The sequence below is a fragment of the Temnothorax nylanderi genome, unplaced genomic scaffold, assembly GCF_030848795.1.
Source record: "Temnothorax nylanderi isolate EJ_2023f unplaced genomic scaffold, tnyl_v1.0 TNYL_tig0852_pilon, whole genome shotgun sequence".
Lineage (NCBI taxonomy): Eukaryota > Metazoa > Arthropoda > Insecta > Hymenoptera > Formicidae > Temnothorax > Temnothorax nylanderi.
In genome coordinates this window covers 1-60,495 of record NW_027249914.1, presented here as the reverse complement: position 1 = coordinate 60,495, position 60,495 = coordinate 1, and the positions used below count along the sequence as shown (strand labels likewise).

The window sequence follows — 60,495 nt, the reverse complement described above, 5'->3', positions numbered from 1 at the left end:
ATATCTCTCTATTATTTTTCGGATTAAAATTTGGTCTGGAAATGTGTCGTTTTTCCTTTCTTGTCCGATAGAGAAGTCGACTCTGGGCACGAAGGTATGAGAATTGAAAGTGCCCTGGAATATCTCAGGTTTTCTGGGAGCTCCGATACTCGCCGCCAATGGTCGAGCCTTTTTCCAGAGTTCCGATAGGAGTGAGAACCTGTACATCGATTGTCGAAAACGAGTGTAGCTCTCACCATCAAACAATCGCCGCAACTTGTCACATAGTCCATTCTGGTTGTGTGCTATAGCTTTGTGGATGAAAGGGTACCCCACGTTAAGATAGGCAAAATGCCACTGTCAATGAAACGGAAAAATGACTTTGGATTTGCATAAGTACACTAAAAAAAGAATTTTCTACGATTTTTCCGACCATCCATTCCCCCTCTTTTTCCTAGTGGCACCAAAAAACCGCTTTTTCGAAAATTATTTTTTTTCTCCGGTTTCTTCATGTTAAAAATTTTGAAAAAATTTGAGAATATGGCTTATAATAAGTACTTAGCACACAATTTTTTTTAGCTTTAGGCGCGTTGAATACCTAACCTAAAAAAATAAAATAAATATTTGAATCAATTTTTTTCTAATTTCTTTGATAGTTGCAGGTCTAATTACTCTAGAAAATTGTATATTTTAGTGTTCTACATGTATTAGAATTTTTTCAGATTTTTCGGAATAGGTGGGCCGTACTCAAAAATGCGAAAAACCCTATTTTTAGCCATTTTTGGGCCTTTTATGGTCCTCAAATGATTGATAGTGCCTTAACTGACTCTAAAATAAACATAATATATTATTTTTGGATATATGTTGTCAATATTTGATACATTCCGATACGTCTCATATGTTTTTGAGCATGAAATCAGTCATAACTCAACGAGAAAACCCTACTTTTTGTATAAAAGTGCCTATTTTTCGTCGATTTCTGGATTTTTGGTTATTTTATCTAAGTTTTTTTGCATATGATTGGTAATTGTAAATATAAATATAATAAAAAATTGTACCTCTTATACATATATTTCAAAGAAATCGTTCATTTATTCAAACATATACATTTTCATAAAATAAAATTAATTTTTATAATTCCATGATCGTCTCTTTAATCCTCCTCGTCACTATCTTCCTCAATTACTGGTGTTACTTCTTCGAAGTCAAACAATGTTGTAAGTATCTCAGCTGGTCGAATAATCCTTGACAAGTATCTTGCATGAGACAGGTAAAAAACTATGGCGGCTATATGCGAGCAACACCCTATAGTTCTGTTACCATTAGCGCAGTTACAGCAATAACGTCTGACACCGTTGAGTCCCACACTATCAGGTTGATATTGTAAATAAGATTTGTAAACTTTGCTGTTGATATGCCGTGAACGGACCTCGAACCTGATTATATCATGTTGTTCTTTTGCGTAACTCAAACGAAGAGTATTATCCTCTTCTAGCATTTCCGATAGATACGAAACTGCTTGTGATAACTGATACGATCCAGTAAAAAATATTTTCAAATCTTCTATAGTCATCTCAGGAAAATCCAATATCTCTGTAGATGATAGACTCTGAAAGGGTACAGTTTTCCTATTCCAGTTGTTATCTTCAACCTCCTGAGCTAACGTATTTTCCAAATCCTTAGAAGCGTTGATTCTGTCGATGATTTGATCGAGTCTGCCAGAATCTGAATTAAGTCTTTTACCAAAAAGATTGTGCAAAAGACATGCAATTTTGCAGTACAATCCTGCATTTTTCAAAATACTGTTATGCAACTGATGATGGAGTAGCTTGAATTTCTGTCCGATGATACCGTGGACGGCTTCAACGACCCAACGAATTTTTGTGACCAAACGTGATTGATTAGATTCTGCCGTCGTCAATTGATTACGCTTACCTAAAAATAATTCGTTTTTAAGTTTTTATCTGAAAAATTAAAACTTATTCATGTGTAATATATATACCTTTCAGAACTGGCATTAAAACTTTGTAGCCTTTTTCTTCTAAGAGACTTGTTACGTCTCGAAACCCCCTGTCTAGTATGAAAGTATCTCCTTCTCGCAGAATCTTAACAAGTCCATTAGGATCAGACATCAAATGCTCTAAAATCTGAGCATCGTTTTTGTTAGCAGTGAATGGCCCAGCCACATCGACCACATAACCATCAGTCGTGCAAATCGTGAACGGTTTGCACAAGTGTGTCTTCTTCTGGCCTGAATATGACTTACGCTGGTAAGCGTTATTATTACTTTTCTGGTGGCGGACATAAGATGCATCGCAAACCAAACCTAAGTGATTCTCTAAATCATGCAACCTGCTGGCAACAGTAGCAGTTCGACTCATAAAAAAATCTCGAGAGTATGCATCGATTCCAAAGTATTTAGGCAACACATCAACTTCAAAACATTTTAAGACAGATTCAATAGATCTAGCAACTTGCTCATCTTCGAGATCTAAGATTGCAGCGATACAATGATTTGAATTGCCAGTTCTTAGTTTAAATAAAAACGTTATTAATGCTTGCGTGATGTTGCGATTTTCGGAGTTTCGCATGGTCGTCATCTTATTTTGAAGGGAAAAAATGTTTTCCCACGAGAGCCCTGTGAGAGCTTTCACACGCTCCTCTGAAATGCGGCCGATTTGGCCATGGAGACTAGCAGTAGATTGATCTGATAACTGATCCAGAAACTTTGATAATTCCGTTACTTCTATTGAAGATTCATTTGCGCACGGAATTATGTTCTGTACTTCAGCGTTATAGAATCGCTTTTTGATTAAATGTTTACGACAACACCTATTTCTTCTAGGAATAAAAATTCTTCTAGCAACAAAAACTTGTATTCTTGCTTCAAATGGAACATCCTGAATATCAGTTTGTGATTTGCACAGGAAACAATACGTACGACTGATGACTACCCTTTGAAAAGACAAATCGACCATTTCAACTTCAATTTTGGTAGGTTCGACGTAACCTTCACTAGAAGATTGTGTCGGTACATCAGGATTAGTCACCTGGCTATCTGTCAGCTCCGAACTATCATTATGTTGCACTAACGGAGGAATAATGACTGGTTCATTTACAACAATTTCTTCAGATTCCATCTCTTGCTCTGGGATACTATTTAATTCAGCATTAGATGACGTAGAGGGTTCACTACCTTGAGTTTTTTGTGATTTATTGAGGAGAGACTTCTGACATCTCAGTTGAGAACGGCATTTAGCGCAAATGATATCACTAACTTGTACATGAAATTGAAAATCTTCATACATTTTTATGGCATCGTCGCGTGTACCAATAGATTTTGGAACACCAGTTGTTTTACGTATGAATGTATTACATCGAACACATTTCAATTCATCTCTTCGCTTGTTTTGCTGGAGGTTCATCATTCGTTTCGGACATCTTGTTTACCTGTTTGAAAATGATTGAATTATTCAATTTATCTATCAATCAGCACATTAAATTCAACATTAACCTTTAGACGACGGGCATTTCGGGTTTGTGATCCCTCTAAGAACATGCATAAAAAAGGTATCTTATATCACAGATTGATCATGGGTAAAGTATCGATCTTGGGTCGATCCAGTATACTGGATTTCCCGTCCGGATTCAATCGAAGCAAACACTCGAGACTATGCTCGAGACTATTTAAAATAGAGAAAACAATACTTACTTTGCACTGGTCTTTCAGGTGATTTATTTTTTTAACGTATATATTAGTATATATAGTTCTAGCCTATGTCCCCAGATCAAAAGATTTATTTATATATTGTAAATGAATTACACTTTAAAAATCAGCAGAATGAAAACAGAATTCTAGGTTATAATTCTCTCTTGACCATAGGTCCGAACACTTGAGACCAAAAAGTATCGCTCATGGGAAGCCACAAAATTCAACATGGCGGCGAATGAAGGGAATGCAAGCATGTTTGCGTTTTTGTGCATACATGCTAGCGCGCACGTGTGCTTATTGGCGCATGCGCAGAATATTTTTGTTTCTAGCACCATATTGAATTTTTAACCTCCAAATACGACTCAGAGTGGATTTTGGGGCTCAATAGAATGTATTTTGGAGTTGCAAATCGTTCGTGGTGCTATAATGAAAATATATTTACCGATCATATGCAAAAAAACTTAGATAAAATAACCAAAAATCCAGAAATCGACAAAAAATAGGCACTTTTATACAAAAAGTAGGGTTTTCTCGTTGAGTTATGACTGATTTCATGCTCAAAAACATATGAGACATATCGGAATGTATCAAATATTGACAACATATATCCAAAAGTAATATATTATGTTTATTTTAGAGTCAGTTAAGGCACTATCAATCATTTGAGGAACATAAAAGGCCCAAAAATGGCTAAAAATAGGGTTTTTCGCATTTTTGAGTACGGCCCACCATTCCGAAAAATCTGAAAAAATTCTAATACATGTAGAACACTAAAATATACAATTTTCTAGAGTAATTAGACCTGCAACTATCAAAGAAATTAGAAAAAAATTGATTCAAATATTTATTTTATTTTTTTAGGTTAGGTATTCAACGCGCCTAAAGCTAAAAAAAATTGTGTGCTAAGTACTTATTATAAGCCATATTCTCAAATTTTTTCAAAATTTTTAACATAAAGGAACCGGAGAAAAAAAATAATTTTCGAAAAAGCGGTTTTTTGGTGCCACTAGGAAAAAGAGGGGGGATGGATGGTCGGAAAAATCGTAGAAAATTCTTTTTTTAGTGTACTTATGCAAATCCAAAGTCATTTTTCCGTTTCATTGACAGTGGCATTTTGCCTATCTTAACGTGGGGTACCCTTTCTACCAAGCATGGTCGCCCGGTCTTTGAGTAGCCTCACTTTCGCCTCGGCAATAATAACGTTGTTCGGAGTGCTGTTTCTGTATCCCAGAGCAGTGCGGATGCCCAGATATTGGGCCCTTTCCAGTTTCAATTGTAAAGTAGAATCTCTAGGAAAATATATGAAGTTACCGTAGTCGGTGATTGATCTGACCAGACTTTTATACAGCATAAGCGCTGTGTTGACCTCCATACCCCTGGATACTCTGCAAAGATATCTCATGATAGAATTGGCTCGATTTACTTTTCCTCTTACCTCCTGTACCTGACGGTCAAATTTTAGACGGTTGTCTAGCCAGATACCAAGGAACTTGGCCCCATTCCTGTTAGGCACATCGCAGTCGCCCACGCGGATACCCATCTCCCCATCCACATAGCCACTCCTGGAGAACTCAACAACCACCGTTTTACTCGGCTCGAGGTCGAGACCAATCTTGCGCAGGCGATCCGCAACTATATTTACTGCTTGTTGTAGTAGTAGCTTGTTTCGGCGACGGTTCGGGCCGCAGGCATACAGGCCTATGTCATCTGCAAATTCGACAGCTTCCACTCCCTCCGGTAGGTCGGCACAAATACCTCGAGTGTATAGAGAGTACAGGATCGGACTGAGAACCGCGCCTTGCGGGAGTCCCTTAAAGACACATCTAGTCAGGAATTCATGAGAATTGATGATAAATCGTACCTTTCTCCGGTATAGCCAGCGAGCAACGAATCTAGCAATACCGACGGGACAGTCTTGCGCAATTAGCTCATCCATCAGAATGCGGTAGTCGACGCAGTCGTAAGCAGCTGAAACGTCGAGAAAGGCCGCAAGTGTGTACTCTCCAGAGCACAAAGATGTCCTAATGTCTGCCACAATCCTGGTAAGGTTGTCTGCACAGGATTTTCCCCTCCGGAATCCGTTTTGAGATAAGCTGAAGTTTTCTTCCTTTTCGGCCCACCACATAAGTCTCTCGTTGATCATTCTCTCCATGAGTTTGCCGACGCACGACGACAACGATATGGGGCGTACTTTCTCTCGGCCCGGCTTGTCGATGAAGATGACCTGATAGCTGAGCCACTCCTCCGGTATCGAGCCAGACGACCACACCACGTTGTAAAGCTCCAAGAGGCACCTCTTCGCTGAATCAGGGAGAAGCCTGAGCATTTTATATTTCACGCCGTCAAGGCCGGGGGACGAGTCCCTCCTAATCATTCTAAGGGCCCTGTCCAACTCCGCACGCACAAATGGAGCGTCCAATTCCCCATCTGAGCTCCCAAGGTCCCCGTCCTCCACTGGTGCAGTTCCCACAAATGGGGGAGCCAGGTTATCTATGGAAGTCTTGATTACCTTCTCTCTGTTTTTGGTTGGCCAAGGGTGCCACTCCAGGTTCTTCCTGGCGTTTTTCATGATGCGCATGGTATTCCACACGTATCCCAGGCTTGTGAATCGGTTTATATCGGCGCAAAACTTGTCAAAGCTTGTTCTCTTTTTTTATTTGAGTGTGCGCTTAACGATAGCCGCGGATCTTTTATACTCGTTCCAATCGTGACTGCTTTTTGTTCTTTTGTATGCGGTAAATGCAGCTTTTCTTCTCCGAATAACCTCCTCGCACTCGACGTCCCACCACTTGTGTGAAATCTTGCGTCTATTGGGTTCGTCCACGGGAAAGGAGTCGTCCCTCGGTTTACCTCTTCCTGTCGCAACGGCCATGGCCCTCCTCAAAACATCCACGAAACGTCCATAATATCCCTCAAGGTCGTCATTGAAAAACTCAGTCCGGTGGAGCAGGGAGGCCTCAATCTCCCCCCCCCCCCCCCACCAGCGAGCAATATCGGGCCCAATCCGTCCTCTTAGTGGACAGTCTGTTTGTTATCTTCCTGTAAATCTGTGGATAGACATCAAAGGTGAACGATATTGGGACATGGTCGCTGTCCCAGGCCTCCTCAAGCTGCCTATAGGACACTCTGTCAATTATACCCGCGGTGCCAAACATAAGATCTATGTTTGTGTCTCGTTGATCCCGAGAGCCCGTCCTCGACAGGGTGTCGACGTTGACACAGATAAACTCCTCATCATTCATCATCTCGTGTAATAGTTTTCCTTGTTTGCTCGTGTACGGGCAGTTCCATAGAGTGTTGTGAGCATTCATATCTCCCAGGATGATGGTGTCATTTTGGCTTCCATTTATGGCTCGGAAAACCGGGTGGAGATCCCGTCTTGATACAGCCTCTCTGGGGTGGCCTGTAAATGGCCACAATATTTATATTTTTATCAAGGTTTTTTGTTTTTGCACAGACGACATCGTAACCCACTGGCATAGCTCCAAGGATGGAGAGGATTTCGAAATCTATATGGTTGCGAAAAGACACCGAGACGCCCCCGCTGCCCAGGCGGTTAGAGCTGTTGATGGCCCTACGGCCAGGGAAGAAAACCTGGTGCGGGCCAGTGCACCTGGTCTCGGTCAAGACGACGACGTCATAGTCCATAACGTTCTTAGTAAGCTCGTCCCTGCTAGTCCCGTACCCCCGACAGTTCCACATTAGTAGGTTGAATTATACTGTTGAGGAAGGAGGGAGCCTCCCCCTTCCACTCGGAGGGTATCCTGATTCCTTTCGTCTAGACGATTCTCTGTTTTCGATAATATATTCTTCATTGTTGTAGTATAACGGGGATGGGGCCAAACTCTCCCGTCCACCCCGTTCCGATTGTAGTAGAGCTTCCACCAAAATTTCTTTCGCCGCTGGGTATCTTTGGAGCAGCTGTAATACGCTGCTTATAATAGTATCGAGTGGAGGGTCGGATCCTTCATTGTCGTTCGTCGAATCTCCCCGGACAACCCGGGCCCACGATGATCCATTCCGCATATGGGGGAGGGCGATGTCCCTCTTTTCCCTTGTAATCTCGCCATCGCGAGAGTCAAATTGGGCGTAGTATTCATTGTTGTTGCTGTGCAGCGGTATAGGTGCACTTCTCAGCTTCGAAGACGCTCGGCTACTGGATCCCCCAGCTCTATCATGCCGTCGATTTGCTCCTTCACCCTTTCCATTCCTCTCGCGATGCCCCGGAAAGTCAATTCTCCGCGGGAGCTCCGGCCATGTCGTCGGTTCCCTGAATTTGCCCAATGGTCTCTGGGGAGTGTCTCCCCCCTCCACAATCCGTCTAGCTCTGTGAAATGAGACTCTTTTATATGCCATGACAATATTTATATTTTTATTCTTTTCATGCATAGGACAGCCTCTAAAAGTGGACTTGTGCTGTCCGTCGCAGTTACAACATCGGACCGGCTTATCACATTGTCCATGGGACTTGTCTCCGCATATTATACAGCGCGTCTCTGACTTGCATGCAATCTTAGTATGACCATATTTAAAACAATTATAGCATTGTCGGGTCTGAGGAACATACGGTCTAACTCTTAGCGATACTCCGTTTCTAAAAATTGATAGATCACAGATCTTGTCAGACTTAAAAGTGATAATTATATTGTCCGTAGCAATAAGCGTCGATTTTTGAGTGTCTGAATTCCAGCTACGTCTATACATCCTATCTAATTTAATTATCTTAGACTTATTTTGGGTTACCAACCATAGTTCTGGGATTGTCGAGGGCCAGTCAGCGATAACGCCTTTACAAATAATGGAGCGTTGATCTATTTGAGCTTTTAATTTCGGTTCTTTAATCGATTCCAAGGCGTCGAGTGCCCGATTAGCGTCTGTAATTTCTCAAACTCCACTTCGGCAGAAAAATGATTGATCATTTCTAACGTATTAGGAAAAATTTGTAATTCAGATAAGATCATCCAAATTTTTATTCGATTCTTACCTTTAGTCGTGGTAGTTTGATTAGGTGGAAGACGCAAAGTAATTTTGGTAATACCCTTATGGTCATCACTAAATCTAGCATATCGTTGCACGTCATCGTTGTCACCGGGTATATATTTTCTTAATGTATAATCTCTAATGATATACGATTCTTTGTCCTGAGTCAGAGAATCGTCGTCCGTTGTGTTGGCACGTGAAGCGTGCGCCAGATTCACGTGATCAGCAGGTGCTGTGTGGATGTTCTCCGTGTTCGTGTCGGTATTCGTGGGCGCTTTGTTTAGTAAAAGTTCGCGGCCATCGTTCTCCAAACCGTCTGTGGTGATACTGTCCACATCCATCGTGTTCTCCGGCAGCAGTATTTCCGTGTCGTATCCTATATTACGTCGCTTGCATATCGCCTCGTCCCTCCGCTGTTTTGTAGCGAGCTCTCTTCGGTTCTTGACCGTTGTCCAGTCCGCACCAGAAGTCCCCGTCGTTCTCAATTCCTGAGAAAATCTTTCGAAATCCTTCTCTGTAGCACTCGTACGCAGTCTTTTCGCGTTATTATTCACATCTTCGTTCGTATCGCAAAGGCTATCACGTGCACGTCGCGTGTCAATAGGATCCGACGATCCCATTCTCTATTTCCTGGTTAATTAGTAGCTCTCCCCCTCCGAGGGGGGGAGCAGTAATAATTGCTATTAGGGAACCCTCCCGAACAAGCCCACTCCCAGCGGCATCCTCCAATAACTTTTCCCTGTAGACCTCGTCAGCAATACTATCACTCGAACGGATAACCGAATTAAGCTCGCGAGCACAGAGCACACACGTCCGTCTCTCGTGGCTGCGCAAGGCGAACTCTGGAGGGAGAAGAGAAGAAATGTAGGTTATGTGAAAGTAAGGCGGAAACGTGGGAGCATGTGTGGGAGGAATGTAGAAGGTGGAAAGCAGGAGGAAGTTGGCAGGAAGCGGTGGTATGGGTATTGGGAGAAGAGGGGGAGGGTGAGGGTTGGATGATGAAAATAGAGGGGAAAAGGATGGAAGGAAAAGGGGAGGCGATGGAGTAAAGAAAAGGGGTAAGAGAAAGAGGTGGGGAAGAAAAGGGAGAGAGGAGGCAAGAGGGAGGGAGAATGAGTGAGTGAGAGAGAGAGAGAGAGAGAGAGGGAGGGAGAGTGAGAGCTAGGACTGTGAGAAAGTTGTGTCGGTTAGAAGAAAACAGATGTGTACAGAACGCAAGAGGAAACGGAAGTCCCATAGAGAGGCGGTGTGTGTGTGTGTACATTAGGAAGAAGGGAGGAGGAAGCATAGCTATGCAGAATCTTCTCTTCATAAGTTAGATTTAAGGTCTTAGATAAGTCTAGGTTAAAGATTTAGGTTAAGATTTTGTTGCTTTAGTGCGTGCGTTACTTTAGGCTTGTCATCATCACTGTTCTACAGATTTTTGTTGCGTTATACCGTATCGATGGCTTAGTGTATGATGTTAATTCTACTGATGGTTCTACTAATTTTGTGCTGTGTAGCACTGTATTGCGACTGCTGTGTTTGCTGGTGATTGTTGACTGCAAGGCTTCCTGAGGTAGCCACTTGATTGAGAGTATCGTATTTCATCCTGTAACTACTAGATTGTTGACCGCTGTAACACTGCAATTATGTATATGCTTTATTACAATTGCCCTTTAGCCTTTGCTTGGGCATAATAAATCATCTATCTATCATCTATCATCTCTTCCTCTCTCTCTCCCTCTCTCTTTCCCCTTCTCTCAGACACTCTCTCTCCTTTTCCCCTCCACCTCCCTCTCGCCCTCTCCCTCTCTCTCTCTCCCTCTCTCTTTCCCCTTCTCTCAGACTCTCTCTCTCCTTTTCCCCCTCCACCTCACTCTCGCCCTCTCTCCCTCTCTCCCTCTCTCCCTCTCTCCCTCTCACCCTCTCTCCCTCTCTCCCTCTCTCCCTCTCTCCCTCTCTCCCTCTCTCCCTCTCTCCCTCTCTCCCTCTCTCCCTCTCTCCCTCTCTCCCTCTCTCCCTCTCTCCCTCTCTCCCTCTCTCCCTCTCCCTCTCTCCCTCTCTCCTCTCTCCTCTCTCCCTCTCTCCCTCTCTCCCTCTCTCCCTCTCTCCCTCTCTCCCTCTCTCCCTCTCTCCCTCTCTCCCTCTCTCCCTCTCTCCCTCTCTCCCTCTCTCCCTCTCTCCCTCTCTCCCTCTCTCCCTCTCTCCTCTCTCCCTCTCTCCCTCTCTCCCTCTCTCCCTCTCTCCCTCTCCTCTCTCTCTCTCCCTCTCTCTTTCCCCTTCTCTCTTTCTCTCCCCCTTTCCCTCTCTCTCCCTCTCTCTCCCCTTCCCCCCTCTCTCTCTCTAAAATGCTATAAATTGAAAAATATTACTTTTTTATCGACTGAAATGCAATTCCGTCGTATACAATACTTTGAGATTCACTCAATTATTTCCTAAAAAATTGGAAAAATTTCGTAACCGATTTCCAAAAAGATACCGGTTCCTAAAAAGATCGGTAACGAAAAACTATACAGTTTATAGCACTCCCCGGGAAATTCTACCCCTATTTTATATACAATTCTTTAAAATTCGGTCAATTATTTCTCAAAAATTTAGAAAAATTAAAAAAACCGGTTTCCAAAAAATTGGTAACAAAAAACTATACACTCTATAACACTCCCCGGGAAATTCTACCCCTATTTCATATACTTTTAGTAAAAATTCGGTCCATTGGTTTCCGAGATCATAGCGAACAAAAAAAAAGGCTAATTCGAAAAACTTCTGATACCGGTTTCCAAAAAGATCGGTAACAAAAAATTATACACTTTATGGCACTCCCCGGAAAATTCTACCCCTGTTTTATGTACAATTCTTTAAAATTCGGTCAATTATTTCTCGAAAAATTAGAAAAATTAAAAAAACCGGTTTCCAGAAAATTGGTAACAAAAAACTATATACTCCATAACACTCCCCGGGAAAGTCTACCCCTATTTCATATAATTTTAGTAAAAATTCGGTCCATTAATTTCCGAGATCATAGCAAACAAAAAAAAAGGCTACAAACTCTGTTGCTTTATAATAATAGTATAGATTACTACTACTACTATTAGACAAATAAAAGTGTTTCAGACAAAAGTTGTTCAAATTAATTAGTAGAAAAAGATTGTACAATAAAAAATAAAGGTTTTCATGTCTAATATAGAAAGTGTTTGAAACTCACTAGCTACTCACGCGACATTCGCAGTCCATTTTCTCGAAAACTATCATAGTTATGAAAAAATTGAATATACTTTTTTGTAGACAATTTAATAAGTTTTTATTTTAATAATAACTATTTTTTTCAATAAAGTCAATATTTTACGAGATATATGCAAAAAAACCGAAAAAATGTATCTATTTTTCAAGATGGCAGCGAACGCTCACCTTCAATTCATCAAGACTTTTCAGACATTCATTAGTAAGCCTAAACAAACATCTCTACCAAGTTTCAAAACTTTTAGAATTATTTCTGTGAAATGCTTAAATTGAACCTATTTTGACTATGGTATATGTCGTATATGATGTTAAAAGTAACATGTATAATGCATATGTTAAAAACATACTAAGCAATTATGATAATCATCTTTCATCATTTTTTGTGCCCTAACAGCGAGATTTGCTTCATTCTAAATGTGTCACTATTTCAGGCACATTATCTAGCTGTTTCTTCAGAACGCAGTGTTGCAGGAAATATTTTGTCCAAGTTGATTTTAAATGAATAATATAATATAATTAGACTCGTGAAAATGTCAGAGATTTAAAACAACTGACTTCGATACGCGGATCTAGCTCGCGGCGTGGCTGGGTTCGAAGGAGGCGCGGAGGAACAGAAGCGAGGCGTGGGCTGGCAGAATGAAGCGTATCGTTTTCGATAACAAAATAATAAAAAGTTTATTCTACAGTAACAAATGCTCGCGATGTGCAGATTCGCGATGCACACGTATTTACAAGCAAGGAATTTCATATGCGCAGAGTACAGTGTCGTGATGCACGCGTATGTGCGCGAGGCGAACCGGCGCGGTACAATGAAAGGCGCGCGTGAATATGATTCTCGCGGGATGGCACTAGCGGCCGGGCACACGCGTTGTGCGATCGGGACGGATGATCGGTTCGTCGCGGGCGGCGCGAGGTAAATATTCCGCCTGGCTTGTTAGCGCGGTACGTACGGGGCGGAGCCGGTGCTTTCGGAAGTTTGTGTGCCGAATCGCGTTACAAAGTTTATCGATACGGGCGGAGCCGGTTTTCCCGGCGTCGCGGAGCGGGGCGCGTGGAAATGGCGCAAAGCGCGGACGCGGCGATGAGATCGCGGGGATTCCGCTCGGATGGCGGAAGGATCGGTCTAGCCGCTAGCGCGAGTCCGACCACCGAGAAGCGCTCGGTGGAAGCAGAGTACGGAGGCTCTACCCCCGGCGGAAAGCTGCGAGCGGCTAGATCGAGGAAATGGAGCGAGTCCGACCACCGAGAAGCGCTCGGTGGAGGCAGAGTGCGGAGGCTCTACCCCCGGTGGAAGGCTACAAACGTCTGGAGACGAGGCGGTATCCGTCGAGGCACACTCGGTGGAGGCAGAGAAGCGCTCTACCCCCGGTCGGATAGCCCTGTGGATGAGGAAGCTGGTCGTTTACCGAGACTCACTCGGCGAAGACAGAGTATACGATAGCTCTCTACCCTCGGTTGGCTAGCTTCGGATAAGCGGATGCGAGAGCTTAGGATCGGTGCGGTCGGTGAACAGGTCGGTCGCGGAATCGCTTTTGCGTTAATAAACGCCCGTTTATATATACGCCGCGGCGGCGTTTCGGAGTGGCGAGGGTAGCGACGGCAATCGCGAGCGCCGGGATAGAGCGGCGCGGGCGGAGCGGTCGGTAATTACGGCGTCCCGACGCTGCGATTGCGTTCGGCGGCGCTCGGTGCGTCGGCGGCCGCAGACTTCCTAACTTGGAATGTATTAAAAATAAAGTAAGCACACCGTGCCCGTTCCTCGCCCGGCGGATGGTCGGCCGTGCGGTCTCGGCTTGATGTTTGGCCGGAACGATGCATATTACGGGGCGCATCGTTACAGATTTAACGGCGAATGCGAGTCGGGCGCGGAACGTGGTGCGCAAATAAAACTAAAACGTCATTTAAATATGACGAACGTTTCGGCTCTTCTTTCGAGCCATCTTCAGCATTTATTAAGAAAAGAAGATTTATTCTATTCCTGCAGAGCTCGAGGTAGGAAGCCCCTTTCTTGAGATGTCGTGACAAGCGAGCTGGTACGCACGGTTATAGTGGACATTTCCACTGTGAAAAAGAAAAATATATTTAGTCAATCGTTAAAAGAAATAGAAAGAGAAAGGAGAGAGCTTACCTCAAGGTCTGCAGCAGTCAAAGAAGTACAAAAATTGAAAAGTCGCAGTAGTCAAAGGATGAATTCGAAGAGTCGGACATTTCGGAAATTAGAGGCAAGTACAAAATAAAGTCTCACGCATGTCGGTTGGAAACAAAGTGAGACGGCGGGTCAAAGATTCGTAGGTCAGAACAAGGATTGATAGTTATAAACAAAATACACGGCCGGGAAAAGGCGAAAACAAAGTTATAAATTATTTATGACGGACAAGTATGCATGGTGTAAACAGTCGGTGTCTGATTGTAAGTTTAAACTATGACGCTGTTGTCTTATGTATAAAACTTCGGAAATATATCGCTTTATGATATCTTTCATGATCCAAAATTTTAACGTTATCCTAATCGAAATCGTGGTCATTCTGGGTTTTGTGATCGGTAATCACGGAGTGGGCAGAACTGTTTCTGTGGATATGACTGCGATGTTCGAATATTCTAGTTTTTAATTGTCTGCCAGTCTGCCCCACGTATGATGCGTCACAATCTCGGCAAAAGATCTTGTAGACAACATGGGACTTATCGACCGAGCTTCTTTACTTTCTCATCCGAAATTCCACGAAAAAAATCTGGATCTGGAATTTATTCATTAACTAAATTTATTCGTTAACTAAGTTGATTTACGTTTAATGTTGATTTACTGCTATATAATTTTAAGTTACCTGTCATATAAATTTAAGAACAAAGCTTAAATCTGATTAACCTTTAGACCGCCGGCATTTGATGAGCTTTAATCCTCTTAGAAAGTCCTCAAATTGTTGTGCTTATATCTTATATATAACATATACAAAGTTCCGATCACACGTAGAGTCTATATTTAGGTTTTCCGGCGGTCTAAAGGTTAAAGAACCTTATACAATATATTTCTGTCTTTATTTTGTCTCTTTTTCAATGTAATTTAGTTTTAGTTTTATTTTAATTTTGCATTTATATATTACTGTAGAGGGAATTATTTACTTTGACATCAAACAGACATCAAAATAACAGTCATAATCACCATCAAGGTATGGGACGTTTTGCAGTCATGATGCCATCATTTTGCCATCATTTTGATCACTCCTTTTGACATCATACCCCTCGTCAATTTGATGGCAATTTGACATCATTTTGACTAGGTTGTTTTCGCTGGGTAACTCAACCTAAGTGATATGTATAAATCCAAAAATTTAACCTAAATGATAGTAGCTTTAATTTCCCCTTAACAGAATTATTATATCACAAAATTGCGTTATTTAACTCAACGCAGGTGATATGTATTTCAAAAAATATATGAAATCTTTAAAATGCGCCAATTACAAAGAGAATATATTATTGCTTTGAAAAATAATTGTTGTGCAACTACTTTTAAAAAATAAAACCCAAGTGGTACATATCTTTGTGTTCCCATTCAAGCCTCTTCCTATTCCAACCCAAGTGGTAGTAGCTTATTTAAGGCTCCTGGTCCCTGAGCCGAGAACTCCGCGTTGACGGTGGCGACGTACCGTCGCGGTAGAAATAAGAACTCTCTCCAATGGAGACTTCTGTCCTCTGTGACATGTTGACAACCTATTTTGTCGTGCGTGGAATTTCCTTATTATTCGCTCTGTACTTGTGCTATAACGTTTAACGTATTCGTGAAACTCGTAAAATTGACCGAGGAGTAAAGGCCAGTCTACAATGAGTCTTAATCGTTAATCAGATGTCGGAAGAGTTAGAAGAAATAGTCATAAGCGTATCGTAAGGCAATCGGAAGTCTGTAATCGGTGATCGTAATGGCCAGTCTACAATGTCATTAGTCGTTAGTCAGATGTCGGAAGAAATAGTCATAAGCGTAATCGCTTACGATCGCCGATTACAGACTTCCGATCGCCTTACGATACGTTTAGGCCCGGTCTACAATGGGTGTCGTAACTGTCGTAAGTCGTTAGTCGTAAGAAATTGACCAATCACAATCGAATTTGAAGAGAATAATCAACTAATGATTGGTCAATTTCTTATGACTCACGACTTACGACAGTTACGACATCCATTGTAAACCGGGCCTTATGACTTTTTCCGACTCTCTTCCGACATCTGACTAACGACTAACGACTCATTGTAGACTGGCCTTAAGCGATTGGCCAAATGCCATCTCTTACGATCACCGATTACAAACTTCCGATTGCCTTACGATACGCTTATGACTTTTTCTTCTGACTCTCTTCCGACATCTGACTAACGACTAACGACTCATTGTAGACTGGCCATTAGGGCCGGTCTACAATCAGTCGTATGTCAGAGTCGGATGTCGGAACGTAGCCGATGGTCCAATGAGGAAAATTTATTTTTGAAAAAGAAATTCTCTCATTGGACCATCAGCTACGTTCCGACATCCGACTCCGACATACGACTGATTGTAGACGGCCCTTTAGAGATGGCATTTGGCCAATCGCTTACGATCGCCGATTACAGATTTCTGATCGCCTTACGATACGCTTATTAATTTTTCCGATTCTCTTCCGACATCTGACTAACGACTAATGACTCATTGTAGACTGGCCATAAGATTTGCAAGAAATACATATGCGAAGGAACATTTTCAACTTCTTTCGATAATCGTCAAACGGCTTGTTTTCCCGTATGTTTAGGCTTCGTTTTATGGTTGTTTGTTTATTGTTGAGGGAAAAGAATAGTCCTCGGTCAATTTTTAGAAGTGTTTTAAAACGATCTATAGTGATTTTTTACTGAAATGTCTTTTTATTTGAGAATGCCACGCACGACAAAATAGAGTCATTTCTCGCCTCGATAGCAAGAAATTCAATATGGCCGCGGTGACTACTCAGAAGCCTTAATAGAGAGACTATTGCAAAAATAGATCAAAATCGGAGGGGGGTCGTATACGGAAGTTTTACCGTGGTACGCTTATTACCTAATACTCTATATATGCTCGGTCACGGTTCTCTTTATATATAAGACTCTAGGTAGAAGACATCCCTCGAAGGAAAACATACGAGCGAGCGTACATACACAGACCTTACAGCGCTCGCCGAACGCCTATCTCCTTAAAACGCTATAATTTTTTTCGAATTTCGACTTGCAACTCTAGAAAAATATTTTTAAGATATACTGTAAAAAAATGCAAAAATTAAAAAATTGATTTTTTTACCTGTTAGGTGTATGTCCCCTCTTAAAATAATAAAATTACTATACATTGCCTAAACATTTTTCGATTTATTGTAATATTAATGTTGCATTTACATATTCAATTTTTATTAGCTTACTTTACTTTTCTATATAATTTTTATAATAACATTAATTTATTCTTGTTTTTCTAAATATAAATTGTCTGCATAATAAATGAATATTTATCATAATATGTATCTCTTATAGCTTATATCTCTTATAATATTAATATAATGTATTATAGTTTATGCTGTAGATGATACAGCTAGTTTCTTCAAATGTTCCATAAATACTTGTAAACTGACATCATCCGTCAGAACAGGGGCACCACTCTCCTAAATAAGACAAACCAAATGACATAATTATTCATTACTAAATTATAAAAACACAATATTTAGTTTAAAATTTTTTTGCTTTTGACTGACATTAAAAAATAACTGCTAAACATACTTAATTCAATTTTTCAATTATATTAAATTACTACAAATATTTTAATTTCTATTTACTCAAGTGTTTGTTAGAGAAAAGACAGAAAAAGAAAAACAAAAGTAGAGATAAAGAAAAAAAGTATAAAACAAAGAGAAACAGAAAGAGCAGAGAAGAGATTTTTATTAAGTAAATATTCAGAAATATTTTCTTATTTAACATATAGAGGTTGCAACTAAAACAGTTTTAATCAGATCCGGCTCAAAGTAGGTGATTTTGGTCCTCTATGTGTATCATAATTCCCTTAAATTTCGTCATAGAGCCATTTGATTCGTTATAATGGCAGTCTGAATTTTCTCGACTTGTATAGGATTTCATACTCTTACTTCAATCACATGTGTTTTCAAGTAGTTAATATTAATGTCGCACCATCATACTTTCTCAAAAACTTGATGTGCATGATGTGCAAAATATGTTAGAACCGTTCTTTTCATCGAATGCGCTTATGTTGAAATCGAGCGTTATTTTATTACCTCACATAGCATCTTCTAGGCTGCGTTCGGGGAGCGTGCTATTCTGCTATTAGCGCTATTGCATCATTCTATCTTTACCGCTTGTCAGGTGTAAAACAAGGATAGAATAAGCAAATAGCGCTAATAGCACGCTTCCCGAATCCAGCCATGGAAATGATCATTCACAGCTTCACTCCATTTCTCTAATGTTTTTTTTTTCCACAGGGAACACCAAAATCTTGTTAGTCAAGAATCACACAAACTTTTTTAAATAAACTGATATTAGTTTTTCTATTATAATAATAGTTATTTTTCCTTCGAATAGAAAAGTAAGTCCCATTACCACGTCAAGATTCCAGTCTTAGAGGGTTTTTCCTTTTTTTTAACTTTATTTTATATTTTATACTCTTTTTTGTTCCTTTTTTTAGTTTTAGCACACTTAAAATCTTAAGAGAAAACATATAATAAAAATAAAAGAGAAAACATTCATAAATCTTACTTAGCAAATAATTACAAAATAAGACAATTCGCTATCCAAAGTCGATTTCTCATCCGTTCAGCATGAAAAAGCTCATCCATTACATAGTTTTCAAACTTTCGAGAAGGCTTGTAAGTGCTCACTGAATGGTGTCGTGTGTACCTAAGGTACCATGCTATGTAAGCACAGCATCCCATAATTCTTGCGCCAGTCTTGTACAGACAATAGGCCTGCTCGTTTTCGCTGCACTTCTGAACTAGTGCAATAAGTTAGAATGAAACAAATATATTTTCTTTCATTCTAACTTATTGCACTAGTTCAGAAGTGCAGCGAAAACGAACAGGCCTGATACCAACCACCTATTGGATTTGGTCCGACATTGATCTGAATCCACAAATTGTAAACTTTTGAAGTCTATGTATGCCGGGATTGGATTTGTACGTACCTTAGGTACGCACGACACCATGCAGTAAACACTCACAAGCCCTCTGAAGAACAAAAAACTATCCAATAGATGCTTCTTCATACTGGACACGGATAAAAAATCGACTTCGGATAGCAAATTCTCTTAAATAGTTTTGCAATCATTTGCTAAGTAAGATTTATAAATGTTTTCTCTTTTATTCATAAAACTTTAAGGCTCCTGGGTACTCGTCGCGGCCATGTTGAAATGTGACGTCAGAAGCGATAATGACACGTTGAAAATTCTTGCGTAGTATTTCCAAATAAAAAGATATTTGCTTAAAATAACACTACAGATTATTTCAGCACACTTCGAAAATACTCCGAGTTGAGGTTAAGTCTACCCCTTTCCCTTGACAGTTAATAAACAGCCGTAAAACGAATGTGATACGATGCAAACCGTGCGCAGGCGCATGACTAGATTTCGTATTACGTTCATTTTACGGCTGTTTATCTGTCAAGGGAAAGGGGTAGACTTAACTTCAACTCGGAGTATTTTCGAAGTGTGCTGAAGTGATCTGTAGTGTTATTTTAAGCAAATATCTCTTTTTATTTAGAAATACTGCGCAAGAATTCTCAACGAGTCAATTCTCAACATTTCTCGCTTCTGACGTCACATCTCATGAGATGTCGGGAAAGAGCCCAGGAGCCTTAAGTGTAATAAAACTAAAAAAAGAAAAAAGTATAAAATAAAGTTTAAAAAAAGAAGAAACCCCATCCGAAACTGGAACCTTGACGTGGTGATGGTGCCTACTTCTATTCGAAGAAAAAAAGAGTATGAAATCCTATACAAATCGAGAAAATTCAGACTGCCATTATAACGAATCAAATGACAAAATCATTTAATGGAATTATAAGGCACACTTAAGGCCAGTTTCACCAACGTCGAATAACTGTAACATTCGATTAAATTCACTCTTTATCTCTTTCTAACTATCCCCTTTAGAAAGAGACGAAAAGTGAGTTTTAATCGCATGTTACAATTAATCGGAGATGGTGAAATCGGCTCATAGAGAATCAAAATCACCTACTTTGATCCGGATCTGACCTTGGCCCAAAAACTGGCCTTATTGGCCGTCCTCTTTTGGAATTACATTCAAAAACAATTTCAATAATATATACTAAACAGAAACATTTTAAGCCTAAAGTAAAAAGACTTTTGCAAATTAAATTTCAAAATACATATAAAATATTAAAAATGAGAAAATTTTTATTTTACAAGTTACCAAAATCGAACATAAATATCTCAAAAATGTATATCTAAAATATCTTTTCGATAAGTCTGGAATATACCGTACATTTCAGTTAAAATAATTTTTGGGAATATTATTTTTAATTTAATAATTTTAACCCATCACCAGATATAAGCTTAAAACTATATTTTTATTTTTAACAAATATTAAAAAGTATTTAACAACTAATAGCTTTGATATAACCAAAAAACTTTTAATTTCCAAATTTTCTGAAATCTTTCATGTAATTAGCCCATCGATAATATCCCAGATAGCCAAGCGTTCCTTGGCATAAGAAAGGAAATGGTTGTTTGGCATAAGTTTCCCTTCAGTTATCATCATATTGCTGTCACCGGGACAATAGTAATTTCGTTTAGAGCAAACTTAAAAGCATTATGCAAACAACGATTACCTGCGCAAACGAGCGGAAAGCTTGTAGCATACTTATTGCCATAAAAGTTGCCACAATCTGTTGGCAACCGTTTTCGTAAAATATTTAGTTCACATTTTCGCCAATAAAATGGAAATATATGTAGGCAGCTATAACTATAAATAATAATTATATATATATATATATACAGGGTGTATCAGAATGTTTGGTACTTTTTTCATATTTAGATAGAGCGAGCCAAACTGAGTCGAAAAGTCATGTACCATTTTGCAATTTTCGCAATAGTTGATGAGTTATTAATGATTAAAAATCACCGTATTGGCCCGGCCCACCACCAAATCCAAGCGCGCGGCGAGATGCGGCCGCCCCGCGGTCGGCGCGCGGGCAGTTGTTTACTTCAAGCGGCACGAGCGGCGCGTAACGCCGGGCCCCCGTCCTGAGCGATGATAGTTTCTCGCCTTTTTTAAATAGAAATAAAATTTTCTAACAACATAGAAAAATTTTTTGTGCGTACTTATGTACATACGTGTGTACATGCATACACAGTAAAATATCAATTGTACTGCTTAAAAAAGCGATTACTCAATTTACTTTTTTTCTGTTAGTAATTAACGGTTGTCTTTAAGAAAGAATATTTTTTTGATAATAGTCTTAAAATGTACAAATTTTAGAAAGAGTCTTTATCATGTACTCGAAAGAAGAATTTATACTCCTTCAAAGAACATAATAAAATTTTATTAAAGAAAAGTCAAAATAATAAATAAAGTAATATGAGGACCCTCGAGATTAAAATAGGAGAAGTCAAGGCTATGAGGGTCAGACGCAGATCACAGTGCGTAATATCAGAAATAACTGACTTATTCGTCGTTTTAATACATTACATCGATCCGTACGTTTCGGCTCAGCTTTGAGCCATCTTCAGCGGTAGTTACAGAAGTTAAGTTACACGTTCTCCGTACCGTATGGTGAGTTTACTGATTCAAAGTATCAGAAACATAGACCAATTGATCCATATCTGTAAATTTGTTCAATTAATGTTGAGATATTAAAAAGATCTCTTAGGAAACTCACCATTCGGTCTGAAAAACGTGGAATACAGAGCCATGTACATAATGAATACTCTCTGCGAGAAGACTTGACGATCTTGTCGACACGACACACAATGATATGAAAGGTCTTGCAAGAAGAGGCATGTCGTAGGTCAACACACCGGCGAGGATTATAACATAGCATGATTTGACACCGTCTCAAAATGACACGGATTTTTTGCATCATGCATATGTCACGGTTTTGAGCAAATTGTAAGCCATGCTCATGAACTTGGTCGTTGGCAAATCGGGGTTTTACTATTGGTACATGCAATATTGTGACGGTGTCAAATCGTGCTTTGTTATAATCCTCGCCGATGTGTTGACCTACGACATGCCTCTTCTTGCAAGACCTTTCATATCATTGTGTGTCGTGTCGACAAGATCGTCAAGTCTTCTCGCAGAGAGTATTCATTATGTACATGGCTCTGTATTCCACGTTTTTCAGACCGAATGGTGAGTTTCCTAAGAGATCTTTTTAATATCTCAACATTAATTGAACAAATTTACAGATATGGATCAATTGGTCTATGTTTCTGATACTTTGAATCAGTAAACTCACCATACGGTACAGAGAACGTGTAACTTAACTTCTGTAACTACCGCTGAAGATGGCTCAAAGCTGAGCCGAAACGTACGGATCGATGTAATGTATCAAAACGACGAATAAATCAGTTATTTCTGATATTACCTCTTATGAAAAAAAACTATTGACAGCGAATTAACTATTGGACTTTCAATAGTTAACTATTAAATTTGAATAGTACGTACTATTCAAATCTAATAGTTATCCAATAGTTAATTCGCTCTCAATAGTTTTTCAATAGTTTTTTTTCATAAGGGACGCACTGTGATCTGCGTCTGACCCTCATAGCCTTGACTTCTATCAAAATAATTAGCAAATCGAATTTTTGTTTTAATTTTATATTCTTACCTGAAGAACTGAATAATTAGAATTTAGAATATTATTTATTTTAAGTAATATTATCAAGAAAACATTTTTTGTAAAGATCATCGTTACTTAAAGGAAGAGAAAATTGAGTAATTGGTTTTTTTAGCACTAGAATGATATTTTTTTGCGTGTGCGTATACGGCCGTTTTGCTATTTAATATCATCATAAAAATTCTACCAAATTAAATTGATACTCAAAGAAAAGAAATTATTATTATGTCCAGATACTTATAATTCATCGAATTATTATTAAGCTATAATTGAAAATGCAGAATTAAAATTATGTCTAGACAAAATATTAATTCTGAATTTATTTTATGTTATGACATAAAAATTTTTCGGGAATTAAAATTATGTACATAATTGTAATTCACGAATTTTACTTATGTACACAATTTTGATTCTTAAATTTTTATTACGTACATAATTGTAATTCTCGAATTACTCTTTTTCTTTTAGTAAGTAACGGTTATCTTTAACAAAGAATATTTTCTTGATAATAATCTTAAAATGTACTTATCACAAATTTTAGAAAAAGTCTTTGTCATGTACTTTGTCATGTACTTTGTATGAAAAAAGAATTTATACTCCTTCAAAGAACATTATAAAATATTATCAAAGAAAAGTCAAAATAATAAGTAAATCGAATTTTTGTTTTAATTTTATATTCTTAATTGAAGAATTAAACAATTAGATGCCTCTTCTTGCAAGACCTTTCATATCATTGTGTGTCGTGTCGACAAGATCGTCAAGTCTTCTCCCAGAGAGTATTCATTATGTACATGGCTCTGTATTCCACGTTATTCAGACCGAATGGTGAGTTTCCTAAGGAATCTTTTTAATATCTCAACATTAATTGAACAAATTTACAGATATGGATCAATTGGTCTATGTTTCTGATACTTTGAATCAGTAAACTCACCATACGGTACGGAGAACGTGTAACTTAATTTCTGTAACTGCCGCTGAAGATGGCTCAAAACTGAGCCGAAACGTACAGATCGATGTAATGTATCAAAACGACGAATAAATCAGTTATTTCTGATATTACGCACTGTGATCTGCGTCTGACCCTCATAGCCTTGACTTCTCCTATTTTAATCTCGAGGGTCCTCATATTACTTTATTTATTATTTTGACTTTTCTTTAATAAAATTTTATTATGTTCTTTGAAGGAGTATAAATTCTTCTTTCGAGTACATGATAAAGACTCTTTCTAAAATTTGTACATTTTAAGACTATTATCAAGAAAATATTCTTTCTTAAAGACAACCGTTACTTACTAACAGAAAAAAAAGTAAATTGAGTAATCGCTTTTTTAAGCAATACAATTGATATTTTACTGTGTATGCATGTACACACGTATGTACATAAGTACGCACAAAAAATTTTTCTATGTTGTTAGAAAATTTTATTTCTATTTAAAAAAGACGAGAAACTATCATCGCTCAGGACGGGGGCCCGGCGTTACGCGCCGCTCGTGCCGCTTGAAGTAAACAACTGCCCGCGCGCCGACCGCGAAGCGGCCGCATCTCGCCGCGCGCTTGGATTTGGCGGTGGGCCGGGCCAATACGGCGATTTTTAATCATTAATAACTCATCAACTATTGCGAAAATTGCAAAATAGTATATGACTTTTCGACTCAGTTTGGCTCGCTCTATCTAAATATGAAAAAAGTACCAAACATTCTGATACACCCTGTATATATATATATATATATATATATATATTTATATACATATGTATATTACTTTTTGAAAACATTTTTCAATTTGAATCTTCTCTTAATCTATTATATTTTTCATTCCTGGCGTGTTTTGGGAAAAATGTACACTGGTTTGGGAAAATCAGTCTAAGAAATTTCGATAAATATGAAATATTAAATATTAAAATAACATATAGGTTGGACTGTTACCGTTGAATATTACATCCTGACATTTTTACCAAATTAATATAATTCTGTTTTATAATATTACTAAATTGTAATCAATTAATTTTAACCCTCAGGGTACGGACTGGGTTAGCGTAACCCGAGCAAATTTTGAAAGTAGCGCCATTTCAAAGGAAGTGAATGGTGGGGGTCCGTACCGGGGGGGGGGGGGAAATCTTTGAGGTAGCTACTATGTGAGCGCCAAGGGGCAGCGTCAGTCTACGCTTGGTGCTCAAGTTATACGATTTTGAAAATTGAACTCGGGTAGTCTACACCCAGTCCGTACGGAACGTTACAAAATCCGTGTTTTTCAAAAAAAAAAATTTGTGTTTTTCGAGTATTTGCTGCAGTAGAGTATTCTGGTATGTATAATTTACTATTTTTAATATACTTTTGTGCATTCTAACCTCAAAATGATGCTCTGTAGCATACCAGCATAACGTATCCGTGCATGCATGTTATTTCTCGAAGAGTTGTGCTACTCTTAGCATAACTCTTCGTACGATGCGTCGAATAACGATTTCTAATATTTATTTTTACGATTTATCATTGCAGAGTTTTTTGTGAAAATGGCATCGCGTCGGAGAACTCGGAGTGTTGCAGCTCTCGAAAAATTATACAGAGAAACCGAGGATGAGAGTGTAACTGAAAACGTACTTGTACTTGTAAAACTTTTTACAAGTGCCTAAGATGTGACAAGGCTATGTGCAAAGAACATGTAGCGAAAATATGCTGTGAATGCGGAAACACCGTGTAATTCTCTTTTTTTTAATTTTATACAATAAAAATTTTATTTAATAATCAATTTTTGTTATTTATTTATATTATACTAATCAACAACATCCAAAAGAACTATTTTTACTTTAAGATATTTTTTTTTTGCGTTATTACGATAAATCAAGCAAGTAACGTTATATCGCTATCGCAAAAAAACGGGTATTTTCATAGTTAAAAAAAAATATACTTTTTGGAATGGATCAAAAAACGAATTCAGCCATTTTAAAGAACAACTTTTTAGCTTTCAAACGCGACTTATAAAATGTCGATATCTTTTTTTTTCATAAAGTTATGCAATTTAAAAAAAAATATGAATTTTTATGAAAATTTTTTGAGAATCGTTGACATTTTCAAATGTATCTTTGTTTAAACAAATAATGTAATAAATCTATCAACGCCATTGTATTTTTGAGAAAATTTCCGATCCAAAAAAAAAAAAAATTGTTTCAATTGACAAATTACAGCCCGATATACAGTCAATCAAAGTCGTCGGGTTAGGCTAACCCATGTCCGTACGGAACGTAACTTTTTTATAGTCCGTACCCTGAGGGTTAAATTAACAAATGAACGATTGGATTCAATGGAGCAAAAAATCGATTCTAACGTTACTAATGTAAAGAAATTAATTATATATGGTATTTTATATATGTGTATTTAAATATATGCTTATAAATGAAAAGAATACTAAAATTATTATTAGTCACTTTAACACTGTCCAATATATCCTACAATATCCCAATAATAGCGATCAAGGATAATATTAGAGTGGATAGAGAATACAATGAATATAAAACGAACATGTCAAATAAACTTTTCGATTCGATAGTTAATATATAATATGGTTAATTATTGAAGCATGGCGGTATATTAAAATTCAGCGCGATGTAGAGCCAATAGTGGCGTGACTATGCGTTGTTAAAGTGATGTTGGAGTCCTCTGTTTTATCGATAAAATTACCATTTTCTTTCTACTCATGTAGCGTTGTATTAATTTGACAGAATTAAAAATATTTTTCCATAATTACAGTACGTACATCAATGATTCAGGGAAACTTCGATTTTACATAGAAAACGAGAAAAATTACGGAATTACAGATTTTCTTACCTACTTTTATCCTAATATGGCGTCTCGAGTTACAGCGATCGCTGTCAACTCATCACAAGATGTGCTTCATATAAAAGATATACCATTGATACGAACGTGAAAATGAGTTTCCCTGAATTGCACAACAAGAAAAACATCGATGAACCCTCCAAATCGAGATTAGAAGTCTAATATAAGAGTCGTCATTGCAATTATCTCGAAATCTGTATGTTGTGTGAACTCGCCATTAATACTGTAAACGCGGCTTATGGTGCCCACGTGACTAACGGAGTTTAGTGAGGTTATATGATTCTTATCGAGGCAAACGTGTTTTCGGAGGTCGAAAGTAAAATTTTTTGCGCGTCGAAAATTTGTAATATCTTAAATATTATTGTGTCTCCAAATCTCAAAGTGAGTGATTCTAAAAAGTAATGCATGCTGAACACGAATTCAGTGAAATTTTTTTATTTTCATTGATTTCTAATATTTTATGAGCGACCAAACTTGAAACTTATGTCCAGGGCGAAGTCATCACCAAGCCATATCATGGAGACTTCCGGCAAAAATCAAACTTGGATGATATGTGCTGTGTGTGTTCAGAGATGACAGAATAGAGCTGACGAGAAACGTGCGAGCGTAGGGCACATAAGTGTGTGCGCTTTTCTTGTAATTATTTTTCGCCATCGTGTGTTTAATTAATGTTTCCATTTTTCTATTAAAAAATAATTAATAAAATGTATTCTATCATTTTTCATGATCGGAAGTATGAATTTTCATTTAAAATTCAGTCCGAGAATGAAGTGACGACTCCGCCCCAGCAATTTTAAAATTTCAATTTTTGCACCTTTGTCGTTTTCACTCTATACAAGTTGAACAAAGCGACGTAGACCAAAAATGTCCGTATAAATTTTGTAGCCAAGGGTTCACTCTTTACAAAGGTATACCACATTTTACTAAAATTATTTGTTTTGTTGTTAAAAATCGGCACCGAAAAAATAGTGACGACTTCGCCCCGGTCTCCCCTACAGTGTATATGACGATTCATGCGTATGTGTGCGTGCAATGTAGGTGTTATCCTTGTCTATACAAGGACAGATATAGGTCGATAACATAGAAAATGATAATTTTGTCGATTATACAGACGACTCCAGCATCACCTTAATGTGTCATCACGCGGTTGGCCCTCCCTCGCACTGAATTTTAATGTACGTACCATCGAGGCCATGCTTCAATAAAAAAATAACCATAATTAAATTACTATCACATCGAAAAGTTTGAGCCATTTTCATTAGAGAACTTCATCTTTTATCCACTTTATTAACCGTAATCGGCAATATTGAGACACCTTGTAAATATATATGTATAATAAATTTTTGTAGAAGGGAATAACCTACTCCTACAAAACCTTCCAGAGGAATCCTTTTTCAACGGCAACAGTTTCCTTAAAAATGTCGCCAGATTATTAGCAACTTATTGGATTAAAATTCTAAGCGGAAACTGTTTCCGTCATGTTGCCCTGTGGTTTCCACAACCTATTATATTTTCGGTTCGTAAGAGGGCAACTGTTGTCATCAAGCTGCTCATAACTATTAGTGGCAATAAAAGTCGGCAATCCAATAGGCAAAATCAGAAGCCGCTTTCCTCAATATTGAAGGCAACTTAAGCAGAGAAGTTTTAAGCAAATTAACAGCAACCTGCGGGCAACTTGCCATCTGGGTATTAAAACTCATATTTTTTTACGTCATACATATTAAAATATAGCCTCAAAAATATACAGATGTCTCAGATCTACCGTATCAACTATAATAATACTCAATTCTTGAGATCTTTAAAGATAATGATTCTCATACTAAGATATTAAAAAATTAAAATTTAAGGCTCTTGTAACGAAATTCTGTAACTCTTTATAACGACAGTTTCGGTACCGTTGCGCAGGTATATGGTAAAAAAACTGCGCAACGATACCGAAACTATCATTAAGAAGTTAGGGCCGGAACACAATACAAAGATATGTACAGGCAATAGGAACAGGGAATAGGACTATTCTTGAAATCGTTCATTATAAAACGAATTCGTTTATGAACAAAAAGGTGGGGATTTTCCAGTTGAGCGCCAATGGGAACCCAGTTGACGGACCTTTTCGTTCATAAACGAATTCATTTCATAACGAACGATTTCAAGAATAGGTACCCAGAATGCATTGATACACGGCTTCCGATAGGTTGAAAATCTACATTCTGTTGCTATTCCCTTTTGTATTGTGTTCCGGCCTTTACAGAATCCCGCCTCTGGGCCGTGATTCTGTAACTCGTTATCGTTGTATTATCGTTGCGCAGCTTTTTTACCATATAGTATACTAAGGCCCTATTCTTGAAAAATATCGCATACGATATGTCATAAATATCACAATCTGCAACCAATGGCCTAGTTTACACCGATCACTTGATATTCGTATTAAATACTAAATAACTAGTAAATTAGTTTGAGAAAGACTGGGGAAAAAGAATGTGGCTTTTTGACAGACTGGTGTGGACGGTAATGGATGGAGGGAGAGGGAAGGGTTGGAGAGAATGGAGAAAAGATATATTAGATAGATTTTGGGAGTAAATGGAAGAACACCGGGTTACTTGGTAAGGGAGGAGCTACAAAGGGTGAAGCTAAGAGGGAGAGCTGGGATGATGGCATGGAGATTCGAAAAAAAATTAGAGAAGGGAAGTGGAAGTGAGCTGGCGAGGTTATATTGGGAGGAGTTGAGGGGAATGGAGAAGGAGGGAAGAACGGGATCAAGTTGGGAACAGGAGGGAAAGTTTTTTCGAAGAAAGAGGGGTGGGGTTAAAAGGGCTGGAAAGGTTAAGGGGGGGGGCAGAAGGAGAAGGGTGCTACTATACTCTATTCCAAAGAGATAGAGAGAAGCAAAGGAAACAGAGATGGGAGAAGATTGGGAAGTTGGAATACAATAAATGGTACAAGGTAGTAAAAGGCGAAGGTATTCCAGGGTATTTGAAGAAGGGGTGGGGAGAGAGCAGATGGAGAAGGGTGGCGAGGTATAGGTTAGGGAATGAGATAAGGGAGAGCAGGTATTGGGAGGGAGAAGAGAAGAAGAAATGTAGGTTGTGTGAAAGTGAGGCGGAAACGTGGGAGCATGTGTGGGAGGCATGTAGAAGGTGAAAAGCAGGAGGAGGAAGTTGGCAGGAAGCGGTGGTATGGGTATTGAGAGAGGAGGAGGAGGGTGAGGGTTGGATGATGGAAATAGAGGGGGAGAGGATGGAAGGAAAAGTGGAGGCGGTGGAGTAAAGAAAAGGGGTTAGGAGAGGGAGAGGGAGAAGAGAAGAAGAAATGTAGGTTGTGTAAAAGTAAGGCGGAAACGTGGGAGCATGTGTGGGAGGAATGTAGAAGGTGGAAAGCAGGAGGAGAAAGTTGGCAGGAAGCGGTGGTATGGGTATTGGGAGGAGGGGGAGGATGAGGGTTGGATGATGGAAATAGAGGGGGAGAGGATGGAAGGAAAAGGGGAGGCGCAAGGCGGTGAAGTAAAGAAAAGGGGCAGGAGAGGGAGAGGGAGAGGGAGAGAGAGAGAGAGAGAGAGGAGAGAGAGAGAGAGAGAGGAGAGAGAGGGAGAGAGAGGGAGAGAGAGGGAGAGAGAGGGAGAGAGAGGGAGAGAGAGGGAGAGGAGAGAGGGAGAGAGGGAGAGAGAGGGAGAGAGAGGGGAGAGAGAGGGGGAGAGAGGGGGAGAGGAGGGGGAGAGAGGGGGAGAGAGGGGGAGAGAGGGGGAGAGAGGGGGAGAGAGGGGGAGAGAGGGGGAGAGAGGGGGAGAGAGGGGGAGAGAGGGGGAGAGAGGGGGAGAGGAGGGGGAGAGAGGGGGAGAGAGGGGGAGAGAGAGGGGGAGAGAGGGGGGGAGAGAGAGGGGGAGAGAGAGGGGGAGAGAGAGGGGGAGAGAGAGGGGGAGAGAGAGGGGGAGAGAGAGGGGGAGAGAGAGGGGGAGAGAGAGGGGAGAGAGAGGGGGAGAGAGAGGGGGAGAGAGAGGGGGAGAGAGAGGGGGAGAGAGAGGGAGAGAGAGAGAGGAGAGAGAGAGAGGAGAGAGAGAGAGAGAGAGAGAGAGAGAGAGAGAGAGAGAGAGAGAGAGAGAGAGAGAGAGAGAGAGAGAGAGAGAGCTAGGACTGTGAGAACATTGTGTCGGTTAGAAGAAAACAGATGTGTACAGAACGCAAGAAGAAACGGAAGTCCCATAGGGAGGCGGTGTGTGTGTGTGTGTGTGTGTGTGTGTGTGTGTGTGTGTGTGTGTGTGTGTGTGTGTGTGTGTGTGTGCGTGCGCGTGTGCATGTGCGTGTGTGTACATTAGGAAGAAGGGAGGAGGAAGCATTGCTATGCAGAATCTTCCCTTCATAAGTTAGATTTAAGGTCTTAGATAAGTCTAGGTTAAGAATTTAGGTTAAGATTTTTTTTGTATAAAGATTGTAAGCCCTACGGGGAAAACAATAAATTATATTACTACTACTACTACTACTACTAATACTACTACTACTACTACTACTACTACTATTATTGGCTGATCAGCTCAAATATACTATTTGATACGCATATCAAGAGATCGGTGTAAACTAGGTCAATAGCACACTTGCAAAGTGTGATTTTCTAGTGACATTCCTAAAATATCGTATGCGATATTTTTCGAGAATAGAGCCCCAGCACAACTGTCGTTATGAGTATATAATGGTCGTTCTACATTAATCGCAATCGTAAGAGTTGTAAGAAATTAACCAATCACAATCTGTTATTCTGCTTGCGATCGAAGAATAATAGACTGTGGTCAATTTCTTACGACTCTTACGATTGCGACTAATGTAGAACGACCATTACGACAGCATAAAGGCCATTGCACGTAACAAAGTTTGAGTTGTAATTGTAAGGCCTTCTTCAAGCGCGAGGAGAATAATCGACTGTGATTGGTCTATTTTCTTATATTACAGCCTTACGATTACAACTAAAACATTGTTACGTGCAATAGCCTTAAGACGAATTACAAAATCGCACTATTGGGCTCTTGCCGTGGTCATGTGAGATCGTGACGTCAAAGACAAGAAATGACGCAAGAATTCTCAGCGTGTCATTTCTCACCTCTGACGTCACGATCTAACATGGCCGCGGCGAGTACCCAGGAACCTTAAATGGAAAAAATTTTTAACTGGTTAATCAGATTGTTCAAATTTTTGTCCTTGCATCGTGTAATATCAATGTTTCTGCTTTGATTAATTGTAAATATTTAAAAACTGATAAATGCCGGGAATATATTTACTACAATGCAATATACCATAGTTGAACTTTAACGATCAGATTGACTAATTCTAAACGCTTTCAATTTTAAAACTGTTGCAATTTCAATATTTTGGTATAAGGATTTATATATTTAAAGGACCTCTAGAAATTTGTTACCAGCAGTTCATGCGATAGAGTTTGAGATACTCGTATATATGAAGGAAAAAAAGTATAACTATTAATTAGAAAATCATGTGCAATTGAAAAATTCTTAAGTGTTTTCTTCTTACATTTTTAGAAAATAAAATCATCCAAAAAAATAAAGTATTAACAATATAAATATTATATATAAATTAGAAATTAAATTATAAAATGAATACATTTATTTAATACATAATTGCAAAACATTGCATTTTTCGTAAATATCAATACTGTTAATTTTAAAAAATCCGATCACCAAAGAGGCTAAGAAAATAGAAGAAAAAATAAATAAATAAAATAACACACCCCATTAGGTATCGGCATCCCCTAGTTCACAGGATCACACACGGTAACATAAAAAATAATATTAGTTACACACATAGTATGTAACTTTTATGTGAACATTTATATAGATTATTGTGTACGATAATCTATCACAAATTCTTTAACGAATTTAAAATAAAGATTTTTGTAGTAAAAATATAGGGGAGACCGGGGCTAAAAGGTCAACGGGGTTGAAGCGTCAAATCAAATATCTCGGAACCTGTATATTGTGCGAACTCGCTATTAACATTGTAAACGCTGCTTATGGTACCCATGTGACCAACGGAGTTTCGGCAGGTTACCTGCCGTGTTATGATTTTTACGAGGGCAAACGTGTTTTCGGAAGGTGAAAGTGAAATTTTCTGCGCGTGGAAATTTTGTAATATCTGCAATAATATTTGCTCTCCAAATCTCGAGGTACGTGATTATAAAGAGTAATGCATGCTGAACACGAATCCAGTGTAGTTTTTTCATTATCGTTGATATCTAATATTTCGTAGGCGATCAAACCTGAAACTTGTGTTTGGGGCTAATCAGTCAGTAAGCAACCGGGGCTGGTCAGTCACTGTGGCGCGCCGGGCGCACGACTTCAGCTCACGGCGATTTCAGGTTAGGTTTCCCTCGAGCGTGATTCTGTCTTCCCTTGCACGTGCGTCAGTTTGTATAAGAGGGAAATGGTACGCACGTATCGTCGCAAAACGGGTGTTTTGGCCGACCGAAAAGATGGCGGACCGTTGTTTTTGAGATCGCTCGCGCTCACGGCACGTCGGCGAGGTACGGCGAGGCACGGCACGGCTCTGAGATCCCGCGATTTCCGCGCGAGAGTTGACATGCCGCGCGCGCGGTAGATCGTCGTTGTTAATCGTTGTGTCAGTGGCCTAGTTTACACCGATCTCTTTATACGCGTATCAAATAGTATATTTGAACTGATCAGCCAATAATCAGACTTATTTACTAGTTATTTACTGTTTAATACGCATATCAAGTGATCGGTGTAAACTAGGCCAGTGACAGTCGCGCGTGCGACTGCATCGTCCAGCGTTCGCCGCATCGTCTCGGCGTCATTGTCGCCGGCGTTGTAGTGGTGGTGGTGTCGGTGGTGGTCATCGTCGTCATCGTCGTCGTCGTGGTGGTCACGAGGCCGTCGTCGTCGTGGTGCGTGGCCGTCATCGTCGTCGTCGTCGTCAGCGCGTCGAGGAATCGGCGCGAGGACGCCGTCGAGTCGGTAAAATGGTCGCGCTCCACCGCGAGCTTTTCTAACCCCCCTGTCGCTATTTATCGCTCCCCCGCGAGAAACGCGGGTTGGTTAGGTTGCTCGAGGGTCCGCGCTGATCCTATGGCACCGGAACTCCGTCACGCGTGTTCCCCGTGGTTGCCCGCGTTGACAATATGACGTGCCGTTGGGGAGTTTACGATTTGGTTAACCTCTGTATTCACGTGCCTAAATTGTTTTATGGAATAGGTATCCTATCATTTCTCCGGATTAGATGTACGTATATGTATTGAAAATGCAGTGTGACTGATTAGCCCCGGGGGGGTGACGCTTAAACCCCGGCATTTTTGAGATTTCAATTTTTCCACCGTTGTCGTTTTTGCTCTATACCGGTTAAACAAAGCGATGTAGATAAAAATTTCCTATATAAATTTTGTAGCTAAAGGTTCACTCTTTACAGTGGTATACCATATTTAACTAAAATTATTTATTTTCTTGTTAAAAATCGGCACCGAAAAAAAACTGACCTTTTAGCCCCGGTCTCCCCTACGTATTAAATTTATGTTCGCTATTTCTAAATGTTTAATATTCAACTTTCTTATAACTAAACCACAAGTTGCAATTCTATCAAGAAAATTATCACAACATAAATTTTATATTTTTATCTTATTAAATAAAAAAATGGAAAGAATCTATTAATAAAATTTTCAAGGGGTAACACCACTCTAGAAGCCCGAAAAATAGAAGAATTTTTTGTGGTTAAAACAAAAAGTAAATCAAAAGTCTATTTAAAGGACTTTATTGTACATGTCTTAAGGGGATCCTAAAGCGAAGGTCGAACTTCCTCGACGTCGGTAAGGTCAACATTTCTAATCCTGTTTTCTCTATATCTGTCCTTGTTTAACTATAGTAATCTGTCTTTGTTCGATCGCTGCGCCATCTCTCGCTACACGCAATACTGCTTATCCTATCAACCTGCATGTGCTTTTGCACAAAATAGTAGCGAAGGCTCAAACTTTTTTGTTACGTTATTAATTTTAGTTTTTCATGTACGGTATTCTTTGTTAACATTATACGAATGGCGCGTGTATCTTATTTTGTACATACAAACTGTACAACTCCTGTATTAAGCAAACGTTTACGGTAGGTGACAGCTCAAAAATGTATTTTTTTAATTTTTTTTTATTTTTGTCTTGAAATCAACACTCGCGCGATGTGTTTTCGTGCGTATTTCAATTGTACATAAATTTTTTTAAGTTCTGTGCAGTCTACTCAAAGTTGGACCCCTCCCTGCAATTGTCGGTAATTTGGGTCAGTTTAGGATCCCCTTAAGGGAATCCTATAGTGGCAATAATTACCGACATTTAGTTAAAACAAAACCACTTTTAATTGGCTTTACGGAATTGCAAAAATTTGGTCTAGAATTAAAGTACGCACAAAAATGTAGAGGGCTAGATCGGTTTTAACTTCCAAAACGAAAAAAACATTAAAAATTTGGGCACAAAGCTGTCACTGACAACAATATTTGGTTATACAAAAATACTGCAGTTTATATATACAAAATGAGAATCTAGCCCTCTAGGAAAAACATTGAAGAACAATATCGTGCAATTACAACTACGATAGAAGTCTAGAAAAAAAGTGTCATTGTTTTAACTTTTATACATGCAAATATACATGCGGAATGACAAGAAGAGCAGTATGGCGTGTAGCGAGAGATGGCGCAGCAATCGAAACAAGGACAGATGCCTCTCGTTAGACAAGGGCAGATATAGGCCGGTAATATAGAAAATGATAGAAAACGAATTAGAACGGAATTAAAAATGTTCGACATTATCGACATCGAGGAAGTTCGGCCTTCACTATAGGATCCCCTTAAAGTGTATGAAACAATTTTTTTTTAAAGCTGCGTTCGGAAACGCTACCCTGAAGGTAGACTCGGGTGAGTAGTGGTGGGAGCAGGGTGCATCCTGGGTGTAAGTAGTTTCCGAACGGCAAATAAAGCGGGGAGCACACACTTCTGCACAACGCATAATGCGTAAGCATAAGAAAATTGATTGGTCTATATACATGTGCATAAGGAAATAGACCAATCAATTTTCTTATGCTTATGCATTATGCAAAAGTCTGTGTTTCCGCTTAAGTAATAAGACATGGCGGATGAAAGGCAATCCCGAGAAAATATTATTGTATCCTGCGCCATGACTAGACAAGAAATAATCAGGATAGCTTTAGATCCAGTTTATATCCAGATAGTAATGACACAGTATAATATCTACTTATGCTGTGGTAATGATGAGCCGCTGAGTGCTTCTACAGCTTCTACTTCCTTTTAGTAAAATTAGTAGTGCAATCACCAAATAACGATGAAATAATATATTTTTTAATTTAAAATTATCAGTTATTACTTTACAAAAGTAGTGTAAAATATTTCGATCGCTTAAGCAACTGTTAAGATATACCTACATAAGATGAATTATTAATTAATATGAATAATAGAAAAACATAATCGTAATTAGCGTCAAGATATTATTAAACGTAGATAAAATCTGATAATAAATTAGCGGTAGGCAATAGAATATAATTAACCTTACTTAAATCCAACTAATCAGAGTTATTATTGGTTAACAGTTCATCCAATTCAGCAAATCGTAACGCAAACCCGGTAAAACATTTTTTATATAAAAACATATTTAGATATATATAATCGTAATATTATATAAAATATTACATAAAATATGTCTATATATGTCCATACTATGTTTTTTTCTCTTGTATAATCTCTGTTCGTATGTACAAGAAAAATAATAAGAAAAAGAATTAGAAAATAATGCAAAGCATAATTTTTGCATTGTTTTTTTATAACAAAAAATAAAGTCTGAGAAATTGTGAAAAATTTGCTTATATATAATCATATTTTATATACAATTATTACATTTATATATGATTATATGATTATATATAGGCAAATAAATAAACAATGCAAAAACAATAAAAAAACAATGCAAAAATTATCCTTTTAATTATTTTCTAATTCTCTTTCTTTTTATTTTTCTTGTACATACGAACAGAGATTATACAAGAAAAAAAACATACATGGACATATATGGACATATTTTATATAATATTTTATAATATTATATAATTATATATATTTAAATGTTTTTATATAAAAAATTTTTTACCGGGAATAGATAATGGAGCTACGAATTCAAGTATTTAACGCACAGTACGCGATATTCATCAGCCTCGCTTCGAAGAGAAGAGATACGTAATATCTGGTGTATTGTATACGAAGTACTGGACACAGAGGAGATGTATGAAAATATTCAGAATGGATTGAATTATTGTTTTCATAGAAATGGCAAGCATTTGAAAAAAAAAGTTAATTAAAAACGACTTTTTTTCAAATGCTCGCCATTTCTATGAAAAACAATATTTTAAAAATCCCCTACATATTTCTCTAGCTATTATCATGCAGATTATGAAAAATTGTAGTTTTTTGTTCCAGGTTAGCAGCACTTATGCTGCAAGTCCTGGAGCACCTCCCGCAAAAAAACGCTTACGCTTACAGAGCTCCAGCGCCGCCATTTAAAAAATAAAACATTGTTTCATACACTTTAAGACATGTACAATAAAGTCCTTTAAATAGATTTTTAATTTACTTTTTCTTTTAACCACAAAAAAATCTTATATTTTTTGGGCCTCTAGAGTGGTGTTACCCATTAAGTTATATATAAAGAACATTCTCTATTATTTTCTGTTTAGCTAAGATATATTTATCATGTCTTATCACATACATAAAGTGATAACACAAATAATAAAAATACATATAAATATCTATCCTTATTGTTTTCTATCGATTTATCATTTTATCGTCAAAATATTAAACATATATGTTTACTTACCGCACCATAAGCATACATATTATTATGTGTCTGACTTGGGTTGACTTTACTTAATAGAAATCTGGCTTGAGAACCACCTTGTTCCGTATCAATATACCGAGGCGCAGGAAATCTAATAGCTAATGTTTCCGCAGCATCATCAACAGGTGCTGCTAGTAACTGCCGGAAATTTTCGTACTCTGGTAAGTCTTGATATTTTAACTGTCGCCACTGTGCAATAGTCTATAAAACATAAATTTTAAAACAATACAAACAAACGCTTTGCTCTTTATAAAGATTTATATACTGTTAAAATATACACAACACGCGCGCGTGCAACAAATTTTTGTATATACCATCTTTTATAAGATTATTTTATATGGGATGGCCCAAGTCTAGAAAAACGATCGAATAACTCGTAAATAGATTTAAAAAAAAATGTTTCAGATAAAAGTCGTAAAGTTTAAAAAGAGGCATTTAAGATTCCTGCTGGCTCGAATGCCAAATCCGCGTTGACAATACACACATCACACCTGACGACCGCGCCACATGGATAGTGTTTCTGTGTGCGTAAGTGAAGGGGAAAAACGCCGGTATGCTCGGGCTCGAAATCGCACCACTGCTTTTGTCTGAAACATTTTTTTATTTGCCTAATATTTTTTTAGATATTCAAGAAAAACTTGGTAACTTTATCAATATTTAGCTTACGATATTTCGACAATTATTTGTCGGAAAGAAAAGTGCTACACGACTTTTTGACTTGATTTAGTCTCAAGGGTATGATGTTACAATAGTATCCCAATTTTTTTAAATACTTGTGAATACATGAAAACTCCAAGATGTATACATTTAAGTGTTTAAAAAGGAGTACTATTACAATAGCATATTCTTGAAGCTAAATCAAGTCAAAAAGTCATGTAGCACTTTTCCCTTCAACAAACAATTATGGAGATATCGTAAGCTAAATATTGAAAAAGTTACCAAGTTTTTCTTGAATATCTCAAAAAGTATTAAGCAAATAAAAAGATGTTTTTAGACAAAAGTTGTTTAAATTAATGAGTAGAAAAAAGATAATACAATAAAAAATTAGAGGTTTTTATTTTAAAAAATAAAGTTGACCTTGACCTGACCTTGATCCACTTGTGGTCAAACTAATACTGCCATTAAATGCATTTTTTTAAACCTTGCGACTTTTGTCTGAAACATTTTTTCCTAAAATCCATTGTTTACGAGATATTCGATTCCAGATTACCATTTCCAGACTTTTAAGCCATCCCGTATAAGCTTCATCGATATTTTATTTTAATAAAATCATATTTTTTATAACAATTTGATTCTGAATATGATCTTGATAGTTATTCTAAAGCGTTACCAAGAGATATTCCATATCTTATCTTGATATATTTAAAATAAACATGAAATATATCTTATAAAATATATTTTTAATAATCTTATTTTGATACTTTAATACATAGAATAATGAAATTAATTAATAATTATTAATTATATGTATATCGTTGCTACAAACTTATATGAAACTCAAAATATACAAATTCTGAAAAATTTTTTGTATATTCCTGCATTTTCCATATGTTATCCTTTAAAAATCCAACTTGTTAATTTATTAATTTATTTTATTTACCTCTCCGTGAAATATAAGTATCTGGAAGAACGTATCCATCAACAGAATCCTATCAGGCTGAATAGATGAAGTATCTAACAATACAGCCTCCGGTGGGCCATTAAATCCATAACTATATAAAACTGGTTGGATCATGACCAAAGAATCTGCTACATTTTCACGCATAAGCATATGTCTGAAAAATATCAAAAACCGTATATACATCACAGATACATATATATAAATAAACTGCACATTCTTGTGCAACAGCTAACAATATTGAAAAATAGAAATATGCTGGTTATCAGGTACATTCATTGTCACATGATACTCTAGGAAAGGGCAAATAGGAGAAATATAAGAATTAAAAAAAAGATAATGGATCTTTCTTTTTCAGGACAAGCAAGGCAACCACTTTACTTCTCTCTTCTTCTTTCTATTGTTGCCTCATACTAATGCTAATTTCATGCTTCCAATGGGAATCTATCTACATAAAGGCCCCCGCACAATGAAAAATATAAGGAACAAGGAACAGATATTAGCAATTAGGACTAAAGAATCAGGAATAAAACTGGACGCACGATGAAAAACACAGGCAACAGAAACAGGGAATAACACAGGCAATAAATTTTTAACTTATCAGAAGCAGTGTATTGATGCTATACCAGTTTTATTCCTGATTTCTTATTCCTAATTGCTAATATCTGTTCTTTGTTCCTTATATTTTTGATTGTGCGGGGGCCTTAAGGCTGCATTATTCATTGTCAGTACTAAAAATATGTAGCATACATTATGTGCACTATAAATTTTCAATGCTGGCAATAAATATCAGAAGGTGCTTTCCATTTACTGACACAAGTCGACACAAGTGTCGTTCTGTTTTTGTTACATTGAATACTAAGAAAGATAGAACGTTGTTTGTGTAAACTTGTGTCACTAAATAGAAAGCATCCAGAACGTAACCTAAGGCCGGTATTCATAGTCGGTTCTTATATTTAAAACCGTCTTAAATACAATCTTGAGCTGTCATAAACCAATCACAGAGCCGTATTAGCATCTTAAAATATTACTTAAGACAGTCTTGAAATAAGATCTGACTTATGAATACCGGCCTAAGTCTACAATACATACATAAACACCATGCAGCGCATACGTACGTATATATGTGTGTGTGTGTGTGTGTGTGTGTGTGTGTGTGTATATATATATATATATATATATATATATATATATATATATACTTTTGCCAACATAAAAACTTATCAACAAAATTTTAAGTATCAATATCATATGTAAAGTAAGAAACCATGTGTGTGTATTTCATAAAAATAAGAAATAATTTACCTATAAAAGCTGGTTTCATCTGGAGAATTATTAAATACTTGCAAAAATTGGGACCTGCGCAGGTGATACATAAATTGCGGATACATAGAAAAGTTTTGTACCAATCTAAAGCTATTTGGATCATCTTTTGCATATTCTCCAAACTTTTGACACTGTAAAAATAAGATTTTATATCTTAAAAAAAGAATAAAGAATATATAAATGTAAAATATGTCATTCTAGAATTATATTTTGTATGATTTTGCGCAATTTTATTTAAAAAAATTACTAACAAGTCTAATCAGCATACGATCAACCCATCTTAAAACATCTGGACCGTCATCACTTTCTGCTTTGAATACAGCCAAACGCGACATGAGAACAGCTGCTGCTTCCTGGTCAAATCCAGCGCTTATATGATGCAGTGATGATGATGCATCTGCCCAACTGTAATTAAGGATTTTGAGAAATATTAAAAATCTATAAATTATCATGTAATATATACTTAAAAATAGAAAAAGATATTTACTTTCTTGCAACAGTAGTAAGTCTAATTCTTCTTTGTCCACTACTATGTTGATATTGAGTAATAAATTGAATACAGCCTCTTCCACCTTGCGGAATTGGAGCTGTATGTTGATTTACAACTTCAAAGAATAATGCTGTTGTTGTAGATGGTGTCAACGAACAAAATTTCCATTGACAAGTACCACCCAAACCTACTTCTTGTTCCCCAACACTAGAGCCTTTTACTCCTAATGATACGCAAGGTCCAATTGCTCCAGAAACTTTAATCTCCCGAGATGTTTTTACTTCTAAAGTGGCATTGAATGCCATTTTCAGGTCACCCTTAGCATCCTTAACAAATACCCGTTGAAAAGTTTGTTTAAATAAAGAAGAATTAAATGAATCTCCCATGACCATGTGACCGCCAGTAGAATTACAACATTGACGCATTTCTAATAAACCAGTTTGATCAAGAGCACAAGAATAAATATCTATTATATGACCATTAGTTGCAGCACGTGATGCAAGTGCATCGTAATGCTTAGTTGCCTTCTTCATATGCTTAGCATTATCCTTTTGAATATCATGATGTGATCTAATTGGTTGTCGCAAATCATCAGTTACTACTTGGCCAGGTCCTTGAGAACATGGTCCACCAACGAATAACATAATCCTTAAATATATTAGCTTTGATAGAATCAATTATAATCTTAATGACAATGTAGCCAATATTTATTGCAACATATAAATACCTAGCTCCAGTATTTGCATAACTAGCTTCTAAAAGACCTGTGGCAACTGCCAATGCCACACCTGTAGATCGTAATGGACGTTTTCCTGGTCCAACAGGCCAAGGATCACGTTGTAACTCTCCTAAAAGATCTGTTAAACTCATATCACATTTGTGTACAGGTTGTAAGAAACGATTAGCAGGTGGTAATGGCTGTATACTAGGTCCTCTCGGCTGATTTGGATTTTGTCCTGGAATTGGTCTACCAATACCTATGAAAATACAAAATAAACTAAATCATATATACCAATAATTGAGAATAAATAACTTAAAATTTAGCTATTACCCAACATATCTTGAACTTGTTTTGGTTGAAGATCCTTTGTGCCACGAAATACATAACTCTTACTACAACCATCGCATCCCAATTCATGAACTTGTACCATTTTACCAAATGTGATAAGACCGATGAGGACGTTAGGTGGAAGTAGAGATAATGACATTTGTAATGAATCTTTAAGTGCTCCTAATTCTTCATCATCCAAGCAAGTATCCACAACAAGTAGAAATATAGGTGGTAAACATTGAGCACGCTAAACATAATATTATATATACATATTTGATAAAAATTTAATATACCTACATATAATTTCATTTTTACACGCACGCACGCACGCACGCACGCACGCACGCACGCACGCACGCACGCACGCACGCACACACACACACACACACACACACACACACACACACACACACACACACACACACAAATAATAAATTATGCAGATAAAAATGATATTTAAATGAATATTAATCATATTCTTAATAGAAGGCAAAAATTAAAACAATACAAGCATAAACATATGTCCAATAGATTTTGCACAATATTTAGATTTCCTATTTTTGGAATTTACTCTTGTAAAAGATTTTTTTGAGGCTACCATGATACTAATAATTCAGTTTTAAAAACGTATAAAATTATAATCAATTTTGTAGTAAGTATTGATTTTTTCATAAATAATACACGCTTTTTGTTATTTTTAATTATTGTATAAAATATGTATAGATAGAAAAAATATAATTAATTTAGGAAAGTACTACATACATACATATACATACTAAATCTAATAAAGTAATTAAATTAAGTAAGAAAATATTGAAAAAATGATCATAACACATTATAACTTTTACAGCAAAAGTAAATATTTGAATATCCATATTTATATCTTTTATGTTTTTTTATAAATAAGAAATCTTTTGTTTTCTAGGTAATAGATTATAAGTAATTTATTACTTACCATTATTGTATACTCAATTGTTGAGAACATTGGGATAAGTTCTGCAGGTTGATGTTGTTCTGAAATTGCAGCATATTGTGGTGGAAACTAAAAAATATATATATAAATTATAAAAAAATAAAAATATATATATAGATATGTAAATATTTTATAAACTACACATATTTTTATACATGTATTACAAAAATATGTACTTTTATTCTTATTATAAGAAATGTTCAATATATTTATCTATCTAAATGTATAACTCAGCAAAGGACCTTGTATGATTCTTATAAAGAAAAACGTTTTCAGTCAATTTGCTTGAATTTGCTTGATATGTTGTAGTTCTGGTTCTTAACAAAAATGCTCAAATTTCATCAACTGTCTGAATTATAGGCATTTAAAAGTCTTCTTTACAAGAACTGTTCGTATGTTTGTCTATAAGTTTGCACTTGTGTGTATGCTTTCCTACATATATATATGGGGTATTCCATGGGATCTCAACTTTTTTTTTCACTCGCATTCACCGATTTCTTTTGTTTTGCAGTATGTTATTGTACTGAATGATAGGTTCCTTCTCAATTTTTTTCAGAATTTTATGGACGTTATTTCAGTAGATATCAACAGTTGAATTTTGAGTTTTTTTCAAGAATTGTGCGTGATATTTTCGGAAATTTTTAACTCAAAAGTTCTTCTATGTAAAAAAAATTTGTATACATGAAAAATGTTGGATTTTTCTTGTACTTTGAGATGGTAATTTTCATTTTTTACCATATTAATTTTTAGTACTTTTTTTCATGAAAAACGAATAAAAAATAATTAATTATCTCAGAAGTACCATGCTCAATTGAGCTAGTTTTTTTTTCTTTAAATACATTTAGTCGTGTGTAATAACGTGTTAAAATTTCAAAATGCCAGGACTAATAGAAAAAAAGATATATGATTTTTTTCTTATGAATTTTTCACATAAATTTTTTTTAACTCGACTACTTCCCGGCAAAAAAAAGAATTGAACTTTTGAGGTTTCAGATTAGAACAGTATATGAATTATCTTTTTGATGGAAATGAAATTCTAAGTACATTTTTCAATTTTTTCGAAATCCCTGAAGAATAAGTCAATTTCTAGAATCCGAAAATAACAATTACTAATTCTGAAATTTAATTTTTCCCACTTATTTAATATTCGTCTTTGATTGAATTTGTATCAATTCTATTTATCAAATTAACTCTGAATTCGGTTAAATGCTTTTTGAATAACTTAATAAAAATTATCTTAAGTGAAAATATTCTTAAGTTTTTCATAAAAATTTTACTTTAAGACTATCTACTAGGGGAGACCGGGACAAACTCGACACAATTTTTTCAAAGGCAATTTTCAACAATTAATTAAAATTTTCAAGCAAATCTAATGGTACACATTTAAAGAGCGTTCCTTCAGGTACAAAATTGCTTAAGGAAATTTTGCTGTACGTCGCTTAGTTTTGCCCTCAGGAAAAGAAAAGTGACGCGAAGACAAATTTTTAAATTGAAAAATGCCGGGGTAAACTCGACACTTTGCCTGATCGACACAATTTGATCTGGAACTTATTTTTTATTGTCTGAAACTAAATATATTTAGTTCAGAGTTAATTTAGAATTCAGAGTTAATTTGATAAATAGAATTGATACAAATTCAATCAAAGACGAATATTAAATAAGTGGAAAAAATTAAATTTCAGAATTAGCAATTGTTATTTTCGGATTCCAGAAATTGACTTATTCTTCAGGGATTTCGAAAAAATTGAAAAATGTACTTAGAATTCCATTTCCATCAAAAAGATAATTCATATACTGTTCTAATCTGAAACCTCAAAAATTCAATTCTTTTTTTTGCCGGGAAGTAGTCGAGTTGAAAAAAATTTATGTAAAAAATTCATAATAAAAAAATCATATTTTTTTTTCTATTAGTCCTGGCATTTTGAAATTTTAACACGTTATTACACCCGACTGAATGTATTTAAAGAAAAAAAACTAGCTCAATTGAGCATGGCACTTCTGAGATAATTAATTTTTTATTCGTTTTTCATGAAAAAAAAGTACTAAAAATTAATATGGTAAAAAATGAAAATTACCATCTCAAAGTACAAGAAAAATCCAACATTTTTCATGTATACAAATTTTTTTTACATAGAAGAACCTTTGAGTTAAAAATTTCCGAAAATATCACACAATTCTTGAAAAAAACTCAAAATTCAACTGTTGATATCTACTGAAATAACGTCCATAAAATTCTGAAAAAAATTGAGAAGAAACCTATCATTCAGTACAATAACATACTGCAAAACAAAAGAAATCGGTGAATGCGAGTGAAAAAAAAAGTTGAGATCCCACACATGTGTGGAATATATATATATATGTGTGTATGAATGTCCGTGAATGTTTTTTGTTTGTACAGATATGTGACTGCATATACATATATGTACGCATATGTTTGTATGCCGCACATGCAATATGTTATGTATGTATGTGTCACGCAAACATATTCTTAGGGATGTCTTGTAGCTCAGTGTAAGTGCAATAGATTAATATGCTAAGGGTCATGAGTTAGATCCCAATCATCCTACATATTCTTCTTTTAAGAGAAGATATCCTTGTTTAAGGAAAAAAGAAAAAAACAATTTTAAGAGTTCTAGAAACTCGGCATTACAAGAAAGATCCCCCGATTAAGGGATAGATATTGATTAAAAATAGAATGCATATTAGCATATCCTTTCAATGATTCTGTATTGTCATGTAAAGTGGGTTTTTGCAAGTTTTTCCATACTTATCATTCTGGAATTAAATCTTATTCCAATACACTTATATCATGTAATAAGTATCTATAATTAAAATCAGATGTTATATGCAGGTTTGACTGAGTCCTGGATACTGCAGTTTGCTCATTAGGATTCTTTAAAAAAAAAAATTACATTCCTGTTTGTGTGCATCATTTCCACTACAGTTTATGGTGGAAGAAGAGGAGAAAGCATTCATTCAGACTTTCATACACATGGATATATACACATGTAGGCAAGCACACAAGTACAAACTTATGTAGACAGGTATACAAACGGTTTTTATAAAAAAGACTTTTAAATGCTTATAATTCATAAACTAATCATAGGATAAAATTTTAGACTTTATCAGGAACACAAAAACTACACAGAAAAAATGAAGTTGCTTCAATTAAACGTCGACGTCACAGGCTGCCACAAGCATAAAGTTAATTCAATTGGATATTATTGAACCAAATATTTAAATTATTAAAACAATTATCTGATGTTTTTTATTCATTAATATTGATGTTGCACCAATAGATTTTATCTCAACTTACACCGATGCTATTGAAACATTATTTTTTCCGTGTACGACTTATAACAAAATCATACAAATTGACCAAAAACATTTTTGTCATGAGAATCATGTGTGATCCTTTATAGCATATTTGGTAAAATCTGTTCTTTCTAAACTTAGCTATCTGGATATATATTCGAATTAGGCAATTAATATTGTTGAATCCTAGTTATTATTGTGATAAAGTTCAATATGCAGTTAAAATATAACTTATGTTAAAAAAAACAGGCTTCTTTTCTTACAGGATTTCTCTGAAAGCAAAAATTGCAGACCCATAGTTTTGCACGATAGTCCACTTGACATAATGGATTTAAAATAGCTCTGCAGGTAGATCTTGTACATAAAACTGGATCATATTGAATTGGTGGAAGATCTGCTCGTTCTTTAATTGGTTGGTATAAAGCACCCAATGGAACAACCAGTCTGGTAGCATCGATACGTGATGAGGGAAATACGTTCCATGTTAAACGCACACCGTCCCTATCTTCGTTTTGTTGAATAAAATCTTCATATGTCGTCATCATACTATAAGATATAACAGTTTATTTTTTAGTACAAGTAGTTTGCTTTTTCAGCTATATTAAGTTAACTTCTATTCTCTTTTTTATATAATTGTACTTTTTAATATAGAGATATAAAATAATGAATAGTAAGTAAACGAAAATTCCAAAAAAAATAAAATTATTATAACTATAACAGGTTAGTCAACAATTAATAAGTACTTACGATTATCTTCATACACAAAAATGTAAATTAATTAGCACTATTCTGTATTCACTAACATAATCCCCTTAGGATACTGAGAAAGTTACATAAATTTTTGTAAAAAATAACAATTTTCTCTCTCTCGAACAACGTTCAGGCCACGTCACTTAGAAGATTAAAGGCATGCGCAGATATGTCTTCCCGGTCTTCCGTTCCACATGTGTCACTGGGTCCGTGGTCCGTTCCGAGTTACGCATGAAGCGCGTAGACTGTATAGAAAGTCGTTTCGATTTAAGGGTCGACAGGAGTAACACTACCGACCTCTGTCGGGTTGCTTAGCTGCGAGTCCGTATTTTATTTATTATAAATTTTTTAAGAGCCAAAATGGAAAATCCGACTATGTACCGGGTTGCGGCTGATCTTACTGATTAAAACGAGCATACGTTTAATGAGATTCGTTAATTAATTTGGCTAAAATTTGGGAAAAACCGTTTCTAAGCAGCTTTTCAGGCTTGCAAAGCTGCTTAGAAACGGTTTTTCCCAAATTTTAGCCAAATTAATTAACGAATCTCATTAAACGTATGCTCGTTTTAATCAGTAAGATCAGCCGCAACCCGGTACATAGCCGGATTTTCCATTTTGGCTCTTAAAAAATTTATAATAAATAAAATACGGACTCGCAGCTAAGCAACCCGACAGAGGTCGGTAGTGTTACTCCTGTCGACCCTTAATCAATGCGCGCATTGAGCTGCGTTCGGGGAGCGCGCTATTAGCGCTATTTGCTTATTCTATCTAGAGTTCCTCTAGTAAGGCTAAGGCTGAGTTTCCACTGAGCGCGTCACGCGTCGCGTCATCCATCGCAACCAATCAAAACATCTTATTTTATTACATTACTTGTGACGGGATGTTCAGATTGGTTAACGACAGACGACGCGACGCGTGACGCGCTCAGTGGAAACTCAGCCTAAGTTTCCACTGAGCGCGTCACGCGTCGCGTCGTCTGTCATTAACCAATCTAAACATCCCGTCACAAGTAATGTAATAAAATGGGATGTTTTGATTGGTTAACTTGTGATAACGTGACGCATGACGCGCTCAGTGGAAACTCAGCCTAAGGCCGCCATTAATAGGGAATTATGCGAACGATCGAGAGAGACAGCAAGAGACAGCCTCCCCACTCGTACTTTTCATGGGTCTTTGTCTCACTCCCACTTATAGGTTTGTCTCACTCCCACTAACGTCTTCTCTATAAATGGCGGAACCAATCAGAAGTCAGACCGGGGTGTCATAACTCTTACTAGAGGAACTCTAATTCTATCCTTGTTCTACACTTGATGAGCGATAAAGATAGAATGATGCAATAGCGCTAATAGCGCGCTCCCCGAACGCAGCCTTGGAAGCCCCTAAGAGCAAAAAGTCGACTTTAAGTCGACTTGAAGTCGACTTCTACCGAAACTGACTTGGCAGAGAAGTCGACATTTTTAAGGACGAAAGTCGACTTGAAGTCGACTTGAAGTCGGCGAATGTCGCAAAAACCACCGACTTAAAGTCGACTTCCCGTCATGATGAAAAGTCGACTTCCCGTCATGACGAAAAGTCGACTTCCCGCCAACTTTTAAAGTCGATAAAATAAACCGCCGCGTACGTCTGGAGGTCGATTGTGTATCTTGAAACGAAGTAAAAATAACAAAAGTTAACAGATTTTATTAGATTTTGATAAATAAAATCGTAGATACGCTAATGAATTTTCTCACTTTTGTAATTTTTACCTCATTATTTCAAGATACACAATCGACCCCTTGCTGGAGGGCTAAAACTGATGCATTTCGATTTTTTTTCATATATAAAATAATTTAATTATCTAAAAAACTGTATAATTACAATCCTAATGTTTTATTCTTAATTACAAAGGCGGCCATATCTGTGCCACTTCTGCGTGCGCGGATTCCGGCAGCCACTTCTGGTAAGGTGACAATAACAGAACTAAAATTAAAACATTCCAGCGTTAATCGCGAAACAATATGCAAAATTAGCTATATAAATATATATCATATTATTATCATAATGTTGTAAATATATAATAATATTGTTTTATATATATATATAAAACAATTTATATATATATTTATATAAATATATTTATAAATATATTATTATAAATATATAATATCCACAGACTTTTATACTAGACCACTAACATCTATGGACGCACTGCCGAAAAGCTGATGCGAGTGCAAGGTGCAAGTGTTAGTGAAGGGTGCGGCCATATTGAATTAACAATAAGTCACTATCGGGTGTTCAGTTGCTCATGATGTGCGTTTATCTGCATTCGTTATTACAGTACATAACGAAGCAGGCGAATGTTTTTGTGTTAAATATTGGTACATGTTATCAATAAGTTTGTAAGTCATGCCTTCGACGTGTAGCGTACTTGGATGCCGAAATCGAACCACTACTCCTGTAGTATTAAACCCTTTCTTTTGGACATTCTGTATATGCCAGACTATTGTATAGAAATCTTGTATAAAACCACTTGTATAGAATAGTAGTATAGCATATCTTGACTAAAATCAACATGGCGGCAAGCATCACGGCCGAGATGTCTGTCAGCGGTCTAGTATTGTATAGAAGTCTATGATAATATCTAAATATTATTTTATAAATTAAAATCTCACATTTTTTATCCGAACCCCAGATTTCTAGCAGTTTGTGTTTGGACACGACTCCCTGCGACTGCAGCGTTTGTACTATTGCTTGAGTGCGTGGTATCAACCTGAAAAAATCGTATTGAATTGATGTAATCTATTCGATGAATCAACGTGAAATCGAAAGGAGATAGAATAACGATTTACCTGGCCCATGACTTGGTGATGCTCCCAGGTGTCGTCAGCAGCGACGGGACAAATCGTTTCAGCTTAGGGCACACTTGACCCTCCAAGAAGAAATACGCTGACCACTTGACACCGTCCACGGATGCTCTATATCCATCGATGGTAGTGCCCATTTGGCCTTTCCGAATGTACCAGACACCCGGCAAATGATCTTCCCGGTTCATTGATTATATCTATAAATATCTTTATAAATAAGTAGGAAAAACATTATAAAGCAACAATTGTGATAAAAATACCTTGGCGGTGGATCAACCAATGGTTCACTAAGATGGCATAGCATGGGCGAATTTCGGCAATCATTCGGGTTCTATCACCGTGACACCTCGCATGTACATCTTATTCGTTTCGTACACCTCTTTATAAACCACCTATTCCGGACTGATTTTCCGTAGAACGCACGAAGAATGCATGAACACAGGTTACTTCATTTCTGGTGTTCTGAAAGATGATACAGAATGGAGAGGTCGCATTCAATAGGTCTTAATTATCGATGATAATTAATAACACACCATACCTAACCTGTAAGCATGTTTCCACTTGGCCTTATCCTGATCCTCTTTTACCTCGTCGGGCAAAACCTTTCTCGCGACTTGATCCGCCATACCTGCAAGAACTATCTGGCGTCTTATCGTGTCCTGTCTCGCGGCACGTATTCCTCGCACTCGCGTAAACTCTGGTCCACTCTGTCCTCCAGCCTCCTCGAGATTCGCCGCCATATTGATGATGCATGACGCGCGACGCGCCGCTTGACTGTTTTCCGTCTTTTTATAAGTCGACTATTTAAAAGTCGACTTTTAGTCGACTTTCCGCCATTTTTAGAAGTCGACTATTTAGAAGTCGACTTTTAGTCGACTTTCCGCCATTTTTAGAAGTCGACTAGAAGTCGACTTATAAAAGTCGACTTGCCGTCGACTTTCCGTCAACTGTGCTCTTAGGGAAAAGAGAAGAGGAATGTTTCGAAGCATTTGTAGCGTCAAGCTGACCGCAGTCAGAATCGACCCCCTGGAGGTTAATTCTGTATTTTGAGACGAGGTGAAAATTACAAAAGTGAACAGATTTACTAGATTTCGACAAATGAAATTGTAGATTCTCTAGTAAATTTCCTCACTTTTGTAATTTTCACCTCGCGTCCCAAGATACAGAGAAAGCTTTCCAGCAAGCAACACAAATCGACACAAGTATCGTTTTATCCTTGTTACTCATTGCCAAAAAAGAAAGAACGATGCTTGTGTCGACTTGTGCCGCTTGCTGGAAAGCTCCCAGAATCGATCCCCTTGTATCTTGGGACGAGGTAAAAATTACAAAAGTGAGGAAATTCACTAGAGAATCTACAATTTCATTTGTCGAAATCTAGTAAATCTGTTCACTTTTGTAATTTTCACCTCGTCTCAAAATACAGAATCGACCTCCAGACTCGACCCCCATAGACTTCGAAATATGTAAAATATTAATTATTTTCAAGTAATATCTTCAAGTAATAATATTTTATGGATATATATATAAATAATTTTATACGCTCCATAAGAATGGGCTTTAAGAAATCGATATTTCTTCCATGCGCTATGTGTCTATATATACCCGCGTCGCAGATTGAAAGATCGTGGCATTTAATTTTACCTCGAATAAACAACTGTGTCGGGAGCTTCGGGAAGAAAATGAGATAAAGAGGTGCGATTTCTGAAGCAAAATATATAATTTCTATCGATTTTTTTCCGACGATCTCAATCGGTGCGCGAATGGCATGAACTCATCACGAACAACTTAGCTTGAATAGAGCTCGACGTAAATTTTCTTCACGACCATTAGTGCAACGGCGATGATTTCCATCGACCGTCCGGAGTATTGGTTTGTGTAAATCTTACCGAGAACTAAACGGGACCAGCTCTTGCAAGGGATGCATTTAGCGTGCGACATGCTCTGAATACTCTGTGAAATAATTGGAAGGACAATTGCGCGCTCGCCGATGTTTCAAGCCCTGTTTTACGTCGTCTCAGAATGGTTTTGAGTCGCAACGACAAGAGAAAGAGGAAGGAGGGTGACTTGGTGGACCTCATGGAGCCACTTTCAGAATCTTCGAAAAGGTAACTCATCTTCACATTTGCATGCATTACACTTGTAACAATGATTGCCTCCCAAATTAAGAATAAAGTATTTAGAGATGCATGTAGTAATATATATAGTAAGTCATGCTGCATTTATAGCTTTTATAGAACTTCCCATGATATTAATTTTGCAATTATCTGTTCCAGGACCAAAGTTCATGCACAAAGAAAATTTGCACAAGGTGCAACCACAGTGTTCAATACTTCGCCTACATCTGTCAAGGACAAGGAAAAAGCTAAACCTACCACAATCACAGAATTAATAACTCACAAACGTCCAAATACGGAGGATTTTTTAACATTTTTATGCTTTAGAGGTTAATTGTTTATTTAAGGACAATATCAATTTTCTTCAGTATCAATAATTCTTAGCCTAAAACAGGCCTGCGGTCAATTTGCACTTTTCATTCAATTTTGCCTATTGCCACCCCTACTCTCGTTTCGTAGCATCTAGGCCTTTTGGCTTAGAAACAGAACATTCGCTATAAATCATATGAGGCTTTGGTGCATATTGCCCTGCGCACTGTTTACTGTTTATAAAATTGCTATTATCGGCCGAAAAGTGCAAACTGATCACAGGCCTGGCCTAAAAGATGATTCCTTTTAACAGATAGTACAATGTGCTAAATTGTTAGGGATGTAAAGAGAAGAGTTTTTATCTATATATAATTTTCTGTTAATAAAATTAAGATGGAACATGTTATTCAGAAACATGTAAGATATATATTCTAAGAATTTTTATTTAGCATCAGTTACTAACGAAACTATTATCATTTATTTACACTTAAATTATAGTCTATCTTGATCTTGATCTAAATGTATTCTTTCGATAAACAAACTTTTCCAAATTTAGGAACATCTATTTTGCCACCCAGTTTAAATTTCTTCAATATTGGCAACAAAAAAGAGAAACAGGAGCCCAAGCCCGCTCGAACTTCTACAGAGAAGGCTTCTTCTACTAGTACTTTTACAGATATTCAGAAGCAAGAAAGTACATGCCAGAAAAATGTGATAAAAGAAAATACATGCCAGAAAAAAGTAAAGCCTATTGTTTCAAATAAGAAAACGGTGGCTAGTACATTACAAAAAAGCATTACCAAGCTTAAGACAGCTACGTCTACTGTCCAAGCGCTTAAAAAAAAATATCAGGAGCAACGCCTTGCTAAACAAAGAATCAAAAATAAATTCAAAACCACTTGCGTTATGAGGACAAGATCGTGTACAGAAAGATCTATGTTGAAGGCTGGTCTTCAGTTGGCGCCGCGAAAATTCTTACCTAGAATCAAGGCGAAGAGACATGGCCTAAGAAGTGGTGTTGTACTGCAAGATAAAATCAACAAACCTCTGTCAAAAACGAAAGTTGCGTTACCCAGACCAAAGAAGAAAGTCGATTTTAAACCGAAATATAGCGATACATCGAATACAGATGTGTCATCCGAAGAAGAGAACGATGTCGAGGACGATGAAGAGAAAGAATTACATGTGGAGAAATCGACATTGCAGATAAAGCGCAACATTCAAAAAGGCATAAAAAAAAAAATCTGCACCAGAAGTAAGTCAGAAATGAGGAGAGTTACAAGATCATCAAGTAGCACGGTCTCCTCACAGAATCTCTCCAGAAGGCCTACCAGAAAAACGAAGGAAGCAGCCGCTGTATATATGGAAATTCTTGGAAGGAAATTAGTGAGCCCGGATTTAGAAAATGACGATAACGTTTCAGTTGAGAGCTTTCCCGAACTGCCAAATGCTCGTAGAATAGCGCAAACGGAGAACGAGCTTAAAGCCAAAGTGAAACAGAATAGTACCAAGACTATCGCTAAAACTAAAGATTCTAAAGTTAGCTCTCTCAATAGTAACACTAATAAGCGATTGGATAAGAGCAAAAACAACAAGTTGATTTTAAAGAGCAAACGTCTAATGAGGGTACAGAGATATTGCGAAGAGGATAGTGACGAAGAATCTGAGAGTTCAATAGAAACGAACAATACAAGACCCATTACCAGACAAAGTCTTGGAAAGATTGATAAACCGATTAGCAGGAGTCTTAGATCATCCTCTAAAAACACAACTATACAAACAGAAATACAAAGTAACACAAATACCAAACCGAAGACCCAGGTTCAAAGTTGTATGAAATCAGCTAGAGAAAAATTCGTGATAAAACGTAAACGCGAGCAAAATGTATCTAAAACATCGTCGGATAAGATTAAGCAAAAAAGCCTTAAAAGTAATCAAAACGAGAAAGCGGAATCCGAAGAGGAAACTTTGGGAATGCTGCTCAATAAAATAAAGAAGAAGAAAGAAAATGACGAGGAAGAAGGACAGATCCCTGACAATGTTGATAATACGAAAGATGGAAAGGCAGCTCGCGGAAACAGGCAAAATGTGAAAGCAGATCTGTCGAAGGTATCGGACGACGAGGAATCTTTTCGTGGGTTTACTAAGAAGGCGATATCGAAAGTATTGAATTCATGTCAAACGCATGCCAATGTTAATCTGCTAGTCAGGGAGTCCGATGAAAAGCTGAATTTATCCAAAACTTTGGACGTATCGCAAACAATGGATAAAAGCGATACTTTATGGGAAAGTAAAGTAGAAACATCATCAGTCAAAGCTGGTTCTCTGGTCGCAAATTCACTGAACGGCGAGTGCAATGTATCTGTGCAGGATCAAAAATCGGTATTGGATTTGTCTGTAAAGACACAAAGCTCGTTGTTGCCATCCATGGAACAGACGAAATGTAACCACGAAAACGAGGTTTCTTCCAATCTTATGCCACTATCTACTCTGCATACGAGAAAGGAACGAGTGAATATGTCGACTGAACAGATAGAAAAGTGGCTAAACGAAAGCTCGCTCGCCAAAGAAGAGAGCAAATTGGAGATGGAAAATGTCTCCAGCTTTAGGTGCAGTTCTGCGAAAGAAAAGTTAAAGACAGACGTCTCGCATCTGTCTATCTCGACGAAAATTCAACATTTAGTACGCCCGGTTAACGTCACTCTTTCGAAATTATCAGATAAGACGAATTTGAAGGACCGTGCGGGGATACACGGCAGAAATATGATATCGGCATCATCTGATATGCATAATACTGGAGTGAAGCAACAAAATGCGATTGTCGACAAGAGTAAGATTATTACCGAAACGAGAGAGATTGCCAAGAATAAAACTGAGAAGACGAACAAAGATACTTCTTTTGCTGAAGATACTAGCGATACTGTGTCTAAATCAGATCAAAACTCGGTGGATGGTTCTATAGAGAAGAAATCACTGACGGAGAAGAAAATATTTCAACTGCGGAAGCCCTTTTTGCCTAAGGTCAAGGAACGTAAGACTGTAACACCGAATGCGAACGCCTTTTCGCCAGAGAACGAGAGCAGCGTTTATGCGTTTGAAAGCGATACTGAGGTTCCTGTTAGCACACCCTTCCGAAGAAAGGTCAGAGATGATGCGAAACGTTTGAATGCAGTAATGCAGTCTACAGCGGTTATAGTATCCGAGACCAAAGTGATTGCCGAAGCCAAGAAATCGAGTTTGAAGGAGGATTCTGAATCGTCAGATAGCAAAGAAAAATCGTCGAACGATTCCGCGATGCTCATGAGGAAAGAAGATGGAAAGGAGACACAAGGACCGATAAACGTGGTAAATACGGGTCCAAGCGTGAGCAAGTTTGAGCTGCCCAAGAATTTCGCGAGCTTGACCAGTGTCCAAGTGCTACCACTCGACAAACTCACGACGAGTTGGAGCAACGTAAATTGCAGCGCTTCCATAGCAGTGCAGGTGAATCTCGACGAAACCACGCAGGAGCAAGAAAGCGATGCGAGTCAACAAAAAAGTACCGAGATATCCACTCAGACCGAAATGAGTAACGAGAATGACGACGACAACGACGGGCAGCTGTTTTACATTCCGTTGCAGGCTGTTACGAGGGGCGGCCCGAATCTGGTACAAGGTCAACAGCTAATACAAGGCGTCGCTGTTAAACTTGGCACGGAAGGACCGACCGGTCCTAATCAAAGAGTGCTCCTTCGGGCTAAGCTGGTCACTAAACCACCGTTATCCGTGGCCCGTTGTCCACCGATAGGAACGGTACAACCGACAACACGTACCCCGTCCAATCCTACGACGATTACGGTGGAACAGCAAGTACCATCGACGTCAACGACTGAGACTGTGTCGACCACGATAGCAAGTATGAGTGCGAAGACGCAACCGATATCACTAACGAAAAATGAAGTCTCGATACCAAGTCCGAATCGTCCAAATGCCAGTACGAGCGCAAATAGCAGTTTGGAGAAACTTATAAAGTCACCAAAGTCATCTAGGGAAAGAAAAGCTTCTATAGATTCGACAAAAAGCGGGAAGAGGTAATGTTTAATGTTATATTTTACATTTTCGAAATAACACAAGTAATAAAAACGCAAAATTCTTGTTATGCATTTTTATTGTTTATGATGAAAATCTTTTAGGACACAAATGAAATGCAAACAAAAAGGATCGGAGCTATGCTCTTCAAGCAACAGTACATTTCCAGGCACGAAGATCGCGAACGATGAAGCTCGTGTAGTCGAGGCACCAACGTTTTATCCGACGGAGAAAGATTTCCAGGATCCATTGGAGTATATAGACAAGATAAGGCCAATCGCTGAAAAATTTGGAATATGTAGAGTGGTGCCTCCACCAAATTTCAAGGTAAATATCGCGTAAAGAAATAATTGTATTAGATAGGTAATATACATTATTAATATGTTCATTATTATTAATAATGAATATGTGTTACATATTATATAATTCTCTTTTTGTTTATTTTTTAGCCGGAATGCAAGGTGTCCGACGATATGAGATTTACCGCTTATAATCAATATGTACATCGCATGCTCCACAGATGGGGTCCTAATGTGAAAGAAATGATGGCTATCAAGAAATATTTAGCTACTCAGAGTATTACTTTGACTCAACCTCCATGGGTAAAACTTTATTTATTTTAAACTTTATTTACTTATTTTTTAAACAGATATTACAACTTGAGAAAATTTAAGAGAATCGGTGCTTATTAATAATTAACTGTTTCAGATTGGTGGGATGGAAGTAGATTTACCTCACTTATATCAAACAGTTCAAAGCTTAGGTGGATTGAAAGAAGTTATTGAAAAAAAGAAATGGCAGAAAGTAGCAGATGGCATGAAGATACCAAAATCGGCACAGGATCGTGTTACTAAATTAGACGATATTTATTGTAAATATTTACTACCATATGATACACTATCGCCAGGTATATTTTATATAATAAATAAATGTTACAAAGATGTTGAAAAATTTATGTTACAAATTGTAAATAATTTGTTTAGAGGAACGTGAGAAATTGTTCGACGAAGTTGAAACTGAATGGATGAGAAAAGAAAGCAAAGCCTTACAAAGGCAAGAAGTGTCGTCCAATGATAACGATGAGGAAGAGGATGAGGACAGTTCTGATGAAATTGAAGAATGCATCGTAAAAGTATGACAAAGATATACTAATTATTTGTTATTATTCTTATTTTTATCATAAGATGTAAAAAATATTTTTATCTGTGCTTTTGAAGTTTGATTCACAAAAATTTTTTAATCTTTGATTTGACGTAAATCCGAAATCCATCTGAATCAAATTTCAAATACTTCGTTAAAAATTAGCATTAAGATATAGGGTTTGTTTTCTGTTGCTAAACTGGCTGCACTAGTTCAGAGTTCATTTTTTTCCTTTCCTTATATATATATATATATATGTATATGTATCTCGCAAATCGATTTTATTAAAAAATATTTCAGACAAAAGTTGCGTAGTTTGGAGGGGGACACATGATGAAAATATAGACTTGACCTTGAGTGACCTTTTCAAAGTTAGGTCCCCTTCCAAACTACGCAACTTTTGTCTGAAATATTTTTTAATAAAATCGTCGATTTGCGAGATACATATTTGATTGTCACTTTTAAAATGGGACACTGAATATAATATAGGTATTACATAATATAATATAATATATTATGTATATACATCCATCAACTCAATTCAATTCTACTATTTCAGTTAATAAGAAAAAACATTATATTAACAAAAGTTGCATGGTTTTAAGAGGGACATAATATTGTGGTAATACTAATCTAGTTTCTTTACAAGTGCAGCTGTAGGAGAGATCTGAATGTTAACTTTCTTTTTTTAAAGGGAGTGTTAGTTTTTTATGACCGAATTCGATAGAGGCGAATTTTGAGAATAAAAACATTAAGGTAGGTACATTTATCCTAAAACTCTAAAAATGGTTTTCTGAGATATTTGGCTTCGTCCATTTTTATTTATATTATAAAACATGTTTGAAGCTATGCTTATTATTATCTTACAATTAGATATAAAGCGGTAGATAGCAAATTCATGTGAAATGACCATTTAAAACAATTTTTTATATTTGTTGATAAGTTTTTCATTTTGTGATCAGAAAGTTATCAACATGAAATTTTTATTTGAATAACAAGTAGATATACCTACTTCTTATGTGTGAAAAAACTCAGCAAAATTCAGTTATCGCACAAGCTTTATATATTGAGTGATATCCGATATCCAAAGCGCACATGTCTTTTACACCGTTTCAAAGATTAAGTAAAAAATTGAGAAAAACCGGAAGTCTTGCTATTCGTAAAAATAAGCATATAGGAAAGCTCAACATTGTCATTTCACAAAGGCTGCATTCGGGGAGCGCGCTATTAGCGTTATTTGCTTATTCTATCCTTGTTCTACACTTGATGAGCGATAAAGATAGAATGATGCAATAGCGCTAGTAGCGCGCTCCCCGAACGCAGCCAAAATCTACTATTTTTTGTTTGTTTACAACTAACAATAAGATAAAATAAGTATAGTTTCGAAATATGTTTCATAATATAAGGTCAAGTTAGACAAAGCCAAATATCTCAAAAAGCGTGAGTTTTAGGATAAATGTAACTTCCATCTGATTGGCTCAAGGAGAAGGGAACAGTCCTCAAGTCAGGCCTTGATCTCCTTCACTTTCTTGAGGGTTTTGTAACATTTTAATTTTTTACGAGAATAATGTTACCAGCCCACTGTTCAATCCTTCTGGGGATCAATAAGCTGCATACATTTATAGTTATAGTGTGCGCCTATAGTTTACGTAGATATGTATGTGGAACCTACAATTTAACGCTAGTTTCGAACAGCCTGTTAAAGAGGTTCTCTTGACAAGATACTTTCGATGGTTTGCCATTGCCTTCCGAGAAGTGGTGATCGAATAAAATTTGATGTGTTTCTAGCCAGATTTGACCTGGGTCTTTCCGAACCTGGTCCTTCGGTACAGAGACAACTCTATGCTACGATTGCTATCCTATAAATACGCCACTAGCTGTAAAAAAACTATTGCCACCATGATATGTCTCTCGAAATCGTACAACAACTTTTGTACATGTTTTTTCTTATTACTTGAAATGGCGGATATATATACACTTATACATATATACATACATTTGTAATATTAAAGGGAAGAAACATGCCGTTGAACGCTTTTTACCGAATTGCCCGTAATACGCAACGTATGTGGTTTGGTGAAAATCAACGAGGAAACGAAACCGAGGGTGCTTCCGCCAATGAGGTGGAGAGTGCATTTTGGAAACACGTTGCCGAGAGAAAACGTCATGTTTGTGTACATGCGGCAAGCATTGATTCCAGTGGTCGTGGATTTGGCTTTTCCGTTGCAAAAAACAGTCCGTTCGCTAGACATCCTTGGAATCTTAAAGTTCTCACTAACAATGCAGGATCAGTATTGAGAGCTTTGGGTCCACTAATGGGTATGCAGCTTTTTTATGATAGGCGGGATATTACAATTATTCGTATGGATCAGGGAAATGAATAGATAGACAGATAGATAACTGAACTTTATTCTTCTCAGGGTTACAGTATTACACATATACTTAAATTTCATTTAAAATATACTACCTTATGTATACTATTCGCTGCCTTAGGGCCATTCTACAATACGTCGCGAACGATGGCAACTGCTAGTCGAAAAGTGTTATTTCTGATTGCCGATTGCCAGTTGCTGTCGCTAAAAAAGTTAAAAGTTTGCCAACTTTCTTTTGACAACCGCAACTGACAAGCGCAAGCGGAAATAATACTTTTCAACTAACAGTTTCCATCGTTTGCGACGTATTGTAGAATGGCCCTTATACTACGCCTGGATGGAGAGGCTGTGCGCTTGCACACGCCCCCCCCCCATTCCCACACTCACACACACGCATTTTTCTAATGGAACTTCCGTTTCCGCAAAGTAACATTGTCCCGATAAAATAAAAAAAACAAAATAAACATCTTACCCTCCCCGCAATTCTCCCGCTTTTTCATTTATTCTCTCTCTCTCTCTCTCTCTCTCTCTCTCTCTCTCTCTCTCTCTCTCTCTCTCCTCTCTCTCTCTCTCTCTCTCTCTCTCTCTCTCTCTCTCTCTCTCTCTCTCTCTCTCTCTCTCTCTCTCTCTCTCTCTCCTCTCTCTCTCTCTCTCTCTCTCTCTCTCTCTCTCTCTCTCTCTCTCCTC

General features: G+C 37.2%; 3 protein-coding genes and 3 long non-coding RNA genes across 8 annotated transcripts; 4 read left to right on the top strand and 2 right to left on the bottom strand.

The window, feature by feature from the left end:
• Window positions 1-17,219: 17,219 nt before the first annotated feature.
• On the bottom strand, window positions 17,220-47,164 carry Sec23 (transport protein Sec23). 2 transcript variants are annotated; one of them, XM_071724820.1, is made up of 12 exons: window positions 46,960-47,164; window positions 46,476-46,758; window positions 42,880-42,966; window positions 41,925-42,171; window positions 41,601-41,850; window positions 40,871-41,521; window positions 40,635-40,788; window positions 40,363-40,514; window positions 39,040-39,214; window positions 37,419-37,640; window positions 32,280-32,300; window positions 17,220-17,526 (listed from the first exon to the last, which is right to left on the bottom strand). In XM_071724820.1, the coding sequence occupies exons 2-12, from the start codon at window positions 46,755-46,757 to the stop codon at window positions 17,437-17,439; spliced, it is 2,331 nt and encodes a 776-aa protein (XP_071580921.1). In that variant the 5' UTR covers window position 46,758; window positions 46,960-47,164; the 3' UTR covers window positions 17,220-17,436. The 2 variants fall into 2 exon arrangements, with proteins under 2 accessions (XP_071580921.1, XP_071580922.1); XM_071724821.1 differs by lacking the exon at window positions 32,280-32,300 and having other exon boundaries at window positions 46,960-47,163.
• On the top strand, window positions 23,376-23,777 carry LOC139785643 (uncharacterized). Its single transcript, XR_011722024.1, has 2 exons — window positions 23,376-23,548; window positions 23,605-23,777. It is a non-coding gene; the product is annotated as an uncharacterized lncRNA (long non-coding RNA).
• On the top strand, window positions 24,859-25,467 carry LOC139785642 (uncharacterized). The gene is made up of 2 exons (XR_011722023.1): window positions 24,859-25,024; window positions 25,218-25,467. It is a non-coding gene; the product is annotated as an uncharacterized lncRNA (long non-coding RNA).
• LOC139785644 (uncharacterized) lies at window positions 35,744-37,163 on the top strand. The gene is made up of 4 exons (XR_011722025.1): window positions 35,744-35,799; window positions 36,142-36,175; window positions 36,705-36,827; window positions 37,022-37,163. It is a non-coding gene; the product is annotated as an uncharacterized lncRNA (long non-coding RNA).
• A 1,604-nt stretch (window positions 47,165-48,768) lies between the features above and the next one.
• Window positions 48,769-50,569, bottom strand: LOC139785640 (probable ATP-dependent RNA helicase DHX37). 2 transcript variants are annotated; one of them, XM_071724818.1, is made up of 5 exons: window positions 50,344-50,569; window positions 50,066-50,267; window positions 49,791-50,002; window positions 49,614-49,711; window positions 48,769-48,921 (listed from the first exon to the last, which is right to left on the bottom strand). In XM_071724818.1, the coding sequence occupies exons 3-5, from the start codon at window positions 49,991-49,993 to the stop codon at window positions 48,842-48,844; spliced, it is 381 nt and encodes a 126-aa protein (XP_071580919.1). In that variant the 5' UTR covers window positions 49,994-50,002; window positions 50,066-50,267; window positions 50,344-50,569; the 3' UTR covers window positions 48,769-48,841. The 2 variants fall into 2 exon arrangements, with proteins under 2 accessions (XP_071580919.1, XP_071580920.1); XM_071724819.1 differs by lacking the exon at window positions 48,769-48,921 and adding an exon at window positions 49,231-49,552.
• Window positions 50,570-51,388: 819 nt separating this feature from the next.
• On the top strand, window positions 51,389-60,314 carry Jarid2 (Jumonji, AT rich interactive domain 2). The gene is made up of 8 exons (XM_071724822.1): window positions 51,389-51,910; window positions 52,079-52,248; window positions 52,785-56,298; window positions 56,401-56,623; window positions 56,746-56,898; window positions 57,005-57,203; window positions 57,280-57,428; window positions 59,449-60,314. The coding sequence occupies exons 1-8, from the start codon at window positions 51,825-51,827 to the stop codon at window positions 59,818-59,820; spliced, it is 4,866 nt and encodes a 1,621-aa protein (XP_071580923.1). The 5' UTR covers window positions 51,389-51,824; the 3' UTR covers window positions 59,821-60,314.
• The last annotated feature ends 181 nt before the right edge of the window (window positions 60,315-60,495 follow it).

Coding starts and splice junctions, on each gene's coding strand:
- Sec23 (XM_071724820.1), bottom strand. CDS start 46,757: ATGATGACGACATATGAAGATTTTATTCAACAAAACGAAGATAGGGAC. Junction 42,967..46,475: donor TTTGCTTTCAGAGAAATCCT/GTAAGAAAAGAA, acceptor TATATTTTTTAG/TTTCCACCACAATATGCTGC. Junction 41,851..41,924: donor ACAAGTTCAAGATATGTTGG/GTAATAGCTAAA, acceptor GTATTTTCATAG/GTATTGGTAGACCAATTCCA.
- LOC139785640 (XM_071724818.1), bottom strand. CDS start 49,993: ATGAACCGGGAAGATCATTTGCCGGGTGTCTGGTACATTCGGAAAGGC. Junction 49,712..49,790: donor ATCACCAAGTCATGGGCCAG/GTAAATCGTTAT, acceptor CGATTTTTTCAG/GTTGATACCACGCACTCAAG. Junction 48,922..49,613: donor CTGGGGTTCGGATAAAAAAT/GTGAGATTTTAA, acceptor TTTTAATTTTAG/TTCTGTTATTGTCACCTTAC.
- Jarid2 (XM_071724822.1), top strand. CDS start 51,825: ATGGTTTTGAGTCGCAACGACAAGAGAAAGAGGAAGGAGGGTGACTTG. Junction 52,249..52,784: donor AACATTTTTATGCTTTAGAG/GTTAATTGTTTA, acceptor TTCCAAATTTAG/GAACATCTATTTTGCCACCC. Junction 57,204..57,279: donor ATATGATACACTATCGCCAG/GTATATTTTATA, acceptor TAATTTGTTTAG/AGGAACGTGAGAAATTGTTC.